Source organism: Macaca thibetana, chromosome X, assembly GCF_024542745.1.
Source record: "Macaca thibetana thibetana isolate TM-01 chromosome X, ASM2454274v1, whole genome shotgun sequence".
Lineage (NCBI taxonomy): Eukaryota > Metazoa > Chordata > Mammalia > Primates > Cercopithecidae > Macaca > Macaca thibetana.
Genome location: NC_065598.1, coordinates 150,567,836 through 150,623,419, shown reverse-complemented (window position 1 = coordinate 150,623,419; position 55,584 = coordinate 150,567,836). Strand labels below are relative to the sequence as shown.

Below are 55,584 nucleotides of genomic sequence, written 5' to 3'. Positions count from 1 at the left end.
GTGTCATTAAAATATTTCAATAGGAAGATTGAGTTTAGATCCAACCTGTGTTTTCTCCCCTGGAAAATAAAGGTTTTTTTGAAACAAAGAAGGTCTTTACCGTCTTCATCCGAAATGCTGAGGCATCTGCAATGTCTGCTGTAAGTGACACCAGGCTCTCCTCTGAAATCTAGCAATGGGAAAATAGACTGTAGATTCTGCTTTCAGAAAGGGGGGAATCAGAACTAAGTCAAAATGCCATGTCCTCATTCATAAACATCTTATTTTACAAATTCCACAGGTTTAGTTATTTTGGGATTAATATGGGCCTATTTTAAAGTACATTTATTAATTTAGCATGAATTGTTCAAATGCATTCTGGATCCTGAGCTGACATCCAGCAATGCTGAGTGTGTGCCTGTGTGAGTCACCAGCACTGATGAGCCTCAGGTTATTGTATTTATAAAATGAAGGGGCTTAGGCTTGCTCTGATTTTTTAAAAACCATTTTTAACAGTAAAAACTGTTTTTCTTGCTACATAAAAATGTACAAGAAAAACTCAAACATTACCAATGGTAAATTATAATTTTATTAATATAAATATTTTTGTGAGCTCAATTTATATGACTTAGTTATTATAAAAGAAATAAGCAAGGCCAGGCACGGTGGCTCCTGTAATCCCAGCACTTTGGGAGGCTGAGACGGGCGGATCATGAGGTCAGGAGATCGAGACCATCCTGGCTAACACGGTGAAACCCCGTCTCTACTAAAAAAAATACAAGAAAACTAGCCGAACGAGGTGGCAGGCGCCTGTAGTCCCAGCTACTTGGGAGGCTGAGGTAGGAGAATGGTGTGAACCCGGGAGGTGGAGCTTGCCGTGAGCAGAGATGGGGCCACTGCACTCCAGCCTGGGCGACAGAGCGAGGCTCTGTCTCAAAAAAAAAAAAAAAGAAAAAGAAATAAGCAATATGAGATGGCCATTACCATCCTTTCCCATTTTATTTTGTTGCTATTGATTTATTTTATATGCTATTGATAAATCTTGATGTATACAGAAAAGTAGTTTCAAAGAATAATAATTTTTTAAAAATCTTGACTTGTAATTTCAAGAAGCTTTCAAAAAATTCTTGCAATTACTTTTTAAAGATTCTAGAAGAGTTTTCTATGTCTTAAAGCTAAATAACTACAAAGAGCTACCTCTTCTCACATTCTGTATTATAAATATGTAAGTCAGAAAAGGAACAGACAAAATCATAAAAACACATGCATGAACAAATGGGCCTTGGCTCACATTTACTTGGATCTGGCAATGCACCTGGGTTACAGTACTATTTTTGTGTGTAATTTTACATGAGTGGACTGTCATCAAAATAAAAATTGTCTACAATCTCTATTCAGTGGTATATTTGCACAAATGGTAAACATATACATAGAGATAATGGGAGAAATTTATTTCATGGCTTACAAGAAGACAGGTTGAGACATTTAATTGTTTCATTAATGCTACCTTTTATGATGCACTTGTATGGGCAAGGTATTTAAATGCTCAATGTTACAGATGGAATTATTAGAGAAAGTACTAACTTATATCCTCTTTGTGTGTGCTTTGGAGGCACCAGGAAATAATAAAGCAGCCCTTTTCCCATCTATTTTCTGAAGGCCAAGCTGTGCTTTTGCAGATTAGGTCTTTCTGTAACACATACACATACACACACACACACACACACACACACACACACACACACACACACACACAAAATATAGCCTTTAGGGGTTTAAAGGAGGAAAAGAGAATTTGCCTGGATAACTCTCACCTAGGTATTTTCTAGGGAAATCTAGAATCATCTAAGGGTTAAGTTAAGCTGGACTAGCCAATGGGAAAACAAAATGAGGATGCCGGGGAGATGTTCCCAGAACAGTAGCATTCCTAATGGGCTAGGCCCTAGTTATGTGCAGTTCCCCAGATGTGGTTGGTGTGGCCAAGGTTCCGGCATGTGACGGCTGCCTTCCTGACATTTCTTGTGCTGTGAGGAACATCCCCTCCCCAGTGCCAGGGCAGTGGTCCTCTCACCCCCTTCAGAGTAAAGGGCCAGCAGTCAGCAGTCACAGGAAAAGTAGTGAGACAGGAAGGTGAGGAGCATGAAGTGCCACCATCCCAGCCTCCAGTGTCTGGCACAGAATATGACGAGAAACTTCCGTGAATTGGAATCTTCCACATCTCGACACATGGGAGTTTCTGCTAGATATAATTTGGCTTATAAAAAGAAAGAAATATTGCCTTCTTGCATGTAAATATTGTAGAAGAGTTAATGATTGTAACCTGGATGTTTTACATTCTGAGATGCTATTAAATCAATATCCATCACAAAACTATTGATAATTTTTTAGAAGAACAGAAGAGATCTCATCATATGAAATGCAGTGGATCAATTGTAAGATGCAGGCAACTCCAGAGTAAGTAAAGCATGGGAAAAAATCTGTCTTAGAATGGAAAAATACAGTGGTGAAACTATTTTTAACTAGAATTTAAATGCAATATTTGAGGATATGAAGCCCACAACTCATTTTGAAAACTACTGGCTCAGATGACCTCAGAGATAGGAAACCTCTGAAAGATCATTAATCTAATCATAATTTTCTGTGCCTTTGCTTGAGAGTCTATCTGAAAGTGTGCAGTTTTTACAGAAGAGGAATAACGTGTCCCAAACTGGGAACCCTTCACAGGTCACCATTCGGGTGGTGCTTCACTGTGGAGTTTTGGTTAGCAGAGGGCTCCAGGGACTGCTGGGGAAGGCCAGGACATGGAAAAGGGCCTAGAGCCAGGCTTACCTAGGAGAGAGCAGACCCATTTTGCCAAGCACCTGAGGACCATGCCATCCAGGACCCTCTCAAAATCACTCGTACACTATGTGGGAATAAAGGATAAGAAATTAATGTGTACTTAGCATGTGAGAGCCAAAATTCACAGTCAGCCTCAGCAAAGAAATCCATACAGAAGGACGAAGTGCACGTTGTGAGACAAAGAACACCCAATTATAAGATAGAAAACCTCAGTTCTGGAAAATTCCTGAACCTGTTTGCCCATCCATGAAAGAGGAATAGTGATACTGCCTTCTCCACCTTTTTTCTAACAGAACTGCACATTTCTTTCAGGCCCACAGCTAAGTGTTTAATAGGAATATTGTGGAAATATAAGGTCATTGCTCTTGCACAAAAGGTTCAAGAAAACTGAGAAAGATCTAAAAATGCCGAAAGGAATGATTTTTCAAAGTACAACATCTTCATTTACATAGAGAGAAATAATTTTATCTCAAAGATTTGGCCACATCGTAAATGCAACACTGAAGAGTAGTTAAGCTATTTCTTCAAAGAAAATATATCAAAATTAAATCTGTACTTTTTGAGTGTGAATTATAATACACAAACCTGGTGCAATATATTTAAAGCAGAGATTAATTAATTAATTAATGGTTCCCCCATCACCCTTTTCAGAAAACTCAGTTACTTAGTGCCTTAAGATATTCAAATTTTCCCCAAAAGTTGAGATACTAGATATTTTAAAAACGCTTTCTCAAGCTTTGTTATTCTAGCTTCAGTTGGAAGAAGAAGCTTCCAACTTAAAGATGGTAGGCCAAATACTGACCCAGTTGTTTCCTTTCCCTCCCAAGAAACCATGATGGTTATCCATCACGTAGAGAGAACAGCAGAGACAAAAAAGTGATTTGATGGCCTCGCAGCCTTGAAAAGGAGTATCATCTGTGGACTTTCCTGGGGGTGAGGGGCAGAGAAGTGAGGCAGGCGTCAGAAAACAGGAAGGTTGATTAAAATCTGTACATTAACAGTCAACCCTTGTTATCCTCCCTCACCGATGCCTGCACCCCACCCCTCAGGTAACCAGTGAGTAGAACACCAACAACCAACAGCAAGCACCTGCCTTCCAGAGAGGAGAGGAGAAGTTTTTCTCCAGAGAAAGGAAACCATCTAGACCAAAGACATCACTTACTAACATGTGGAAACCCTATCAACTCCCGGAAAAAAAAACCTCTAGACGAGCCTTTTACTAATGATAACAGACTCCTTTCTTCTTCTTCCTGTGTCACTATTAAATGTGTACAATGAAGAATCACCAGATATTTAAGGGAAACCAATCCCAATGGGAAAAAAGACCAAACCGGCAGGTGGAGTGATTGTTGAGAAACTAACGTCATAGCAAAATAAGAAATAAGAGTATTATATCATCATTCACTTAGTGGCACTGTCTGGGGTTTCACTATACAAATATATCACTTTGATATAGTTTTTTCTTTCTGTTTTTGTTTTTGTTTTTTGTCAGAGTCTCACTCTGTTGCCCAGACTGGAGTACAGCGATGCAATCTCAGCTCACTGCAACCTTCCTCTCCCGGGTTCAAGTGGTTCTCCTGCCAATTTTTGTATTTTAAGTAGACACAGGATTTCACCATGTTGGTCAGGCTGGTCTCAAATTCCTGACCTCAGGTGATCTGCCCACCTTGGCCTCCCAAAGTGCTGGCACTATAGGCATGAGCCACCATGCCTGGCCTGATAGTTTTAACTACTAGAAGAAACCATAGGAAGCTACCATTCAAATAGATCAAACATCAGCAACATATTAAAATATCAGCAATTTCACACGTTCAAGATTATTTTTTTAAAAAAGAGAGAACAGAATTGATTCAATTTCTAGGCCAGCAACCAAGGAAAAAGCAAAGAATGAAAGATTTTATCATCGCATAATAATAGCAAGATCTTACATTTCTATTGAGCTTTAAAGATTACAGTCCAGGCGCGGTGGCTCACATCTATAATTCCAGCACTTTGGGAGGCCGAGTTGGGTGAATCACAAGGTCAGGAGTTCAAGACCAGCCTGGTCAATATGGTGAAACCCCATCTCTACTAAAAATACAAAAATTAGCCAAGTGTGGTGGCAGGCACCTGTAGTCCCAGCTACTCGGGAGGTTGAGACGGGAAAATCGCTTGAACCCAGGAGGCGGAGGTTGCAGTGAGCCAAGGTCACTCACGCCACTGAACCCCAGCCTGGGTGACAGAGTGAGACTCAGTCTCAAACAAACAAACAACAACAAATATTACAAAACACATCAATATACATTGTCTTGTTTGATCTTTAAACGATCCTATAATTGTAATTAATGTATCAAAAAATTGTAACTCTTGAGAAATCCAGGATGACATAAATGAAGCCTAAACACAGCTTTAATTTGTCAAGTAATGGGTTGAAGGGGTGGCCTGCCCCTCCACACCTGTAGGTGTTTCTTGTTAGGTGGAACAAGAGACTTGAGAAAAGAAATAAGACACAGAGACAAAGTATAGAGAAAGAAAAGCGGGGCCCAGGGGACCGGCGCTCAGCTTACAGAGGACCCACGCCGGCACCGGTCTCTGAGTTCCCTTAGTATTTATAGATAATTATCTTTACCATCTTAAAGATAAGGGAGTGGCAGGACAATAGGATCGTTTTTAGGGAGGAAATCAGCAGTAAGACATAAGAACAAGGATCTCTGTGACATGAATAAGTTTAAAGGAAAATGCTGTGCCTTGAGATACATATGCAAACATCTCCATAAACCTTTTAGCAGCATTGTTTCATCCTATCACATGGGGATAAACCTTGGACAATATCTAGCTTTTCTAGGCAGAGGTCCCTGCAATCTTTGGCGGTGTAGGTGTCCCTGGGTAGTTGAAATTAAGAGAATGGTGATGACTTTTAACCAGCAAGCTGCCTTCAGGCGCTTGTTTAACAAAGACACATCCTGCATGCCCAAAATCCATTAAATCTTGAGTCACCACAGCACATGTCTCTTGCAAGGACAAGGTTGGGGGTAGGGTCACAGATTAACAGCATCTCAAATACAGAACAAAATGGAGCCTCTTATGTCTACTTCTTTCTATATAGACACAGTAACAGGCTGATCTCTTTCTTTTCCCCACAATGGGTGGAGAAGGGATCGGAAGTCAGGCTGACTGACCCCACGTCCTCTCCTTCCATTACTTAAAAGAAGTCAGCCAGGATGAAAGCTTGGAAAGGACCTGAGATAAAGACAGTGGGAAAAGAGCAGTGTCAAGGATGAACTATAAACAGAAGTAAAAGAAGGAACACCTTAAATACAAAAATATATGTCCACAGAGCTGGGAGTTGTATGAAGCCGTGTAATTAGAGAACATCATGTTGACAGCAGACTCTTGACCTAGGGGAAAACGTTCACGACACTGACTCCAAGAAGGATAAACTTGAAGGATTCCAGATGTGAGGCAGTCAAACCCTCACTTGGAAGCACTGTACAAATGTTCATGTTAAGAACTGAAATGAATTTATACCCACATAAAACTACATGTAGGGATAGGCTTACTCTGTAAGATGTTTCTGGACCCTACATTAGCAGCTGTACACACTTACACAACACAAACACAGGCCAGCCTGTCACCTGGGCAGCTGGAGTGTTAGCCTGGACAGGGCGATGACAGTCTCCCCCGAATCCTTCCTTCTCGTCCGTGACTGAATCCTATTCACATGCTACAAGGACCATACGCTTGTGGAATCCAACTCAGCTCCCTTTAGAACCAAAGGATGCCTCTGTGACACATGCAGAAATGACTTCCTTTTCATTTTCATTCAGTTTGTAGGAAGAGAACAGCTGCAAGAGAGAGAAAGAAAATGTACACAGTGGCTCGGTGGAGACGGCACCTGAAGAGCAACTTTCGTATTTAGCCCCAACAGTTTACAAACATTCATGCAGTAATTAAAGATATTCCCCAAAACCTGGAAACATAATTGAATCAGTTTCTGTTAGTGAGCATCACACTGCGACCCTGGGTCCAGATGTCCTTGGAAAAGATCAGAGACATGACACAATTGAGTCAGTTTCTGTTAGTGAGCATCACGCTGCAACCCTGGGGTCAGATCTCCCTGGAAAAGGTCGGAGAAAAAACACATCACGGCCTCTGTTTATGCACCTTACTGAAGTTTACACGGAATCCCCATGCCCTCCCTGCGTTTAAGCCTTCTATGAAATGACAGAGACTCTCACTGGAGAAGGGCTAGTAGATTCTCGTCCAGTTCCGTGAGTCAACACCTGCATTGTCTCACTCTCCATGTTGACGGCTGCAGAGGATTTTCCATTCTCGGCCCCCACTGCCTCCAGAAACACCGTTTTTACATTGCCACAGCTAATGTTAACACCTCCAGAATAAAGGGGGAGTCACCACTGAGGGTCAGTTCTGGTTCAGACTCTGGAGTGAGGGCACTATTCTTTTTGCATATAATGCAGTGACTCCACATTGCACCAGTGGCTTGGTCAAAAAAGACAAAATTTCTGGGGAATTACTGTTGATTATTTTTAGATATCATAACCTTGGCTTTATGGACATCTTATATTAAACAGATCTCACTTGCCAAATGCCACAGGATGCAGGCCAACAGACAGGCTCCAAGGGCTCTTGTGAGCTGGAACTGCCATATAAGCAAAACCACGAGAGAGAGAACACTGCCCACATTCAACACAGCATAGCCACCCTGAAAGCCTCACCCTTTCTTTTAGAAATGTGTTTAGATTTTATACACTTTTGCTAGATTTTGTTATGTAAGCTTTATGTACTGAAAGGTCTTAAAGATTTTTAAACGTTGAGTAAAATGTTCACGAGTATAGTTTATATATATATATATATATATATGAAACAAATCTGTCATATAATTTATTTTCTTTAAAAACAAGGCCCTGGCTGGGTGCGGTGGCTCACGCCCGTAATCCCAGCACTTTGAGAGGCTGGGGCGGGCAAATCACGAGGTCAGGAGTTCGAGACCAGCCTGGCCAACATGGTGAAACCCCATCTCTACTAAAAATACAAAAAATTAGCTGGGCATAGTGGCAGGCACCTGTAATTTCAGCTACATTGGAGGGTAAGGCAGGAGAATCACTTGAACTCGGAAGGTGGAGGTTGCAGTGAGCCAAGATCATGCCACAGCAGTTCAGCCTGGGTGACAGAGTGAGACTCCATCTCAAAACAAAAAACAAAAAACAAGACCCTTATACAAATTACCCTTGGAACTTTTATTTAGAATTTAAGGTTATTTGGGGCTTAGTGTCATGTAAACATAATTCTCCCAATTGCTAGGGTCCTCTTGGGGTGCTGCATTCCTGTAAGCCATTATCATGCCTCCACCTAGGAACTCAAATGCCAAGGGTGATGCCAGATCAACTTTCATTACTGAATCATACATTCCTAAATTGAGTGTATCATAGAAAAACAGACATACCCTTAACAGTTTAACCTGACAAAGTTCTGAAATACTTCCGTTGTAATAAAAGTTGTGAAAAGGTATCTTGCTAGAGATCTCTGACACAGAGAAGAAAGTGAAGGCTGGGCACAGTGGCTCATGCCTGTAATCCCAGCACTTTGGGAGGCAGAAGCAGGTGGATTACTTGATGTCAGAAGTTCCAGAGAAACCTGGGAAACATGGTGAAACACTGTCACTACTAAAAATAAAAAAATTAGCTGGGCATGGTGGTGTGTGCCTATAATGCCAGCTACTCGGGAGGCTGAGGCAGGAGAACGGCTTCAACCCTAACCTGAAACCAAACACGAACGCTAACCCGAACCCAAACCCTAACCCTAAACCTAACCCAAAACAGAACACGAACCCTAACTTGAATCTTAACCCTAACATGGAACCAAACCCTAACCCTAACCCAACCCTAACCCCTAACCCTACTCCTAGTCCTAGCCCTAACACTAACCCTAACCCAACCCTAACCCTAACCCTACCGCTAACCCAACCCTAACCCTACCGCTAACCCAACCCTAACCCTACCCCAACGCTAAACCCTAACCCCTAACCCTAACCTTGATGCCAACCCTGAAACCGACCCTGACCCCTAACCCTGACCCTACCCTCTAAGCCTGACCCTAACCCTCACCCTCACCCCTAACCCCAACCCCTAACCCGAACCTTAACCCCAACCCTAAGCCCTAAACCTAGCCCTAGCCCTAAACCTTAACCCTAACCCTGACCCTGACTCTGACCCCGACCCTAAACCCTAAACCTAACCCTAAACCCTGACCCTAACCCCCAACCCTAGCCCCTAACCCGACCCTGACTCCAAACCCTGACCCTAACCCCTAACCCTAACCCTCACAACCCTAACCCTCTAACCCTCTACCGCTCGCCCTCGCCCTAACCCTAAAACCCTAACCCTAAAATCCTAACCCTAACCCTTGGGTGGAGAGAACCTCTGTGCACAGGATTCAGAGGGGATTTCGGTTTCCCATTTTCCACACTGAACCATTCTAAGTAGTCTCTGACCTTCGTTATTCAGGGCTAGAAACAGGAAGTATTTTATTCACTGTGGATGCGGCCCCGAGTTGTCCCAAAGCGAGGCGGAGCCGCCAACGTCTGTGCTGAGCACAAGGCAGCTCCGCCCTCGTGGGGCTCCCCACGCCAGAGTCTGGGCAGAGTAGAACGCTGCTCCCACTTCACGGTACCCCCGAGGTCTGTGCAGAGGAGAACACAGCTCCGCCCTCGCGATGCTCTCAGTGTCTGGGCTGAGGAGAATGCAGCTCCGCCCTCACAAAGGTACAACACTGGCGCTGGTGCAGAGCCGCGTGCCAGGCACGGGGCAGGCCGGCTTGCAGGCGCAGAGTCGCAGGCCGGCGCCGCGCAAGCGCAGAGTCGCAGGCCCGCGCTGTGGGGGTGGAGGGTCGCCGCGCAGGCGCAGAGACGCACGCCGCGTGGGCCTGAAGGGGCGCGGTGCAGGCGCAGAGATGCACACCGCGAGGGGAGCGGCGCACAGACAGGCAGAAACATCAGTAATCTGAAAAGCCCGGCTCTGGTGCCCCCTGCTTGCAGCCGCGCACTACAGGACCCTCTTGCTCGCGGTGCTGTGCCAGTACGCCCCCTGCTGGCGACTAGAGCAACTGCAGGGCCCTCTTTCTTACAGTGGTGGCCAGCGCCTCGCAGGGCCCTCTTGCAGTATGGTGAGGGCACGCCGCCTGCTGGCAGTTGGGGATATTGCAAGGCTCTCTTGCTCACAGTGTAGTGGCAGCACTCCCGATGCTGGCAGCTGGGGACACTGCCCGGCCCTCTTGCTCCAAGTGAAGTGGCGGCTGGCTCCCCAGCTGGCAGATGGGGACACTGCCTGGCCCTCTTGCTTGCCTTGTAGTGGGGGCACGCCCCCTTCTGGCCGCTGGGGGTACTACAGGATCCTCTTGCTCACAGTGTGGTGGCAGCACGCCCCCTGCTGCCGATCAGGACACTGCAGGGTCCTCTTGCTCATGGTGTGGTGCCCGTGCGCCACCTGCTGGCAGCTAAGGACACTGCAGGGTCCTCTTGCTCACAGTATACTCATGGTAGGCCCCCTGCCCGGCCAACGAACAAGTTTCTATTCTGCTTGAGTGCTTGCAAGAAGCTAATATTATACTTACTAGATAATTAGAATCAAATCTATAAGCTTTAAGATTTTAAGTTGTCATTCTTATGAAAAACATTATTTCCTTTTTTTTAGAGTGAAAAGATATACATCTATTTAGAATCAGCTAGCTGGACTCAGTTTAGATGATCCCAAGTTTGTTGGCAACATCCAAAGCATCGTAATCAGGAGCCAGTCGAACATATGCCTTCTTCTTTCCATCAGGCCGAATCAGGACGTTGACTGTGGCCACATCCACGTCCCAGAGCTTCTTCACAGTCTGTTTGATCCGGTGCTTGTTGGCTTTAACATTGACAGTGAACACAAGCATGTTGTTGTCTTCTATCTTCTTCATGGCTGACTCAGTGGTCAGTGGAAACTTGATGATAGCATGATGGTCAAGCTTGTTTCTCCGGGGGGGGGGCGCTCTTCCCAGGATATCTGGGCTGCCTCCGCAGTCGCAGTGTCTTGGGATGTTGGAAGGTGGGTGAGGTGCAAATCTTCTTTTTTTGGGAGGCTGTGAACACATTTCAACACTGCCTTCTTGGCCTTTAAAGCCTTTGCTTTGGCTTGGGCTTTAGGAGGGGCAGGAGTTTCCGTCATTTTTGGTGCCATCTTGTGAAAAGTGAAAAACATTATTACAATAATAAGTTTTTTACAGTAAATCTGCCTAATAGTAGTTTCCAAAATACTTTTGGTAATTTTTAACCTTAAAGTTAAGCTAAGTAAAATATTTCCATTAAATATCTACATCATTTATAAATAAGATACAATACTAAAACATTAATTACTGAACATAAGTAATTCAAGTTTATATAGTTTTGGCTTCTTATTTTTACAGAGAAACTAGATATTTTGGCCTGTTAATAAACATGTTTTTGCCTACCACACTGAGAAATTGAGACGGAGCAACACTCAGTCTCAAAAAAGAAAGAAAAAAAAAGAAATCTCTTTCTCTTAAGTTAACTCTTGTTTTTGTTTTTTGTTTTTTTTTTGAGACGGAGTCTCGCTCTGTCACCCAGGCTGGAGTGCAGTGGTGCGATCTCGGCTCACTGCAAGCTCCGCCTCCTGGATTCACGCCATTCTCCTGCCTCAGCCTCCCGAGTAGCTGGAACTACAGGTGCCCACCACCATGCCAGCTAATTTCTTGTATTTTTTAGTAGAGATGGGGTTTCACCATGTTAGCCAGGATGGTCTTGATCTCCTGACCTCATGATCTGCCCATCTCGGACTCCCAAAGTGCTGGGATTACACACCACACCTGGCCACTCTCAAGCTAACTCTAACTCACAACAATTTTAGTAGATTATGCTTTTGTAAACAGAAATGGAGCATTTATCTTTTTTTCCCCACCTGATTTCTCTAGAATTTTGAAATTCTTAATACTCTTACTTTCATGACAATATAGTTGTTAGCAAAAGTCCAGTAAGAATCTGTTCACCTTGTAACAGGACATAATTGGAAACTTTGGCTATATTATCAAGGTTTTTACTGAAATATCATATTTAGGAAGTGTACCTCAGACCAGTTATGACCAGCAATTGTAAGGAACTAAGGTTGACTTTTATGGAGTCAATGCTTACAAAGCCCTCTGAGAAAAGCCAGTCTGATACCTAGATTATGGGGTTCACAGCCTTACAGATTAGTAAGGAAGGTCATTTCCTTGTAGGCCCAGTAATTTGGGGCTATTTTGAGGGCCTCAAGCAGAGAGGAATTCACACAAAGCTATAAGGTCTGCAGCTGAAATTTGATAGTATGTTCTTGGCTTGGCTTTTAGCCTCAATAAGGCCTTTAAAAGTCCAATCTGAGATTCTGTATGAAAACTTGCAGCAAGGAAGCTTGAAAGCATCTATGTGGTCAGCTCTTGTTCTTACTAAACTTACATAAATGATCAGGCAAAATCTAACAAGGCTAGACTTATTTTTGAAACAAGAATAATCTTACTTTGATTATCTATGATCAAAAATAATGGTTACTACAGAGATAAATTTTATGTTTCAATGGAAAACTATAAGTCAGAAGGGCGTGGGGGCACATGCCTATAATTCCAGCACTTTGGGAGGCCAGGAGTTCAAGAGCAGCCTGGGCAACATGGTGAAATCTCATGTCTACTAAAAATAGAAAAATTAGATGGGCATGATGGCAGGTGCCTGTAGTCCCAGCTAATCACGAGGCTGAGGAGGGAGGATGGCTTGCACCCAGGAGGTAGAGGTTGCAGTGAGCTGAGATTGCACCTTTGCACTCCAGCCTGGGAGACAGAGCCAGACCCTGTCTCAAAAAAAACTTTTTTGAGGAAAACTATACGTAACGTGAATGACGAGTAGATGGGTGCAGCAAACCAACATGGCACATGTATACCTACATAACAAAACTGCACGTTGCGCACATGTACCCTAGAACTTAAAGTATAATAAAAAATTTAAATAAATAAAAGGAAATCTATAGCCCTTGCGGGTTATCAGATTCTAGTCTAGTTTCTTGTCTTTGGGCTAGTTTTACCTGTTTGTAAACTGGATCCTGCCATCTGATGAATTTTGTCCTACAATACTTGTGGAATAAGAAGCCAAATATTGCCTCTCCTATTAATGTATCTATTGTCAGTTAATTTGAAGGTCTCCAACCCTGGAACAAAGTTAGAAGAGGAAGGTTTTCTCCCCAAAATGCATAACCAAACTGTGGTACATTCATACAATGGAATACTATTTAGCCATAGAAAGGAACAAGCTATCAACTCACACAAAGACATGAGTGAATCTTGCATGCACATTGCTAACTGGAAGAAGACAGTCTGAGGAGAATACACACAGTGTGACTTCATTTAATGAGATTCTGGAGAAGGCAAACTACACAGATGGGAAGCCATTGGCTCCATGGCGTGGGGATTTGAAGCATTCCATATGATACTTTAATAGCGGATACCTGCCACTACGCATTTGTCAAAACACGCAGAATTTTACAGCCAAATGAGTAAGCCAAACTCTATTCAAATTAAATAAAATTATTCGGGATATGGAGTATCCCAACACAGAATGCATCATGTGAAAAGGAAATTAACTATGCTACAAATTACTATGGTTTGGATGTGGTTTGTCCCTGCAAAACCTCATGTTGAAATTTGACCCCCAGTGTGGCAGTGTGGGGCGGTGGGGCCCAGTGGAAGGTGTTTGGGTCATGAGGACGGATGCCTCATGAATAGGTTAATGTCCTCCAGGGGGATGAGTGAGTTCTGCTCTCACAGGAATGGATTAATTCCTGCAGGAGTAGGAGTTAACAAGAGTCTGGGTTCCTTGGCTTCCCTCCTGCTGTCGTTCTTGCTATGTGATCTCTGGTGCACCCCTTGCTCCCCTTCCACTTTCCACCATGAGGTGAAAAAGACTGAGGCCCCACCAGATGCAACTGCCTAATCTCGGACATTCCAGCCACCAGTATTGTGAGCCAAATGGACCTTTTTTACTTATAAATTACCCAGCTTCAGGTATTCTGTTACAGAAGCACAAAACGGACTAAGATACAAATGTAGGAAAAAACTCGATGAAGGTGGAGGGAAAATGGTGTTGACCTAAGTCATTTCAAAAATCAATAGATTCTGTAGGCTAAAGGCAAATGAACTACACTTCATCACTGGATTCCATTTTATAAAGTTCTTTCCAACAGGAGTAATTGTGAACAATTGTAAAACCACAGTATCCTTATCTGGAATAAAACAATGACTTACATAACTTGCAGATGGTAGGAACCAGGTCTCTCACTGTTGAAGTGGGAGGTTACAAATTAGCAAGGGGAGAAGGCTAGAATGATTCATGTAATAGTAGATCAGAGGTGGAGACATCAACATAAACTTACATTTGGTTTAATACAGATACGTACAGTTCCACATAGAAACCTTTATAATTAGGTGTGTATAGGTCTGTTAGATACACACATATACTTCCTAGCATTGCTAAGGAGGGACAAGATATAATATGCTCATTCAGCAGTCAGATGTAAGTTTTCCTACCATTCTCAAAGGAATCAGGCTCTTTGATACTAGAGCCTGGTACTAGAACTGGGACAGTAAATATATGAGCCAGGATAATCTTGAAGTATCAGAAAGTAAGTATGTACGAAAAAAAATTAAAAATGTCATAAAAATAAATAAAAGTTAATTCTTTTATTAAAAGAAAAACAGGAGCCAATAAAAAGAGCTACCCATGACCAACACAGGAATGAATTGTGCAACATAATGCTGTAGTGCTGAATAGTAACTAAAGCTTTAAGTAATTATCTAGGTGTCTGTGTTTGTATACATAGGTGAATAAGCATATGGAGTTGAATAGAAATCTCCTTTGCAAAAGAATTCCAAATAATTGAGGTAGACAGTCAGCCATCAAGAAGGTGGAGCTCCTCACTCTGTAAGTGTGGGCTCCGCATAGTGACTTGTTCCGAAAGAACACGTGCAGTATGGACAAGGAGGAAAAATAACATCACAGTGGAGAAACCTGACAAACTAGCTCCACCGAACAATCCAAGTGAACATCAAAGGCGACAGTTCACCTTGAGAAAATGAAGTGACAAGGGTAGCACTTCACCTCTGTGATCTACTTTTTCCAGACCCAGAATCCCAGTCTAATTATACGAAAAATTCCATGTTTAATCACAATGGGGGACATTCTACAAAATTCCTGACCAATCCTCCTCAATACTGTCAAGATCATCATGAGATGGAAAGCTGGACACGCTGTCACATCCAGGAGCCGCCTACGTGATGATTACATGCCATGCGGGATCCTGGATGGGTCAGGGTAAGATGAAACTAAGGGAATCCAAATGAAATATGAATTTTAGTTAATAATACTCTATCAGTATTTGTTCATTAACTGTGACACATTATGTAAGATATTAATAAGCCATGTGAGACACACTGACAGAAGATGTTAATAAGAGAGGAAAGTAGGTTGAAGCTACAAGGAAAATCTCTGCAATTTTTCTTTTTTGCAATTTCTGTGTAAGTCAAAACTGCTATAAAATATAACTATATTTAAAACATTGTTATATTTTTTGAACACTTCCTTGTTTATTTATACCATGAATTGCTAGTAATTGACACTGTTAACTAGTCCTGTTTTTTAAATAAGAGCATTTATGACACAAAAAAATTAATGCAGACTGATATATAAATCAAAATAAATGTTCTTTACATGTTTTCTGTTGGTAACACATATGTGTAAACTTATTTATCATATTTTTTTCTTGTGCTGCGGTTGTGTCCTGGGTTCATTCTCTAAAACGCTGTTCACCTTAGACCAGGAAAAAAAATAATCTACCAGACTCTGTTTCAATTCATGACTAAATATTTTCAAAAGAGTGACTTTGTAAAAATATGTTCCAATGGCAAATTGATTCATTGTGACTGGATCACTTCTTCCAAAGACTTCTTGTCTTTATTTTGTTCCATGCCTACCTTTTAGCCATAATACAACAGAATCAAATATTGGCCACTGGGAAAAAAATATTCAAAGAAAGAAAGAATGTGAACAAAACTTGTGACCATGAAGATTCAATGTTTTACCACAATGCTTTCTAAAACAGAAGAGTGTAAAAGGATATTCAAAGTCAATTTCCTCAACGAGGCTTTGCAGAAAATGGGGAAACTAGAGAAAAAAAATGGCAGGACATTCTACGGGTGATTTTAGATGTTACTATGCTTTACGGAAAAAATATACTTTACCTTTTAAAGAATCACAAAGAAGTATTACAAACCAAAACTCTGGAATGTTTCCAAATTTAGTTGAACCTCTATGTAGTTATGTCTATATAGCTAGTCATGAAGTTGATGATTTTTTAAAAATCCGTGCCTTGTGAAATAAAATACACAATGAATACTTAATGCTCATAGGAAAACATGTTAGACCTTGTGAAAGGAAAATCAACCTTGGGGACCCAAAATCACTAAGCTAAAGGGAAAAGTCAAGCTGGGGCTGCTGAGGGCAAACCCGCCTCCCATTCTGTCCAAAGTCACCCGTCTGCTCACCGAGAGAAATGCGTATCTGAGTGCCTCATCGGGAGAGGGTAACCGGCAACTCAAAAGAATGGAACCATTTGTCTCTTACCTACCTATGACCTGGAAGCTCCCTGTCTGGCCTTCTCTTCAAGTTGTCTCACCTTTCTGGACTGAACCAAGGTACATCTTTCACATATTGATTGATGTCTCATGTCTCCCTAAAGTGTGTAAAACCAAGCTGGGCCCCAACCACCTTGGGCCCGTGTTGTTGGGACCTCCTGCGGAGGCATCACAGGCGCATCCTCAAACTTGGAAAAATAAACTTTCTAAAAAATATGAGACCGGTCTCAGATTTTCAGGGTTCACACATATAATGTAGGATGTCAATGTTTATAAAACAGACATTATTCTATCTACTATTAAAATGTGCTGCCAATTAACCTTAGACTTTCTCAACAAAATAAAAAATGTTCATTAGGTACAAATAATATATTTAGGCTTAAATAATGTTGCAAGTTTTAATATGCCTACTTTTCAATTTCTCCATACCATTTTTACTACTTTAACATTGTAAGAAAAATGAGTAACGAAAACATGAATAAAAGTGTTTACAGGGGGTGCACATGTTTCCTCCAGCCTCTGCCCATCCCCAGCTTTCATCCCAACTGTCCTGAGGTGGCTCTAAGCATTTCTCCTTTCTCTATACCAAGATCTCCTGCTGAAGCAAACCAAAATCTTATCACGTGTTATGACACGCTGTGATGATGAGCAACATAAGCCTCAAGGAAGGGATGCTTTTGTAAAACAAGACTTGCAGGATATAACGTGTGAAGTAAAGCCCATGGCAGAGCTCCCTCTTTAGCACACGGGGGCAGACAGGAAGCTTTTGCCTCACCTTCCTCACTGGCCCGCAGCCACGTCTCCCCAGGTCAGTCTTGAGGACAACGAAACTCTGGTCTTCTCTGTGGACACACTACCAGGTGCTCCAAAGCCAGGTCCTCTCCTCAGGTGGGTCCCGAGGAGAACAAAGCTCTGATTCTAATCCTAACCCCAATCCTGTCTCTAGACTTTGACCCTGACCCTAAACCCTGATCCCTACCCTGGTCCCTAATACTGACCCTGACTTTGACCCTGACTCTGATCTTGACCCTGACCATGACCCCACCTCTAACCATACTTCCGGCCCTGGCTCTGACCCAGACCCTAATCCTAACCCTAACCCTACTATTATCTTTACAATCTATCTCTAATCTTACCCCCTACTGCTAAATAGCTGTACCAAAAAGCACTTTTTAAATTATTTGACTTCTTTTCCTTGAATTATTTAAGTACATCCTAAAGGAGATGTCATTATGTATTTTGCAGTCCCTCTGAGTGGTATGGCTTCAGATAGGAAGTTCTAATACTTTGCAAGACATAAAAAGTTTGGAGAGTAACAGCATGGGGTTGTCAGGGATGCATGTTGGCATTCATGATAGTCATTGGTGCTGTTCTCCAAATATTTTCAGTTCAGTTTTTATTAATTCATTCTGACTATTCCAACCCACCTACTTAAAGTTTTGCATGACCACATAGCTTTTTTTTTTTTTTTTTTTTTTTTGCCAATGGAGGTGAGAAGAAATAACATGTGACTTTTTCAGGAGAAATCTCTAAGAACAGAGTTCTATTCAGCATGTTTTTTTCTCTTTTCTATAGCAATAATTTTAGCAATATTAATAGCTTCAAAAACTAACTTAGCTATTAGGATTTTTAAAATGTCTTTTGTCTTCCAGTTTGTAAGCCACACTTACCTAGCCCTAACCCTAGCCCTAGCCCTAGCCCTAGCCCTAACCCTAGCCCTAACCCCAACCCTAACCCTAATCTTCACGCTCACCCTCACGCTCACCCTAACCCTAACCCCTAACCCTAACCCCTACCCCTAACCCTCACACTCACCCTCACCCTCACCCTCAGCCTCAGCCTCACCCTCACCCTCAGCCTCATCCTCACCCTCAGCCTCAGCGTCAGCCTCACCCTCACCCTCAGCCTCACCCTCACCCTCACCCTCAGCCTCAGCCTCAGCCTCAGCCTCACCCTCACCCTCAGCCTCAGCCTCACCCTCAGCCTCAGCCTCACCCTCAGCCTCACCCTCACCCTCACCCTCACCCTAAACCTAACCCTAACCCTACCTGGGCATGGTGGCACATGCCTGTAATCCAGCTACTCAGGCGGCTGAGGCAGGAGGATTGCTTGAACCCAGGAGGCGCAGGTTGCAGTGATCCAATATCGTGTCCCTGCACTCCAGCCTGGGTGACAGAGCCAAACTCCATCTCATAAAAAAAGATGGCTGGTAGACAAAACTCAATTGATTTTCTCTCTTTTGTTTTTAAGAGGCAGGGTCTGGCTCTCTCGCCCATGCTGAAGTACAGTGGCGTAATCACAGCTCCTGAGTTCAGCCTCCAAGTCCCGGGTTCAAGAGATTCTCCAGCCTCAGCCTTCCAACACACTGGGATTGCAGGTGTGAACAACTGCACCCGGCACCACCTGATTTCCCTTTATTTATTTATTTTTTTAAATTAAAAAAAAATTTTTTTTATGGGCGGGGAGGTCTAACTATGTTGCCCAGGCTGGTCTAGAACTCCCAAGCTCAAATGATCCTCCTGACTAGGCCTCTCAAAGTGCTAGGATTACAGGCAAGAGCCACCACACACTACCTGATTTTCTTTCTATCAGCAATAATGTATAGGAATAATTTGAACTGGAAATTTAAAAAAAAAATCATGTACAGTAGCACCCTCAAAATTGAATTTATTAGGTATAAATCTAACAAAATACATACAAATATGCATTCAGAAAACCTTAGATCACAGTTGAGAAGAATAAAAATATATAAATAAATGCAGATACTACTTGTTTAGGAGCAGTACACTCATTATTGTTAGCTTTACCACAAAGCTAAAGGAATGAGGAGAGTGATATTGGTGAAGGAATGGACAAACAGATCAACAGAACACAATAGAGAACTCAAAAAACCCAAGTAAATACAGTCAACTGATTTTGTCAAAGGGGCTAAAGAAATTCACTGGGGAAAGAAAAAGTCTATTCCACAAATGGCAATAGACAATCAGAAACCATAGGGAAAACACGGAATGTAGACAAAAACTTCATAGCTCACCCCCAAAAAAATCACTCAAGATAGTCTGTAGCCTTAAATGATCAAATGTAAAATTGTAAAAGTTATAGAAGAAAATCCACATGACTTTGGGTTGGTAATGAGTTCTTAGATACAATACCAAAAGCCAGTCCGTAAAAGAAAAAAACGATAATGCAGACTTCATTAAAATTTAAAATGACTACTCTGAAATATCCTGTTAAGAGAATCAAAAAAAGCCACAGATTGAGAGAAAATATTTACAAAACAAGCATGAAAAAAGACTTGTGTGCAAAATATACAAGGAAATTCTAATACTCAACAAGAAGAAAAAAAACCCAATTAAAAGATAAAGAGACCTCATCAAAAAAATATATATAGATGATATGCCCAAAATGTGGTGGCTCATGCCTCTAATCCCAGCACTTTAGGAAATGGAGGCAGGTGATCACTTGAGACCAGGAGTTCAAGACCAGCCTGGCCAGCATGGCAAAACCCCATCTCTACTAAAAATACAAAAATTAGCACGTGCCTATAAACTCAGCTACTCAGGAGGCAGAGGCAGGAGAATCACTTGAACCTGGGAGGGAGAGGTTGTAGTGAGCTGAGATCATGCCACTGCACTCCAGCCTGGGCAACAGAGGAAGACTTCGGAAAAAAAAAAAAAAAACACAGACGGCAAACAAGCATCCAAAATAATGCTCAATAGCACTTGCTATGAGGGAAAGGCAACTTAATGTAACAATGAAAACCACTAAACATCTGCTAAAATGGCTAAAATCTTTTTTTAATGCAAGAAAAATTGCAACAGAAACTCTCATTTAATGATAGTGGAATGTATAACGGTACAGCAACTTCAGAAAACAATATGGCAGTTTTTCTCAAAGCTAAACATGCTCTCACCATAGAAGCCAGCAATTGCACTCCTAGATATTTAGATAACTGCTTTGAAAAATTAGGTCCAAATGAAGAAAAACATGCAATTATGTACAAGTGATCTCTTCATCATGGCCAAATACTTTAAGGAGTCAGGATGACCTTCAATAAGTGAATGAATAACCAAGCTGGGTACATCCATTAAATGGAATGCTAGTCAGTAAGAGAAAGGGGTGACCTATGAAGCCATGCAAAAACAGGGATGAATCTGTCATGCATATCACTAAGTGAAAGAAGCCAGTCTGAAGAGATCACATACTGTGTGATCCCAAAGGAAAGACTACAGACATGGTAAACAGATCTGTGATTGACAATGGTTTGTAGGGCATGGGGTGAGTTAAATAGGGGAATAGGATGATGGAAGGAGCCCCAATGGGCCAGGTGGGAGTGGACTCTGGTTGGTGAAATTGTGCTTGGTGAGTGTGGAAGAGCCTGGGACGTACAGCAGCAGTGTGAACAAAAAGGCTACTTCTCACTGTAGGAGATAAGGGTCTCCTTTCATCGCACATGGAATTATTTCAGGATCAGTTCTGAAGAAGATTGTGCTGTGTGTGGTATAATTTACCATTTTAAGCATTCGTTGTTGTGGGGAAAGACACATAACATAATATTTACCATTTTAAACATTTTTTAAGTGTATAGCTCAGTGGCACTATGTATGCTCACAATGTTGTGCAGCCATTACCTCTATCATCTCACATTCTCACCAGCAATGCACAAGGGTTCTAATTTCTCCATATACTCACTAACACTAGTAAGTTTCCATTTTTATAAAAGATAGTCACTCCAATGGGTATGAAATGGTATCTCATTGTGGTTTTAATTTTCACTTGTCTAATGGCAAGTGATGTTGAGCATGTTTTCATGTGTTTATTGGCATTGGATTTAGCAATGATTTCTTGGGTGTGACACCAAAAGCACAGGAAACAAGAGAAAAAATAGATATGCTGGAATTCATCAGAATTTAAAACTTATGTACTTCAAAGGACATTACCAAGAGAGCTAAAAGAAAACCGACTGTATGGGAGAAAAACATTGCAAGTCATATCTGATAAAGGTATACTATCCAGAACATATAAAGAACCCAACTACAAAAGGACAAAAACCACAATTTTATAATGGGAAGAAGAGTTGAAAAGACTTTTCTCCAAAGAAGATACACAAATAGTACATGAAAAGGTGCTCAACATCACTAGCCATCAGGGAAAGGCAAATGGAAATTATAATAAAATACCACTTGACACCCATTAGAATAACCATTACCAAAAACAACCACAACAACAAGGCCAGGCACAGTGGCTCACACTTGTCATCCCAGCACTTTGGGAGGGTGAGACGGGCAGATCACTTGAGGCCAGGAGTTTGAGACCAGCCTAGCCAACATGGTAAAACCCCATCTCTACTAAAAATACAAAACTTAGCCAGGCTTGGTAGCAAGCGCCTGTAATCGCAGCTACTTGAGAGGCTGATGCAGGAGAATTGCTTGAGCCTGGGAGGAGGAGGTTGCAACAAGCTGTGACTGTGCCACTGCACTCCAGCCTGGGTGACACAGTGAGACTCTGTCTCAAAAAACAAAACAAACAAACAAACAAACAAACAGAAAATAACAAGTGTTGGCAAAGAAGTGAAGAAATGTGAACATCACTGATGGGAATGTAAAATGACACAGCCACTATGGAAAAGTTTGGAGGTTCTGCAAAAGGCTACACATAAAATTACCATAGGACCCAGCAATTCTATTTCTAGATACATCACAAAATAATTGCAAACAGGTATTCAAACAAAGCCATGTACATAAGTCTTCATAGCAGCAGTATTCACGATAACAAAACAAATTGAAACCCAAATGTCCATCAAGAGATGAATCAACAAACAAAACGTGGTATATCTATACAAGAATATGAATAATAATAGCCATAAAAAGGATTGTGGTGCTGGCACTTGCTACAACCTGGTAGAAGCTGTACACAAAAGGTCACATATTATACGATTCCATTCATAGGTATCCATACAGATAGAAAGCAGGTTAGTGGTGGTCAGAGGGAGGGCAGATTAGGCCATAGTTGCTTAATAGGTGGGACTTCCTTTTGAGATGATGAAAATATTTTGGAACTAAGAGGTGATGGTTGCACAATATTGTGCATGCACTAAATGTCACTGAATTGTACATCTGTTATTTTTATATTATGTGATTTTTTGCCTCAATAAAAAGAGGAGGCCAGGTGGGGTGGCTCATGCCTGTAATCCCAGCACTTTGGGAAGCCGAGGTGGGCGGATCACAAGGTCAGGAGTTCGAGACCAGCCTGGCCAAAATGGTGAAACCCCGTCTCTACTAAAAAAACACAAAAATTAGCCGGGCACAGTGGCATGCGCCTGTAATTCCAACTACGCGGGAGGCTGAGGCAGGAGAATTGCTTGAACCCGGGAGGCAGAGGTTGCAGTGAGCCGAGATCGAGTCACTGCACTCCAGCCTGGGTGACAGAGCAAGACTCCATCTCAAAAAAATAAATAAATAAAAATAAAATAAAAAGAGGAAAACCCAGTCCCCAGTGTTCCCTCAGCAGGGATTGGCCTGGCATTCGAGTTTCTCCACAGTCCAGTGCTGCCTGGGCCTGGCCATCCACATTCTGCACCTGTGCTCCAACCACACTGTCCACCAGCTCCTAAGCCCACAGTGTTATCATTTCAGGTCCAGGTCACCTTCTCTCTGAGGACTTCACAGATGCCCAGTGATCAGCGACGCCTCCTCAGAGCTCACATGGTCTTTTGAACCTTGCCCTGCTGTAATCCACACCTCATCACATGGTCTTCAAGGGTTGTCGCATCTCTCTTTTTTAAATTTCCTTTTTTTTTTTTTTTTTTTTTTTTGAGACAGGGTCTCACTCTGTCACCCAGGCTGGAGTGCAGTGATACAATCTTGGCTTACTGCAACTTCTGCCTCCCAGGCTTAATCAGTCTTCCTGCGTCAGCCTCCCAAATACCTAGGACTACAGGCAAGTACCACCATGCCCAGCTAATTACTTTTGTATTTTTCGTAGATAACTCAGGTTCCAGCCCAAAATCAGCTCTCCAGGAGCCACTCAGGGAAAGTTTGTGAGTTGAATGAAAACGTGTCCATGCCACACAGGAGAGGCATCCCAACTGTGGGTTCGTTTGTGTGATCATGAGGTAGCCCAGGTCACACATGGAGCCTCATGAGCCACACAACCCCTGTTATAAATGCACTAGCCCGGGGATCCCCAGAGCCCAGCTACAGGAAGTGGATTCACACTAGTATTTTTATACTTGGTTACAGCTGAGGATGCCTGTACCTCACTTCCGTCCACACCCCTCCCACTCTCTGGATACTAAAGATATATTCTGGGGCCTGCCTCGCCCCCACAGACCAGGATGCAGCTCTGCTGAGGCTCCCCACAAAACCCTAGAAGTTCTGCAGGCATGCAGGGTGGGAGGGCTGCCTATCTGAGCCAGAAAGGGCTTTTGCCTTTGGGGGTGTCAGGTAGCAGGTACTTCTTTCTGCTCAGGTTGCAGGGAGCATGAAAGCCCCCAGGACAGTTGCTCCCTGTGGCTCAGGGCCCAGTGAGAGAACAGCTTCCATTTCATCCTGCCTTCAAAACTTCAGCGCTCCCAGCCCCAAAACCCCCTTGATGCAGGGAAGATGAGCCCAGAAATTGGGGTTTAGCACAGGAGGGCTCTTGGCTTCACCCAGGAAATAATTCAAGGGCGAGTCGGTGGTATTAGACAGCAACTTTTATTGAAGCGGCCGTGCACAGCAGCAGCAGAGGTACTGCTCCTTATGCAGCAGGGGATACCCCATAGGCAGTGAGCCCAGAGTAGCAGCTCAGAGGCAGTTCTGCACACATATTTATACTCACTTGTAATTATATGCAAATTAAGGAGCAGGTTATTTAGAAATTTCTAGAAAAGGGGTGGTAACTTTCAGGTCATTGTCATGGAAAGGGGCAGTAATTTCCAGGTGTTGCCATGAGAACCACAAACTCACTTGGCACCAGTGGGTGTGTCTTATGGAGGGGTACTTTTGCCTGTTTCAACTAGTCTGAAATCTGGTCTAGAGTTCAAGCCCTGCCTCAGGAGTCAGGTCCCCCTCCTATCTCAGTCTGGTCACAGCCCTAACTAGGCAGATGATCCCAATGCCAGCCCAAAGCCCGGCAGTCAGGCCCTCCTGTGATCTGCCTGGGGCACCCAGGAAGGGGATGGGGCATGCTGGGGAGGGGCCATGGTGTTTGGGGCCAGCAGTCAGGCCCTCTAGGTTGAAGTCCTAACCCCAGTACCTGTGAATGTGACCTCATATGGAAATAGCGTCTTTGCAGATGATCAAGTTAAGATTAAATCATCAGGGCCAGCCTCAATCCACTATTATTGTGATTTTTAAAAGGGGAAATTTGGACACAGAAATGCACACAGGGAAAAAGCCCTGTAAAGACTGGAGCTTTGGCCAGGCTTGGTGGCTCATGCCTGTAATCCCAACACTTTGGGAGGCAGAGGCAGGCGGGTCACTTGATATCAGGAGTTTGAGAACTGCCTGGGCAACATAGAGAAATGCTGTCTCTACTAAAAATACAAAAACTAGCCAGGCATGGTAGCAGGTGCCTGTAATCCCAGCCACTCAAGAGGCTGAGGCAGGAGAATCGCTTGAACCTGGGAGGTGGAGGTTGCAGTGAGCCGAGATTGTGCCATTGCACTCCAGCCTGGGTGACAAGAGCAAAATTCTGTCTCAAAAACAAAACAAAAAAAAGATTACAGCTTTGGTGTCACAAGCCAAGAAACTAACAGAAGCTGAAGAAAGGCCTGAAACTAATCCTTCCCTAGTGCTTTCAGAGGGAGCATGGCCCTGCTGAGACAGAGTAGAAATGGGACTTGGCCCACCCCCACTAACGTGTTGTTCCATACATGCCTGCTGACCACTAGACCTTGCAGCACCATACTCGCTAACCAGACCTTGCCAACTGTCTGAAAAAAAATAAGATAAGTAGCATCATGCCATAAGTCTTACTCAGGGGAGTTGACTGTACCACCTGCTTGTGCACAAGGCCAGGAGAATTACCCTGGCCTTATGATAATACTAAAGTCCTCACCCAGGGAGGGGCTTATCTGCCATTTTCTGATCACGCAACGTATGTGTTAGCATGCATCTGAGCACCCTTCACTCCACCCCATACATGTAATGACACTCACTTAGCTCATAAATTATGCATGTCACCCTCCTTAAGACACCACAATGCATTCCCCTTGGGGAGCCAGCCAAGAACCCTTCCTCCTGCACTGTCTCTCTTCTGCCCAACCTTTCGGGCCATAAGACTCAATGAAGCCTTGTCTGGGAAACTTGCTTGGCCTCGTGTCAACTTCTGTTTCATGGGAGCCTAAGAACATGTGGTCGGGAATACTGCCAACATCTTTGTTTCCAACTTCTGGACTTTGGAACTGTGAGATAACAAATCCCTGTGGTTCTAAGATACCCATTTTGTGGCACTTTGTTACGGCAGCCCTAGGAAACAAATGCAGGCATGTTCTGCTGCAACTGCCACTCTCTCCAGACCACAGCTCCTCACCAAACCCACCCCCTGAGAGGCTGAGGACAGAAGCAGGACCCTTCACAGACCACCATCACTGCTGGATGGTCACTTCCAGCCCTGACTGTCTGGGAGCTCCAGCCTCAGCTCTCACTTTCCTGGAGCAAGTGGGAGGATGAGGACAAGGAGGAACGAGGGTGCTGGCCTCCCAGGAACTGTCCCTGAGCCTCCACCCTGCAGTCCCGAAACTGCCCCTGAACCTCCGCCCTGCTGTCCCCAGAACTGTCACTGAGCCTCCACTGTGCTGTCTCTAGAGCCCAGAAAGCCCAGGGCTGGACAAACCCCACCCCTCACCTCTCCTCTGGCCCCTCCTCCCAGCCATCAACACTTTGGAATAGCCATCAAGCTCATTTTAATCTCTAGAAAGGTGCCTCAGGAAGGCACAGAGAGGTCACACCAGGTGGTCATGGTGCCTTACCTGTGTCCACTGGGCCCAGGCTGGCCCTTTAAGGGTATGAGGGCAGAACAGCTGAGAGACCACACCCCTCTTCTCAGAGAGGCCAGGGATAAAGAAAAGGAACAGTGGAAGGAGGAACCTGTGGCCAGGATGCTGAGGATAGAGGCTCCTCCCCACAGGCACTGAGCAGAGGGGTTGAAGGGGAGCCTACAGCCTCCATCCAGACAGGACCTCTGACCACTGCTAGGGGCCCCTTCTCAGGAGGTTCAGTCACAGACAAGGGCTCCAGAGACCTCAGTCCATTTTCCCAAAATGGACATGATGCATTTGGCAAGTCAGGGACCTAGAATGTCCAGGACCGAGGCTTGCTGAGGACGGAAGGGAAAACCATGCCCTGGAGGTCCTCATGCAGCCCAGGCCTCTGGCAGTGGCCAGCCAGCACCCAGGCAACTCCTTGCTGGGTCTCAAGGCCCTGATGGTCACAGGAAAGACCACAAGCCAGGGCTGGGATGGGCCCAGGGCTCTGCGTGTTCCCTGGGAGGGCTGAGAGGTGCCATCCCCCATAGCAACCCAAAGTACAGTAGTCACTGCTGCTGCTGCTGCTGCCCTCTGAGTCTGGGGGAGCTGACCCAGTGGGGGACGTGGGGTCCCAGTCCTCCTGTGGCAGATAGGCAAGCATCTGTGCCCTCCACTCCGTACACCCTGCTGGCAGCACATTCTCTGAGCTCAGGTTCCCTGCAAGCCTGGTCCCAGTGCCCTCCTCTTCCTCCTCCAGGGCCACAGATTTCCAAGGATGCACTGGGCCACAGGTTAGCAGTGCAATGGCCTCCTGGATGCAGGGCTCCGAGGCTCCTCGTGGGGCGCCAGCACAGTCCTGGCTCAGCAGCACACCGGCCCTGTGGGCCCCCATCCAAGTCTGGAACAGAGTGAGGGAGGAGGGAAGGGCTCAGGCAGCATGTTCAGAGCTCATCCGGGGAGCAGCTGCCTCCTTTCTGGAAAACCTAGTCTCCCTCCTCCTCCAGAAAGCCCTCCTGAGGTTTCCCTGGGAGGGCTGAGAGGTGCCATTCCCCATAGCAGCCCAAAGTACACCCAGAGGCCAAGCATCACCTGTGTCTTGGACATTCTGTCTTTCCTCCATGTGCCAGCCCAACCTCAACATGGGACCCTGAGTCCCTTCAGGCCCCTCATCGCTCCCCCAGCACAGGGCCTGGTGTTCACAGCAGCTTGAAACAAGGTACAGATGGTGACATCTGCCCAGGACAGAGCCAACTCCTGACAGCATGTGCCTCAGGGCCTTTCAGCAGCTACAGAAACTGGGCACTCCCACCTGACATGCACACACACACACACACACACACACACACACAAAAGTCGCTGTCAAGACCGGTGACTTTCAAAGCACTAGGCTACAGCCAGCAGACCTGGATCCTTCTGTGGGGCCACAGGAGGCCCCCGCCTCCAAAAAGAAGCTATTCCCTTGGTATGACCAGGAGCCTCCATTCCATTCACCACACACACCACACCCTCCATCACTGCACTGCTCCCTGAAGACCAACCTATGGCACCAGATCCCCACCAGAGGGTCTAAATAACCCCTAGCAGGTGTCCTTGTTCTCTAGGGAAGGGTTGGTGCCTGCAACAGGATGACAGTCCCGGGGACAATCACAATCTGTGCCCTTCTCAGCCTTGTCCTCGGCTGCCCAGGCTCTTGACAGTCACACCTACCACCTTGGGGAACGGGGGAGACTCTGCTAAGAGCCAGGTGCCCGGTTTATGGTTCAAATTGAATATTTGGACAAAAATCTTGAAAACTAGCTCCTCACTGAGAGACAAAAGGATTTTTCTGCATAGTAAGCTGGAGCAGTAGTGTGGAGGGGGCATCCTTGCCACACAGGGCCCAGGGATGCCCTAGGGCACAGGGAGGGAAGATCCTGGAGAAGAGGGGTCAGCTTGGCCCAGAACCCAGGGAGGGGCCCTCACTGCTTCTTGTCCTTTGTCCAAAGTGAGGAGTCTCAGGGGAAAAACCAGAGACCACTCACTGGAGTCCTCCCTCTCCTGCTCCTCCCACCCCCCTCCTCCCACCCCCCTGCTCCCTCTCCCGCTTCTCCCACCCAGGGGGCACGAACCGCCAGCCCAGCAGGGAGGGGAGGGCCTGATGCAACCCCCAAGTTGCTCACTGATTCTTGGGCTGTGGGGGCCCAACAGGGCCACAGAGGGGGAAGTGCAGAGCCCACTCCTCAGCTGTGGTGCCAGCATGAAATCTGCGAGAACCAGGGGACCAGGCAGAGCAGGAGCCCAGAGGCAGTGAGAGCCCCGAGGGCAGTGCACACACCACAGACCCTTCCCCACGGCCACAGGACAGACACATTCACAGAAGGAGGAGGCGAGGCACATGGTGGGTGCAGACAGCTGCAAACCAGAGGGGACAGAGATAAGTCATGAGACATTTGCATTTTTTCCATCGACAATGGAACTGGAGACATGAGAACAAAAAGAAATCAGCAATGGAAAATAAAGCTAGTTTTTCGCCATTTGAGACACGCGTATAAACTGAAATTCACTGAATATACAGAAAAGGCTCCAAGCACTGACAAGCCTCCCTTACTGGCCACCAACCCTCATGAAAGCCAACATCCCGGGCAGGCCAGAGCTCTGGGCAACCCCTGCCCCCCACGCCCTGCCATGGTCTCTGCACACACCTGGAAGTTCCCATTGTGCACACTGTAGAGGGGCCGGAAGAACGCCGCTGGAGAGGGCACGTTCTGGTAGAAGATTCTCTTCACCCTGAGGCCAGCAGAGGCCAGTCAGAGGCCTGTGGGGACCCACGTGGCCTGAGGTGGCCTGAGGTCACTGCAGAGGCTGAGCTTCCTTCCATCAGCAGGAGGCCCGCCCACCTTGTCCCTGCCACTGCCTCTCTCCCGTCTCATCACATTCCAACCCACTCTCAGGGTAGGACCCAACTGGGCCTCCTTGCTTAACGGCCTCACAGAACTGATTTATACTGAGGCAGGCATCCTTTACAGCGTGAGCTGCTATGGTGGGTTCAGAATGGGGAGTTACCAGCCGGGTCCTCAGCCCACAGAGGGAGCCAGCACCTGCAGGAACCCCGTCTTTGCCATCAGCAGAAGGTCTGTGGCTCCCACTCCACCCAGTGTCTCCTTGAGCACCAGACTTGCTGCCAAGGATCCACTGACCCTCCCACAAGGATGTCACCTGGGGCTCCAACCCAACAGGTGCAAATAGACCTCCCCAACCTCCCCGCAAGGGTGTCCCCCATTTCCCCACCTCAGGGGTCACCACTCGTATCTCATCCACCCACATGTCCCCTCTGTTTCTCCTCCTAAAACCCCGCAATTCCTTCAGATTTGCTCTGTCTCCGCTTCTTTCACTGGCTCATGCTGAATCATCTGCCTGTGGGCACCCCACTGGCCCCCATTGGCCTCCAGCAGGTCCCCTGTGTCCCCTTGTCCCAGCAATCTATTCCTCAAAACATAAACTAGGTCGTATCACACAGTTTCACACTTTCCTTTGCTCCAAGGAGAAGCCAAGCACCCTCCCGCTTAGCCCTACCCAACACCCACTCCCCACACCCTCTTCCTCACATCTGCTGCCTGACATGGCCCCTGCACTCCTTCTTGTAACCTGACATGCGGTGCATGAGGCATGACGGTTTATTTAAAGAGAGTCCTTGTCTATCTTGTTCTCTAAGGCATCTGCCAGGGTGAGAACAGGGTCCTGAGCACACCAGATGACCCAACTGTCCTTTCGTAGACTGTGTGAACAGATGAACAAACCAAGCCCCTCCAGAGGCAGAAGACTAGGATCTGGGCTCTTGATCTCGGTGACTCTGGGTCTGGTCGGGACCACACTGCCCTTGTCTTCGGCCTCTGCCACAGATCCCCCTTCCCTTCTCTCCCCTGGCAACTTGTGAACCCTCTTCTGGCCCAGGGTGGAGACTTGAAAAGCCCACCCCATCCGGGACCAGACAGTGGAGAGGGGAGGGGAGGAACCAGACAAGGGTGGCCCTTGACTCCCCACGAACCACACACTCACACATGCACACAGTGACACATCTGCACACACACACTAACACATGTACACTATTACCCACTCACACATGTACACACAAACACACACACACACACACACACACACATCAGCTACCTACCTGGGTGAAAGCTTGAACAGGAGGTAAGTCAGGCCAATCAGCAGGAGGAAGACGGACACAGCGACAAGGGTGTTGTCTGGCTGCCCCCAGGGTGGGATCAGAGGGCCTGTGGGCAGGAAAGGCCCAGGGCTGTGAGCAGCCTCAGTGCCAGGAGGCTCCCCACAAACCTATATGGCAAGGGTGCGCCCTTTAGTGCCCTGGGCTAAAGTGGAAGGTTTGTGATGGGCCTTGGAGGTTTGTGTCACCTGCTGAAGGACCTTGGCAGGTGTTTGTTTCCGCCGTATAGACCTCAGACCTTCAGAAGAAGGGGATCAACTGGGGCATGGCTGCCTTAGGGAGGGGCTTCCAGGAGTGTGAAAGGGTGCGGGGAGTGAAGTGAACAGGGGAGAAGACGCCCAGCCCAGACTCTGGAAGTGCAGCAGCCACAGCAGCGCCCACCTTGTCTCTGGGGAGCCTGGAAGCACACAGGCTGGCTCCACTCACTCCACTGGCCTGTGTAACGCTCCTCCTCTGCCACGTCATCCTCCAATGTGGCCATCCGGACACGCAGCCTGGCCTCAAGGATAAAGCCAGGGTCCAGCTCAAAGGCTTCAAGTACGAGCCAGGTCACCCCGACAATGTGATCCCTGTGCTGGGCCCGCTGTGGGGGTGGGGGCAGTTAGCAGGTGCTGAAGGTGGGGCTGGGTGCCTCAGCCCTTGAGAATACACACATGCATTATATGCTCATATAACACACACACGAACACACCTGTGTTAACACACAGGCACACTCACCACATTCATGTGCACACACACACAGAGAAGGCACACTCACACTCACACACAGATACAGCTGCGTTTGCCCACCAATACACATATGCACACACAGGCAAACATGTCTACAGGCACACTTTCACACTCCTCACACTTGCATGCACACTCATATACACAAGCGTGCACAGAAGCAACTCACCACACTCACATACACACTCATACACATAGGCATACCCATGTGCACACTCACAGATACAAACACAAGGCACAGGCACACTCATATGTACACTTACATACAAACACATAAACACGGGTGCACAAATGTGAGTGTGCACACTTACATGTGTGCACACATAAACACATACATGCACACTCACACTTATGTGCACATACTCACAGAGACACAGGCACACTCACCCTACTCCCATACACACACACAAAGCATGCACATGTGCATGCCAGCATGTGTGTGTGCACACACACACTGCTCTAGTTCCTCCCCTCCTCATCACTATAAGTTGACATCTCCCTATGTAGAGTGGGGGGTCTGCCTTGGACTGCTGTTCCCAGGAGAGAGGCCCCCAGGGAAAGCCAGCCAAAGTGTTACCTCCCAGGCCTCTTCCTGCTTCTTGAAGGCCAATTCATAGTTGAGAAGTGTGGTCATTGGCTCCAAGGCAGGACTGATGCTCCAGGTCAGGATGCAGTGGCCAGAGCTGATGTTGCTCTGCAAGTCAGAGGGCGGGTCCAGCTTAACTGGAACAGAGTGAATCCACGTGAGGCCGAAGCCCCATGGGTCTGGGTGTGTCAGTCGGAATACACAAGACTGGGGCCTGAAAGATTCCCAAGGGGCATGGTCAAGGCCCTTTCAGACCAGGCACCTCACTGGGAGACTGGTCAAGAAAAGCCCCAGGCGGGACAGGACAGCAATGACTTCCTCTGGCCTCTGCAGCTAGACTAGGTGGTTTCCAAATCTTGCCCACTCACTGGGCCACAGGGGTCACAGGCTGCAGGGCCCTGCTCCCAACGCCCAAGCAGCCAGGATGTTCTTGCCAAGGGGCCCCGCCCCAGACCTATAGCCGCTGCTCACCATGTCTCCGGGGCAGGTACTCCGGGTCCACCAGGCTGACCTGCTCCCTTCCAGACACGCAGTGGTGGAAAGTGATGGTGAAATTGTCGGATGGCACGAGCACTGCCTCGGGTGGCAGCACTACGGTGCACTCACTGCCCTGCAAGATGCACTTATGTGTGCCGCCGGGAGCCTGGTTGCTGGAAAGGGCATGTGTCAGCACCACGGGGCTGCTACACTGTCCTGGCGTAGCTGCTTCAATCCTGGGGACCTCACCCTCATCCCTGTCCAGAGCACGGGAGGAGGGAAGGGCTCAGGCAGCATGTTTAGAACTCATCCTGGGAGCAGCTGCCTCCTTTCTGGCAAGCCTAGTCTCCCTCCTTTCCCGTGGAAAGCCATGTCTTTCCTCCATGTGCCAGCCCAACTTCAACGTGGGACCCTAAGTCCCTTCAGGCCCCTCACTGCTCCCCCAGCATGGCCCTCCACCCTCACCTGGTGAAGAGAAGCCAGGGGCTGGAGCCCTGGCCAAGCTCTGGGGCAGACCAGCGGCAATCGATCCTGAGAATGTTGTTGGTGAGGCAGGTGAAGTTTCCAGCCCTTGGCCCTGGAGACAGTGATCATTGGGAGCCCACAGTAAGTGCTTCAGGGCACAGTTGAGCTAGGGGGCTGGGGGGGATCTGACAGCTGACACCCTAGCAGGGCAGTCACCAGTGAATGATCCCAGAATCTGTCCAGGGAAGCACTGGGAGGCCTGGGAAATGATGGGTGCTGACTCCTGGTACACGGGCAAGTCAGACCCGGAGAGGCATCAAGAAGGTGAAGGAAGGGAGACTAGGGTCGGTCCAGGGACTGAAGGTAGGGAGGTAAAGGTAGGGAGACTAGAGACTGAGGCCCAGGCTGACTCTTAGAGGACATGCCCCAGCACAGTTTGAGCCAAATCTTTCCCTAGGGACTTGACATTGGACAACCCAGTCCCCCAAACATGCCCCAGTTCTCCCCCCACCTCATACAAACACTAGTACCCAGCCCTCACCTCGTCCTTCCTCTGTGACACAGACTCCCAAGCAGACACAGGTGCAGACGCAGGTGCAGGCCAGGAGCCAGGTGCCCATGTCTCGCCTCAGGGCTTCACTCTCCAAGGTCCAGCCTGCAAGGGACTGGGCTGAGGGCCTGTGCAAATCATCCCTCCCTAGAGGGGTGCACCCCATGAATTGCTCCCCAGCAGAGTGGTCAGTGGGTCCCCACCTGCACTCACACTGTGTCCAGTGTCCTGGCACCACTGCCCAGGCTTTACTGATAAGGAACTGTAGCTCAGAAAGGACATTTGACCTAGCCAAAGACTCATGGCTGCAGGGTATAAGGAGCACCCTCAAACTTAGATCCTGGACTCTGACTCAGCTTGGTCTCCACATTTGCCAAGAAGACTCCTCTCTGGGATGGGCATCCTTTGCCAGCCCATCCCCCATCCCTGGGCCCAGGCCCCATCCTGCCGGGGAGTCAGGGTTGGGGGAACTGATCACTACCAACAACCACCACAAGTGCATTTTCTACTTTAATTCTCACAACAGCTCCACGAGGGAGAAGCACTGTCCCGGTTCACAGGCAAGGAACTGAGTCCCAAGGAGGGGAAATGACTTGCCCAGGGTCACACAGACAAACTCCATGCAATTTTTTTTTTTTTTTTTGAGACAGAGTCTTCCTCTATTGCCCAGGCAGGAGTGCAGTGGTGCAATCTTGGCTCACTGCAACCTCCGCCTCCTGGGCTCAAGGGATTCTCCTGCCTCAGCCTCCCAAGTAGCTGGGATTACAGGCATCCGCCGCCATGTCCAGCTAATTTTTTTTTTTTTTTTGTATTTTTAGTAGAGACGGGGTTTCACTATGTTGGCCAGGCTAGTCTTGAACTCCTGACTTCAAGGGATCCACCTGCCTAGGCCTCCCAAAGTGTCGGGATTACAGGCATGAGCCATCACATCCGGCCTCTGCATTCTCTCTCCCTTTTGTCTTCTTAAAGACCCATCCAAGTGGTCTGCCCCAGAAAGGTGGATGAGGGTGGCAGCAGAGTATCCATGCAACTTCCTGAACTCTGTCGCACCCCTGTTCCAAGGTACCTGCAAAGGAGAGCACCACCAGAAGGGCAAAGTCCCCCAATGCTGGAGTGTGAGGCCTGAGTCCCAGGATCCCTGGGGGAGCCAGAGGTTGGCCAGAGATGAGGGGCTGGGTGTCAGGAAGTGCTTGGGTGTGGGAAGGCCACTGATGCCCTATCACCCCATTTGCAGCTCCAGATGGTACACAGATAGCCCCTAGGCAGGAAGCAGGGCCAGCCTGGTTATACAAGACTGATTACTGATAAGGAGGAGGAAAAAACCAGACATGCACGCAGACTACAGCATGCATGCCCTTAAGGAACCCGCACACCTCAACGGGCAGCAGGCACTACTCTAACCCCACCCCGCCCCACTACAGGTACTCATAGGACAGTCCCCTGTTGAGACTGATGATCAGGAAGCCTCACCCTTCCCTAGAATGGAGCGTGCAGCCTGGCCCCACCGGCCGCAGCATGAGACACCGTGGCAAGTTCTCTGCAGCAGTGTCTGTGCCTTCTCGCAGCAGTTACTGGAAAGGTGGGAATGGGGAGGACAGTCAGCCTGCTCTTGGGATATGTGAAGGCAGGGTTGGAGTGACCACCAGGGCCTGGGGAAGCCCAGGCACAACAGCCACAGCTGAGAGCTGACCCAGGCCCCAGGATGGACAACCGCTGCCCCAGCAGTGGAGAAACACCCACATCTGTGTAGAACCAGTCCAGGCCAGCCACAAGCTAACCCAAGAGCAGATGGCTTGAGAGCAGGGAGTGGGGTGGCTCCAAGTTCAGCAGGCCTCGTTTCTAGACAGGGAAGGGGGATGGTAGGGCAGGATCCACATGTGACACCTGAGAGCTTCAAAGTAGGACTGGAGAGTTGGGTACAGTGACAAGGGAGTATGGCCATCTGAGGGGAAGGTCTCTGCTTTTCCTCTGCACTGAAAATGCACAGCTGTACCTGGTAAGCTGAGCAGGGCAAGGTCACCACCCTCCTACAGATGAGAAAACTGAGGCTCGGAGACCTGGGACCTGCCAAATACCTGACTCCTGACACCTCTGTTCTTGGCCCATTCCCACCGGCTTCCACATAAGCCTGTGAACTTCCCGAGGGCAGTGCCTCCGAGGTGCCCCTCAGCACATGCCCCAACAGAAGGCACCACAATGTTTTATAACCCCCATCCTCGACCACAGGGCCAGGCAGTCAGGGCAGGTGCACATACCCCTACTTGCATGCTCCCTGCTCCTGGATGTCACCAGGGAGGTCTCACCACAGCTCAGACAACACCAGGTCACAGGAAGATTGTGAGAGCAGGAAGGGAAACCAATGTGCCACCTGGGACAGAGCTGCCTCTGACACCCCCACTCCTGCTGGGGAGCCTGGCTGACATCAATGCCCAGCACAGCCTATCCCGCATTGAGTCTGTGGACATAGCCTTCAGCCCATGATCACTTTGGTCCCTTCTCAGAGCCCCACCTGTTCCATGGCCTCAGTGTCAAAGTCTGGCCCAGATGCCTACTGGGCCTTATAGCCTGGCTGCCCCCCTTCCCTGTGGGCTGTCCTGCAGCTGGAGCCCTGCCTCAGATCTCAGGGTCTGCCACACCCACAGGAAGGTCTTTAGACAGACTCAGCCCTGCACCTTTCCTGGCCCTCATGCCCTGAACACTCACCTAACACCAGGAAGAATCTTAACCCACAGCAGGCCACCATCATGGAGGCTGTCCAGGCAGCCCTGAGCATCTCTGTGCCTCGAAGCACACTCTTCAAGTTGCCCTCACACCGGCTACTGCGTACTTACTGTTACACAGAGACTATTACGCATATATATGCATATATTATGCGCATATATATATATATATATATATATATATATATATATATATATCTCGCTCTGTTGCCCAGGCTGGAGCACAGTGGCGTGATCTCAGCTCACTGCAACCTCTGCCTCCCGAGTTCAAGTGATCCTACTGCTTCAGCCTCCCAAGTAGCTGGGATTACAAGCATGAGTCACCACGCCTGGCTAATTTTTGTATTTTTAGTAGAGGCAGGGTTTCACCATGTTGGTCAGGCTAGTCTCGTACTCCTGGCCTCAAGTGACCCACCCGCTTCGGCCTCCCAAAGTGCTGGGATGACAGGCATAAGCCAATATGTCTGGTCATATTTTGTCTTTTTTAATGGGGACAGGGAAGGGTATCCCGGTTCTTCTGGACCATTCAGGAGGCTGGCAGCCATAGAGGTGGATAGGATGGAAGTTACTATTGAAGTGAACACTTGTCCAGCAAGGTCTTCTGTCTGCTGGGGGAAGAGGAAGAAATGCAGACCTTGGTATCCCAGAAGCAGCTGGAGCCTGGGGACATGGAGGCTCTGCTAGAAAATGGGTCTGGAAATGGGAGCAGGGGCCAGCTCCTCTCTGGACCACATGAGGACTTCCTTCAGCACAGTGGGAATCCCCAATGCTGTTGGGCACAGAGTGTGTGGAGGTGCCGACAGGGGTGGGGATGGGGATGGGCAGGAGGCAGGAGGGATGGGGTCAGAAAGGCCAGCTGGAGGCAAGTACAGAGACAACAGACACCTCATCCAGAAGGTGCAGGGAAGGCAGGGTGGGAGAGAGATGGCACCAAGAGGCATTTTCCACACACTTTCAGAAAAGAGGATGGGGGGCGGTGCTGCATCCATGAGGTAGATGTCTGTGGGAACGCTGGGCCACAGCTCAGGAAGAAGTCAGGGCTGGACTCGGCACTGCAGAGGTGTTGTTGGGTGGACAAGGGCACAGACCCAGGGCAGAGGGGAGCAGGCGAGGGTGGGTGTGAGAAGCAGAGAGGCATGGAGGAGACCCCTGCTGCTCTGCTTCCCACTGTACCCTCTGCCAGCTTCCCTCCCCATCACAGGTATGGTCTTTCATGAGGCCTTCCCCCAGTCCCCTAGTAGGCATCCCCAGCCGGATGGAATCCCTGAGCCTGAGCAACTCTCGTTCTGCACAGTCCTGAACTGACAGGGCCCAGGGGTTGGGCAGTGGCCGTGGGCCAAGGCTGGAGTAAGGGTATTGATACAATTCTCTGGGAGTCTGGAGGCGAGATGGGAAAATGATGTCCGTGCTCTTCCTGCCCAACACGCCCCTCCCACAGCCTTGCTGCCCCACTGCAGTTGAAGGTCATCACTGTGTGGTGTCCCTACATGAGGCTCCTTAAGGCAAGACCCTGTTTGATCATGTTGCATCCCCTGCACCCATCTCAACTGTTTGATAAATGTTTTCCACTCCCCCTACAGAGGCTGCCCTTGCTTCTGGATGGTATTCATGTTGTGGGTACCCAGGAGCGGGGCTCTGGGATGCTACTTGAAGACACGCTGAGAGGATACCCACTCTTGATACTAATCTACCTCGTGTAGCTAAGCTCTGGAAAGAAGGTGAGCCCAGAACAGCATAAATCAAAGGAAGATAAAATGGGGGCCTAGACCTCAGCTCCACCCCGTGGCCCTCACAACTGAGGTCCAAGTATGCCCATTTTCACCCAACAAAGGCACCCCCACAAAGGTCAGTTCAATCATTGAGGAAGCAGAGTTCCTTCCACACTGGCCACAGCAGAACCCATGACCCTTACAGGACTGGAAATTAGTTTGTAATCCTTGAGTTCAGCACTGCAAATTTTGCCATCTCTAAGAGATACCCAAGGCCAGGACACTAGAGGAGGTAAAGCTAGGGTGGTGTTCTCAAACACCACGCTTCCACAGTGGCTCCCTGGGCCCAGGTATGGAGGGCCACTTGTCCCTCTCTGCCTTCTGAATTTCAAGCTGACTTGAGAGGTCGGGAAGCCCAAAGCACAGACTCACCTTTCCAGATGCATCTGCCCAGTCCCATCACAAGTCTGAGGCATCCCCAACCTGGAGGTGATTTGTCACCCAACTGTCTCTGGGTGCACAGCAAAGACCCTCAGCCTGATTCAGGAGATAACTGCAGCAGTTGGTGACGTGAGCCTTGCACGACAGGTTCACACAGGCCGCCCACATCTGAAACCACAAACGCATTACAGAGCTGCTCTCCCGAACAGAGCTGAGAATGTCTGTCAGCACTAATCTTGTAAGTCAGGGAACTGTGAGACATGACAACCTTACAGTCCCCATGACAATGAGAACTGCCAGACATGGACTTCAGTGATTTGTCTACTGACTGGCAAGTGAGTGTCCACTGTGTTCTTCCCAAGAAACACCACTGAGATGCATTAAACTGACCCCAGGAGGCAAGGACCTGTGCAGGTGCAGAGCAGTGCTCTTGTCCCCTTCTATACTTTGCCAAAACCAGAGGTGTAGGTTCTCCTTCCACCAGCTAAAGCAACCTGTGAGCATCAGGGGTGGGGAGAGTATTAAACATAAAAGTAATGCAGACTCAGTTGAAGAAAAGCAATACAAAAGAAAAATTATTTAACAGGGTCCCCTTTCACCTCCCCCCAGAAGTAGTCACTGTGAGTAGTTAGGCACAAGTCCATGCAGACACTTCTGTTTCTTGGGGGTTTTGTTTATTTGTTTTCTTTTCTTTTTTGAGATGAAGTCTTGCTCTGTCACCAGGCTGGAGTGCAGTGGCGCGATCTCGGCTCACTGCAACCTCCACCTCCTGGGTTCAAGCAATTCCCCTGCCTCAGCCTCCTGAGTAGCTGGACTACAGGAATGCGCCACCATAACCAGCTAATTTTTTGTATTTTAGTAGAGATGGGGTTTCACCATGTTGGCCAGGATGGTCTTGATCTCCTGAACTCGTGATCCTCCTGCCTCGGCCTCCCAAAGTGCTGGGATTACAGGCATGAGCCACCTTGCACCCAGTCTTTTTTTTTTTTTTTTTTGACCAACTCTCACTCTGTCGCCCAGGTGGGAGTGCAGTGGTGCGATCTCGGCTCACTGCAACCTTGGCCTCCCGGGTTCAAATGATTCTCCTGCCTCAGCTCCCAAGTAGCTGGGATTACAGCCACCTGACACCAAGTCCAGCTAATTTTTTTGTATTTTTAGTAGAGATGGGGTTTCACCATGTTGACTAGACTGGTCTCGAACTCCTAACCTCAAGTGATCCACCCACCTCAGCCTCCCTAGGTGCTGGGATTACAGGTGTGAGCCACCACGCCCAGCCAGACACTTCTTAAGCTGAAACAAATGCTTATTTCTTAAAGACTCCTGCTGTGCTGCCACTTTGCAGCCTTCTTGTTCCCCTATGCTTTTGCACCATCTTTCTAGGTCAGCACATAAAACCTACCTCATACCTTTGATGGTAGTAGACACCACCGTTTAATAATCCCTGCAATGTCTAGGCCCAGTGCCTCACACCTGTAATCCCAGAACTTTAGGCAGCAGAGGCCAGAGGATCACTTGAGGATCCCAGGAGGTCAAGATTAGTCTGGGAAACAGAGTGACACCCTGTCTTTAAAAGAGAAACAGTAATAATCATAATTTCTGCAATGAACATTTGGATTGTTGCCTGTATATGCTATTTTATTTATTTTTATTTTCATTTCTTTAGACACAGAGTCTTGCTCTGTCACCCAGGCTGGGCTGGAGTGCAGTGACATGATCATAGCTCACTGCAGCCTCAGACTTCTGGGCTCAAGTATATATGCTATTTTAAATGAATTTAGTGAACAATTCTGGGCGTGGATCTTCAACCAACAGAGTGAGTCTTACTGTAGGATAAATTGCTAGGGGTGGAATTGTGGGGTCTCAGGGTTAGCATTTTAAAATATTGATAGATGCTGAGAAGTGGCCCTACATAAAAAGTGTTGCACAGACTTTTACTCTCACCAACAATGAAAGAATGCCAACAGTAAACGTTATCAGTCTTTTTCATCTTTGCCAATCTGATAGGCTAAGATATTTCAATGTGGTTCTAATTTGTACTTCCTTGAGTATTAGTCAAGATAAGCATCTTTTCATGTATTTATTACTTGTGTGTTCTTTGAGGTTGAATTTTAATCAGCTTGACTTATCTGCTACAAGCTTGTCTTATCTGCTACAAGCATATACTGTTCTACTCACTGGAGCCATCCCTGCACTGGTGTCCTTACCAAGAGAGCTTCTTCCTGTCAGGGTGCCTTCCATCTTGCTGAAGCCAGAATTTACCAATTCAAGACCAGCAGACCACACTACCCATATCATAACCTCAGAAGCAGAGACCACAAGGGCTGGATAGGGAGAAATTAAAAAAATTTTAAACACCCTCCAGAGAAATATAACAGAACACACAGTCTCAACAATGTATATCATTCACAATTTCTAAGATAAAAACAAAATTATCAGACGCATGAAGAAACAGAACTATTTTCTTAACCCATACTTAAGAGAAAAGATAATCAATGAAGATTGACTTCCAGGAATAAGTTGTTGGAATAGCAAAGGTTTTAAAGCAGATACTCTACGCTCAGATATATAAAGGAAAATATGCTCCCAATGAATAGATAGGCAATCTCAGAGGAGAAATAGAAACTATGCAAAAGAAACAATGCCAGGTGCGGTTCTATACAAAAGAATCAAGGCTGAGGCCGATGGATCCCTTGAGGTCAGGAGTTCGAGACCAGCCCAGCCAACATGGTGAAACCCTATCTCTACTAAAAATACACAAATTCGCTGGGCATAGTGGTGCACATTTGTAATCCCAGCTACCTGGGAGACTGAGGCAGGAGAATTGCTTGAACCCAGGAGGCAGAGGTTGCAGTGAGCCAAGATCATGCCACTGCACTCCGACGACCTGGCTGATGCAGAAAGACTCTGTCAAAAAAAAAAAAAAAAAAAAAGAAAAGAAAATATATAAGCAAAAAATACCTCTTAAGTAAAAATATATCTTAAATAAAAGGAATAGGCCAGGCATGATAGCTCATGCCTGTAATACCAGCACTTTGGGAGGCTGAGGTGGGTGGATTGTTTGAGCCTAGGAGTTCAAGACCACCCTGGGAATCATGGTGAAACTCCATTTCTACAAAAAAAAAAAAAAAAATACAAAAATTAGCTGGGCATTGTGGTGTGCACCTGTAGTCCCAGTAGGAGGCTGAGGTAGGAGGATCACCTGAGCCCGGGGAGGTTGAGGCTGCAGTAAGCCATGATCAGGCTACTGCACTCCAACTTGGGCAACAGAGTGAGACCCTGTCTCAAATAAATAAATAAATGGAATAAATTATAACAATGCATACAAGAAGAAACATTAACCTCTCTGAGCCTCAGTTTCCTTATCTGTAAGATGGATACAGAGAGGACTTGTTATATGTTAAACTACATAAATTGTCACAGCCCTATGAGGTAGAACAGAGGTCAGCAAACTACACGGGCCAAATCCAGCCTAGTTTTTAAAACTTGTGAGCTAAGAATGGTTTATACATTTGTATGGACCCAGCATGCTTCCAATGGTTTATACTCTTTTTTTTTTTGAGACAAGCTGGAGTGCAGTGATGCAATCATAGCTCACTGCAGCCTCAAACACCTGGGCTCAAGTGATCCTCCTGCCTCAGCCTCCTGAATAGCTAGGACTACAAGTGTGCACCACCACACTTGGCTAATTTTTTGCTTTTATTTTACAGAATGGGTCTCACTGTGTTGCCCAGGCTGGTCTTGAACTCCTAGCCTCAAGTGATCCCCCTGCCATGGTCTCCCAAAGTGCTGGAATTACAGGCATGAGTCACCACATTTGCCCATCTTAACCATTTTTAAGTGTACAGTTCAGTGATATTAACATATTAAGCACTATTATATTGTTGTGCAACCATCACCACCACCCATCTCCACAATCCTTTTCATCTTGTAAAACTGAAACTTTGTACCCTTAGCCAACAACTCTACATTCCCTCCTCCCCTCAACTTGACAACCACCTGTCAATCACCTTTCTGCTTTCTGTCTCTATGAATTTGACTATGCTAGGTACCTCATGTAAGTGGACTTATACAGTATTAATCTTTTTTTTTCCAAAGTGTTTTTTTTTTTTTTTTTTTTTTTTTTTTTTTTTTTTTTTTTTGAGACAAAGTCTCTCTCTGTCGTCCAGGCTGGAGTGCAGTGGCACGATCACGGCTCATTGCAAGCTCCACCTCCCAGGTCCAGGTGATTCTTGTGCCTCAGCCTCCCAAGTAGCTGGGATTACAGGCATTCGCCACCACACCCGGCTAATTTTTGTGTTTTTAGTAGAAACAGGGTTTCATCATGTTGGCCAGGCTGGTCTTGAACTCCTGGCCTCAAGAGATCTGCCCGCCTCAGTCCCCCAAAGTGCTGGTATTCAAGGTGTGAACCACCGCACTCGGCCTATAAAGTATTAATCTGTCTGTGATTGGATTATTTATATATAATCACCTCTGCTCTCTTCTGGTTACTATCTGTATGACATGTCTTTCCCTATCCTTTCACCTTCATCCTATTTGTGTCTTTAGATCTAAAGTGAGTCTCTTGTAGACAGTGTATACTTGGATGATTTAAATATGTTATTTATGTCTTTATTTTTTGAGACAATTCTTGCTCTGTTGCCCAGGCTGGAATGCAGTGGTGCAATCACAGCTCACTGACATCCTGGGCTCAAGTGATCCTCCCACCTCAGCCTTCTAAGTAGCTGGGACCACAGATAGGCACCATCATGCCTGGCTATTTTCTTCTTTTTGTATTTTTTGTAGAGACAGGGTTTTGCCACATTGCCCAGGTTTGGATCATTCTTTAAGTGGTACATTGACAAATTATAATTGTATATGTTTACGGAGTACAAAGTTATATTAGAATTTAGGAATATAAGGTGAAATGATTAAATCAAAGTAGTTAACATATCCATCACTTCATATACTTATTCTTTGTTGTGAGAACATTTACTCTTGGCAATTTTGAAATGTGCAATAAATTACATTTATGGCTGGGCAGGGAGGCTCACACCTGTAATCCCAACACTTTGGGAGGCCAAGGCAGGAGGATTACTTGAGGTGAGAAGTTCAAGGCCAGCCTGGTCAACACAGCAAGATCCCATCTCTTACAAGGTTAAAAATTAAAAAACAGTCAGGAGTGGTGGTACATGCCTATAGTCCTAGTTAGTAAAGAGGCTGAGGTGGGAGGATCTCTTGAGCTCATGAGTTCAACGTTACAGTAAGCTGTAATTGTGTCATTGTACTCCAAGTTCATGTTTGGGATAATTAATAAAGAAAAATAAAACTTCAGCGCTGAAGGAAAGGCAAATGGAACAATTGATTATTGCAATTTTATAAGAATTTACTGGACAGACTATTACCTTGCTGTATTCTCTAGCCCCATGCTAGCAGTTGCAAGGGATTTCAGGTTTAAACACTTATGTTTATGTAATCAATAGGTACCGTTAACTGACAAAAGTCCTAGTGTATATCTTGACAACCTACAGAAATATTTGCAAATATCTTTGTCTATACAATGGACATATTAGTAAAGTAAGCTTAGACATTTAAGCAGATGAATTATTAATATTTAAGTATTGAAAAGCAATGAGCAAGTGCGTATTCATATACCCATGAACCCAATGGCTCCCTCTGTCGCCTCCTGCTGGATGGCAAATTCTTAACCCATGGAGTCTGAGGGACAAACTGTCAACTTCATTTGAAACTGTAGTCCAGCAAGAAAGCCCTCGTATCAGAATTCATTTTTTTGGCAGTTATTTCCTTTTTTCATCCAAGGAAACCTGCTCCTCAGCAGTAATGTCAAGCTGGCCACACCTCAGGTGGAGTTAGTCAGGAATAAGTGACTAGCTGAAACCCTTAGCAAATTAAATTTATGTGCTAAAAATGCTCACACATATATTTACATGGGAATATATATAAATGTCAACTGAAATGCCAGCCCCACCTTGAAACTTGAAATCAAGAGGACCTAATCGTGTTCTATAAATGCGATGGGAACTCAACAGTATCTTAGTTCAGATCCGAGCTACTCCTGTAATCACTCTGTGCTCTTCGGTCATGGACTTGGATCACGGCCTCACCTAGCATTATATTATTTGTCTCTAACACAGGGTAAACTCTCCAAGGGCTTTATGATTAAGTAAGATGAATTCAGCAAACCTGAAAATATAGAGGCTATAGCATGCATGTGTTTTTTGAGGGAAGAGCATTAGGGACCAAAACCCATTGCACATTTGGTGATTATTTCTGAGGTGAATTTCAAGGTTCCATTTGGTGCTTTGCTGTCCAAATGTGAAAGCCCCTGGTTTATAAGAAAGAGCTATTTCTCCCATGACCTTGGGCTTTGGCCCCAAATATAAGTGGATTAATCAGGGCTCATGAAAGCTGCAACTCGGCTCCATGTTCTTTGAGGAACAAGTCCAAGACACTGAGAATTAAAAATCATACGAGATGAGTTTATTTCTGAGGTAAATTTATTTGATAAAAGTTACCATTATAACCACTTGTAAGTATATAATTCACTGGAATTTAGTGGGGCATTGTGCAACCATCTAGCTAGCTCCAGGGCATTTTCATTAGCTCAAAAGAAAACTCAGTGCCCATCAAGAAGGCTTTTAGTGGAGATGGGTTTTCACCATGTTGGCCAGGCTGGTCTCGAACTCCTGACCTCAGGTGATCCGTCTGCCTTGGCCTCCCAAAGTGCTGGGATTACAGGCATGTGCCAGCACACCTGACTGTCAATCCATGATATATCACATTTTGTTTATCCATTCTTCTCTTGATGGAAACTTGGGTGTTAACAGTTTTTGGCTATAGTGATTAATGGTGCTGTGACTATTTATGTACAAAATTTTGTTTAAACACCCATTTTTAACTCTTTGGGAATACAGTAAGTCTCCACTTAATGTTGCTGATAGGTCCTTGGAAACTGCTACTTAAAGTGAAATTACATAGAATAAAACCAATTTTACCGTAGGATAATTGATATAAACAAGAGCTAAATTCCTCGGGGCATATTTCTGGGCAAAGAAACATCACCAAACTGCTAAATAAAAATTGAAACATTTCTTTTCTTTTCTTTTCTTTTTTTTTTTTTTTTTTTTTTTGAGATGGAGTCTTGCTCTTTTGTCCAGGCTGGAGAAGAGGGCCACTGTTCTCCAGACCTCCGAATGGTAGATCTACTGATGGCTTGCACCATGCACCTGGGAAAGCTGCAGGCACTCAACACCAGCCCATGAAAGCATCTGTGGGGGCTGCATTCTGCGGAACCTCAGGGGAAGAGCTGCCCAAGGCCTTGGGAGCCCATCCATTGCATCAGTGTGACCTGGATGTGAGACATGGAGTCAAAAGAGATCATTGTGAAGCTTTAAGATTTAATGACTGCCCTGCTGGGTTTCAGACTTGCATGGGGCCTGTAGCCCCTTTGTTTTGGCCAATTTCTCCCATTTGGAATGGAACATATACCCAATGCCTGCACCCCCATTGTATCTTGAAGTAACTAACTTGTTTTTTATTTTAGAGGCTCATAGGTAAAAGGTACTTACTCTGTTTCAAATGAGACTGTACTGTGGATTTTGAGTTAATGCTGAAATGAGTTAAGACTTTAGGGGACTATTGGGAAGGCATGATTAGATTTGAAATGTGAGAAGAACATGAAATTTGAAAGAGACCAGGGAGGAATGATATGATTTGGCTCTGTCCCCACCCAAATCTCATGTCAAATTGTAATCCCCATGTGTCAGGGAAGGATCTGGTGGGAGGTGATTGGATCACGGGGGCAGATTTCCTCCATGTTGTTCTTGTGATAGTGAGTTCTCACAAGATCTAATAGTTTGAAAGTGTGGCCCTTCCCGATTTGCTCTTTCTCCTGCCACTGTGTAAGATGTACCTGGTTTCTCCTTCACCTTCCACCATGATTGTAAGTTTCCTGAGGCCTCCCCAGCTGTGTGGAGCTGTGCATCAATTAAATCTCTTTTTTTATAAATTACCCAGCCTCAGGTAGTTCTTTACAGCAGTGTGAAAATGAACTAATGCAATACCCATGAGGAAAATGAAGGACTAGCACATTGGGCCTTAATAAACATTTAAAGCTGAATAACTGGCCCCCATATCTATAAGGAACATTATCTCTGGTTCAGTCGCAATCAGATTTGCCTGAGGCTCATCCATACAGATGGAAAAGATAGGAGTCTGGAGGGCCTCAATGCCCCATCAGTCATCTAGAGGATGACTTTCAGAGGCTTGATCATAATCCAGGAATAGAGTTAGAGGTTCTTGTCCTTGCCTTTGCCCTTGTCCTTATCCTGCAGGACCCCCCTGTGAGATAGGTTGATGAGGTCGTGGCTGTAACAGCCTAGAAGGAAGAGGTGGTCCCCTCATGACAGAGAGAGGGACACTTACTCTTCTAATGATCCTCTTGTTTGCAATGAGGACAAGGTCCTGGGGGGTGGCTTGTAATTCGGAGGTTTGGGATATTCTCTACTCTATGGTCCTGGATTCCTGCAGTGATTATAGGCCCCCATTCTGTTACTATTATAGGGATGAGTCTTGGGTTTATTAGCTAACAAAAAATAATATGCCAATGCCATTGCTATGTAATTCGCTTGGCGATGGCATTTTTCCTCCTCCAATTGAGCCTTTTTTATTTTTGAGGTTTCCTCCCAGTCGTTGAAAACCTTAAAGGCTATATTTAATAAACTAGGAAAGGGACTATGTGGGCCTTGCTCTAATTTTTGGAGTTTTTGTCTGATGTCTGGGGAAGCCTGACCTATAAGCTGTACAGCCAGAATGGATTGGCCCTCAGGGCTTCCAGGGTCTGAATATGTATATTTATGCATTGCCTCCACCAGTCCAGCTTGGAAAAGGGTGGAGTTCTCAGATGGTTCCTGAGTGATTTCTCATAACTTAGAAAAATTAACAGGTTTTATCACAGCCTTTTTCATTCCTTCCAACAAGCACGTTATTATATAATCTTATCTGCCTCACGTTTGTTTGTGACTGGTATTGCCAATTGGGTTCTCTGTCGATGACAGCTTCTGCCCAAACTCTTTTATCATTAGGATTATGAGCATGAGCTTTATTTGTTTATGCTTGAGCTAAAGACCATATGTGTGATTTTTCTTTGTGGGAATGGCGTGAATATGTCTTGTCAGGTTAAATCAAAGGAGTTCTTGAGTGAACTTAGAGGGATCCTGGCTAAATCAACCCAATGTGGGTTAAATTTGTGAAAGATCAGACATTGGAAGAGGGACATGAACTCGAACTGTTCACAAATCTCTATTTGCCATCTTGTGGAGAGGCAAAACATATTTGGGATTTTTGGAGGAATCTAAGAGTTGCATATGTGACTCCCGAGTGAGCATGTGAGGGGGATAAAGTATCTGGTTACGGGAAGGGTTGATTGGGGGATGGAGCAGATGGAGAGGTTGTAGGTGAAGCAGGAGCAGGCCAAGGAGAGTGTGGTATGCAAAAAGAAGAATCGTCTAAGACATCAGAATCAGGGAGAGAGGAAGTTCCTTGGAAGTATAGGGAAAAGAAAGAGAGACCAGACGGTTACTGTGTCTATGTAGAAAGTGAAGACATAAGAAATTCCATTTTGATCTGTACCTTAAACAATTGCTTTGCTGAGATGTTGTTAATTTGTAACTTTGCCCCAGCCACTTCGCCCCAACCTTGTGCTCACAGAAACATGTGTTGTATGGAATCAAGGTTTAAGGGATCCAGGGCTGTGCAGGACGTGCCTTGTTAACAAAATGTTTACAGGCAGTATGCTTGGGAAAAGTCATCGCCATTCTCCAGTCTCAATAAATCAGGGACACAATGCACTGCGAAAAGCTGCAGGGACCTCGGCCTTGGAAAGCTGGGTATTGTCCAAGGTTTCTCCCCATGTGATAGTCTGAAATATGGCCTCGTGGGATGAGAAAGACCTGACCATCCCCCAGCCCAACACCCGTAAAGGGTCTGTGCTGAGGTGGATTAGTAAAAGAGGAAAGCCTCTTGCAGTTGAGATAGAGGAAGGCCACTGTCTCTTGCCTGCCCCTGGGAACTGAATGTCTTGGTATAAAACCCAATTGTACATTTGTTCAATTCTGAGACAGGAGAAAACTACCCTATGGCAGGAGGTGAGACATGTTGGCAGCAATACTGCTTTTTTATTTTTTACTCCACTGAGATGTTTGGGCGGAGAGAAACATAAATCTGGCCTACGTGCACATCCAGGCATAGCACCTCCCCTTGAACTTAATTGTGACACAGATTCCTTTGCTCACATGTTTTCTTGCTGACCTTCTCCCTATTATCACCCTGCTCTCCTACCGCATTCCTCTTGCTGAGATAATGAAAATAATAATCAATAAAAACTGAGAGAATTCAAAGACCGGTGCCTGTGCAGGTCCTTGGTATGCTGACTGCTGGTCTCCTGGGCCCACTGTTGTTTCTCTGTATGTTGTCTCTATGTCTTATTTACTTTCTCAGTCTCTCGTCCCACCTGATGAAATATACCCACAGGTGTAGAGGGGCAGGCCACCCCTTCAGGAAGCATACATGATAATTTTTATTTGGGGGTTTGGGGATAAAGCCAAAAAGACCTGAACATATGGGACCTCTGAATGCAAAAAAAAAAAAAAAAAAAAAAAAAAAAAAAAAAAAAAAAAAAAAATGTACAATTCTTTTTGAGAGTTTGTGGATTAAAATGGGGTCAGTTTTTAAGACTGCAACCCAAGGGCGAGTAGGAATGAATTGAAGAATGAATTGGACCCATGTTGGGTTTAGTTAAGGGATTACAAGATCCCTGAGGTGTCCCTGAGGGATTTGGACCTCCCTTTTCCCTGTGGCCCACTCTATTCAGGGGTGTCCCACCATGGAAAGAAGGCTTGCCCTTACCTGGATGACCAGGCCAGGTATGCCCGCGTTTGAGTGGTCAACTCAAACCTAATGTGAGGGAGAATTCACCTGTAACTTGGGATGTGGTGCTTCTGATGTTGAATCCAAAATTGTGTCCGCAACCAGTGGAGTGCACAAAGTTGAGATTATTGTTTCCAAGGCATGGTTTACAGAGTGTTCAGTGAAAGTGAACTTGCCACCACTAATGGCTAATTATTTTATTTAATTTTTTTGTAGAGATGGAGTTTTTGGTTTTGTTTGTTTGTTTTGATACTGAGTCTAGCTCTGTCACCCAGGCTGGAGTGCAGTGGTGCGATCTGGGCTCACTGAAACCTCCACCTCCTGGGTTTAAGCAATTCTCCTGCCCCAGCCTCCTGAGTAGCTATTACAGGTGCACACCACCATGCCAGGCTAATTTGTGTGTGTGTGTGTATTTTCAGTAGAGACGGGTTTTACCTTGTTGGCCGTGCTGGTCTCAAACTCCTGACCTCACATGATCCCTTGGCCTCCCAAAGTTCTGGGATTACAGGTATGAACCACTGCACCTGGCTATCAGCAGATTTCTAATCATAAATTTTGGGGAACAGAAGGCAGTGGGCTGATACATTTAAAGCAGTGGAAAAAAATAGCTGTCAACCAAGAATCCTGTACTTAAAAGGTGAGGGAGAAATTAAGACATTCCCACAGAAACAAAAGCTGAGTGAGTTCATTACCTCTAGCCCTGCCCTGCAAAAAAATGCCAAAAGGAGTCCTTCAGGTTGAAATGAAGGGACACTAGGCACTAATTTGAAGCCATAAGAGGAAATAATTTTTTTTGTGTGTGTGCGAGATGGAGTCTTGCTCTGTTGCCTAGGCTGGAGTGCAATGGTGCAATCTCGGCTTTCCACAACTTCCGCCTCCTGGGTTCAATCAATTCTTCCGTCTCAGCCTCCCGAGTAGCACCACTGCACCCAACTAATTTTTGTATTTTTAGTGGAGACAGGGTTTCGCCATGTTGACCAGGCTGATCTTGAACTCCTGACATCAGGTGATCCTCTCACCTTGGCCTCACAAAGTGCTGGGATTACAGGCGTGAGCTACCTCACCTGGCCAGAAATAAAGACCTTAGTAAAGGTAAATACATGGGCAGTTATAAAAGCCACTATAAACTTTGGGTTGCAATTCTATTTTTTGTTATTTCACTTGATTTAAGAGACTAATACATGAAAAAATGAGTATTAGTGTAAAAGCTAGTATTAATGTAACTGATTTGTAACTTCACATTTTGTCTTCTACATAATGTATGAGATTAATGCATTTAAATTATTAGTTTATATTTCTGGACATACAATGTATAAATATGTAATTTTGTAACATTGGTAACTGAAAAGGAGTGGGGATGGAACTGTATAGGGGCATCTTTTTTTTGTTTGTTTGTTTTTCGGAGATAGGGTCTCACTCTGTCACCCAGGCTGGAGTACAGTGATGCAATAACAGCTCGTCGCAACCCGAACCCCTTGGGTACAGCTGATACTCCCACCTCAGCCTCCCAAGTAGCTGGGACTACAGGCGTGCGTCATCATGCCTGGCTAATTGGTTTTTCTTTCTTTCTTTTTTTTTTTTTTTTGAGATGGAATCTCACTCTGTCACCCAGACTGGAGTGCAGTGGAGTGATCTTGGCTCACTGCAAACTCTACCTCCCTGGTTTAAAAGATTCTCATGCCTCAGCCTCCTGAGTAGCTGGGATTACAGGTGAATACCACCACACCTGGAAAATATTTGTATTTTTTAGTAGAGACAGGGTTTCACCATATTGCCCAGTCTGGTCTCAAACTCCTGGGCTCAAGTGATCATCTGGCCTCGGGCTCCCAAAGTTCTCACAGGCATGAGCCACTGTTCCTGGTCTGGTTTTTGTATGTTACTGAAGTTAAGTGATATAAATTCAAATTGGAGTGTCATAATATTAGGATGTTAAATGTAATCCCATGGTAGCCACAAAGAAAATAGCTTAGCCATAGAATATCCACAAAATGAAATGAGAAGAGAATTAAGATGTTTCACTGTAAAAAAAAAAAAAAAAAATCAACTAAACACAAAAGAAGACAGTAACGCAGGATATAAAGGACCACAAAAAAAGCCATAGGGCATATAGAAAACACATAGCAAAATGATATAAGTGAGTCTCCTTATCAGTACTTATTTTGAATGTAAGTGGATAAACTCTCCAATCGAGAGATGGAGATTGGCGGAATGGATTAAAAAAAACATGATCCAGGTGGGTGGTGGAATGGGGGAGATATTGGTCAAAGAGTACAGTTTCAGATGGGAGGAATAAAGTGCTTTTAGAAAAAAACATGATCAACTTTTCTACTGTTAGATATCACAACTGCTGTGACTTTACAGTAAGGGAGGAGACCACCCCTCATATTGTCTTATGCCCAATTTCTGCCTCAAAAGAAAGAAGAAGTAAAAACTAAAAGGCAGAAATGAAATCCACAAGCAGACAGCCCAGCGCCACACCCTGTACCTGGTAGTTAAAGATCGACCCCTGACCTGACCGGTTCTGTTATCTATTACAGACATTGTATAGAAAAGCACTGTGAAAATCCCTGTCCTGTTCTGTTCCGTGCTGATTACCGGTGCATGCAGCCCCCAGTCACGTACCCCCTGTTTGCTCAATCAATCACGACCCTCTCACGTGCACCCCCTTAGAGTTGTGTGCCCTTCAAAGGGACAGGAATCGCTCACTTGGGGAGCTTGGCTCTTGAGATGAGTCTTGCTGATTCTTCCAGCCGAATAAACCACTTCCTTCTTTAACTCAGTGTCTGAGGGGTTTTGTCTGTGGCTTGTCCTGCTACTTCTTGGTTCCCTGACTGGGAAGCGAGGTGACTAATGGACGGTTGAGGCAGTCCCTTAGGTGGCTTAGGCCTGCCCTGTGGAGCATCCCTGTGGGGGACTCTGGCCAGCTTGAGTGACATAGATCCTGAGAGCACTCCCAGGTAGGCAATTGCCCTGGTGGAATGCCTCACCAAAGCTGTGTGTGGCAGGCCCCCACGAGGATCAACACAGTGGCTGAACACCGGGAAGGAACTAGCACTTGGAGTCTGGACATCTGAAACTTGGTAAGACTAGTCTTTGGAACTTGCCCACTCCATTTGAGTGGTCTGATCACCCATGGTGTGCCTGTACCGGCACTTTAGTTTTTGTTTTTGACTTGACTTGAACTGCTTGATACTTTGGTTTTCATTTTGACCTGGCTTGGATTTCTTGATTTTCTTGATACTCTGATTTTGGTTTTGATTCTGGTTTGGTGTAAATTGTAAAAACTGTAAACTGTGTGTGTGCCCTTTTTACCCATTCTTTGTTTTGTGGTATGTGTGTGGTGTGAGCGTGGTGTTTTGTCTTGAGGAAACATGGGTCAGGCACAAAGTAAGCCCATCCCACTGTGTTGAAAATTTTCAAAACGGGATTTAAAGGAGACTATGGAGTCATCATGACCCCAGGAAAATTTAGAACTTTGTGTGAGATAGACTAGCCAGCATTAGAGGTGGTTGGCCATCAGAAGGAAGCCTGGAGAGGTCCCTTGTCTCAAAGGTATGTCACCTGTAAGTCAGGGCACCCAGATCAGTTCCCATATATAGATTCTTGGTTACAGCCAGTTTTTGACCCCACCACAGTGGTTAAGAGGACAGGCAGCAGCTGTACTAGTAGCAAAGGGATAGTTAGTTAAGGAAGGTTCTCACTCTACCTGCCGAGGGAAGTTGGCACCAGAAGTCCTGTCCGACCCAACACCAGAAGAATCATGGCAGGAACTGGTACGAGCAATACCCCTTCCTTATCGGGAGGAAGGGCTCCCCACCCCTGAGCCAGCAGCATCTCCACCTCCACCAGATTACCACACCCCTAGACCACCCAGAGTAGACAAGAGAGGAAGTGAAGCCGCAGGAGAAACTACTCCCTTGGCAGCTCGCCTACAGCCCAAGACTGGAATCCAAATGCCCCTGAGAGAGCAGCAATATACTGGGGTAGATGGGGACAGACACATGGTGGAAAGGCGTGCCTTTGTGTATCAACCTTTCACCTCTGCTGACCTCCTCAATTGGAAAAATAGTACTCCATCTTACACTGAAAAGCCTCAAGCTTTAATTCACTTGCTCCAAACTATTATACAGACCCATAATCCTACTTGGGCTGATTGCCACCAGCTGCTCAGGTACCTCTTTAATACAGATGAAAGGCGAAGGGTGCTTAGGTGGCAACTAAGTGGCTAGAGGAGCAAGTCCCAGCTGATTACCAAAACCCCCAAGAATATTTAAGAATTCAACTGCCAGGAACAGACCCCCAGTGGGACCCGAACGAGGGACCAGACATGGAGAGGCTAAGGCGGTACCGTGAGGCATTAATAGAAGGTGTAAAGAAAGGGGCTCAAAAGGCCACAAATGTAAATAAGGTCTCTAAGGTCATCCAAGGAAAAGAGGAGAGTCCAGCACAATTCTATGAAAGTCTGTGTGAGGCTTACCGTGTGTACACTCCTTTTGATCCAGACAGCCCTGAAAATCAGCACATGATTAACATGGCCTTAGTTAGCCAAAGCGCGGAAGATATCAGGAGAAAACTGCAGAAACAGGCTGGGTTTGCGGGTATGAATACCTCACAGTTACTGGAAATAGCCAATCAAGTGTTCGTGAATAGAGATGCAACAAGCCGCAGAGAAAGCCATAAGGAAGGTGAATGCCAGGCTAGGCAAAATGCCAACTTACTGGCCATGGCCATTAGGGGAATTACCCCAAAAGGAGAGGAAAAGGGGGGTTTCGGGAAGAATACCCAGTCTAATCGCCCACACTTGCAAGGTAACCAATGTGCATATTGTAAGGAAATAGGACATTGGAAAGATAAGTGTCCCCAACTGAATGAAAAGCAAGGTGATTGGGAACAAAAGACCTCAGATAAAGTTGAGGGAGCTTTGTTCAATCTGGCTGAAGGGCTACTGGACTGAAGGGAACTGGGCTCAAGCACCCCCAAGGAGCCCATGGTTAGGATTACAACTGGGGGAAAGGACATTAAGTTTTTGGTCGATACTGATGCTGAACATTCAGTAGTGACCACCCCAGTCACCCCCTTATCCAAGAAAACCATCGATATAATCAGAGCAACATGAGTTTCCACTAAGCAGGCTTTCTGTCTACCACGGACCTGCTCGGTGGGGGGGACATGAGATAGTTCACCAGTTCTTATACATGCCTGACTGTCCCTTGCCCTTGCTGGGAAGAGACTTGCTTAGCAAGCTGAAAGCCACCATCTCTTTTACAAAACAGGGCTCTTTACAGCTAGAGTTACTGGGAACAGGAGTTATCATGGCCCTTACAGTCCCCCAGGAAGAAGAATGGAGACTTTTTCTAACCGAGCCAGGCCAAGAGATAAAAACAGCTCTAGCTAAGTGATGGTCCCGAGTATGGGCAGAGGATAATCCTCCAGGACTGGCCGTCAACCAAGCCCCCGTACTCATAGAAGTTAAGCCTGGGGCCCAACCAATTAGACAAAAGCAATATCCGGTTCCCAGAGAAGCTCTCAAAGGAATCCAGGTTCATCTTAGGTGCTTGAAAGCCTGTGAAATTATAGTTCCTTGCCAGTCTCCATGGAACGCGCCCCTCCTGCCTGTCCCTAAGCCAGGGACCAAGGACTACCAGCCAGTACAGGACTTGCGCTTGGTCGACCAAGCTACAGTGACTCTGCACCCAACAGTTCCTAACCCTTACACGTTGTTAGGGCTGCTGCTGGCTGAGGACAGCTGGTTTACCTTTCTGGACTTAAAAGATGCCTTCTTTAGCATCAGAATAGCTCCTGAGAGCCAGAAGATGTTTGCCTTTCAGTGGGAAGATCCAGAGTCAGGTGTCATTAGTCAGTACACTTGAACCTGGCTTCCCCAAGGGTTCAAGAACTCCCCTACTATCTTCAGGGAGGCCCTGGCTCGAGACCTGCAAAAGTTTCCTGCTGAAGACCTAGGCTGTGTCTTGCTCCTGTAAGTGGACGACCTTCTGCTGGGACACTCCACAGCAGTCGGGTGTGCAAAAGGGACAGATGCCCTGCTTCAGCACCTGGAGGACTGTGGGTATAAGGTGTCCAAGAAGAAAGCTCAAGTCTGCAGACAGCAGATATGCTACCTGCGATTCACTATTCGGAAAGGGGCACGCAGCCTGGGGTCAGAAAGAAAGCAGGTCATCTGCAGCCTACCAGAACCTAGAACCAGAAGGCAAGTAAGGGATTTCCTAGGAGCTGTGGGGTTTTGTGATTCTGGATTCCAAACTTTGCAGTACTAGCCAAACCTTTGTATGAGGTTACAAAGTGGGGCAACCAGGAG

At 46.2% G+C, this 55,584-nt stretch overlaps 1 protein-coding gene and 2 pseudogenes across 1 annotated transcript; 1 reads left to right on the top strand and 2 right to left on the bottom strand.

Annotated features, from left to right (window-relative positions):
- Positions 1-10,530: 10,530 nt before the first annotated feature.
- Positions 10,531-11,027, bottom strand: LOC126946171 (60S ribosomal protein L23a-like; annotated as a pseudogene).
- Positions 11,028-26,382: 15,355 nt separating this feature from the next.
- Positions 26,383-38,543, bottom strand: IL9R (interleukin 9 receptor). Its single transcript, XM_050775239.1, has 9 exons — positions 38,337-38,543; positions 33,467-33,580; positions 32,926-33,037; positions 32,455-32,633; positions 31,975-32,120; positions 31,053-31,254; positions 30,615-30,720; positions 29,146-29,230; positions 26,383-27,362 (listed from the first exon to the last, which is right to left on the bottom strand). The coding sequence occupies exons 1-9, from the start codon at positions 38,362-38,364 to the stop codon at positions 26,790-26,792; spliced, it is 1,545 nt and encodes a 514-aa protein (XP_050631196.1). The 5' UTR covers positions 38,365-38,543; the 3' UTR covers positions 26,383-26,789.
- Positions 38,544-48,118: 9,575 nt separating this feature from the next.
- LOC126945943 (uncharacterized) lies at positions 48,119-48,728 on the top strand (annotated as a pseudogene).
- The last annotated feature ends 6,856 nt before the right edge of the window (positions 48,729-55,584 follow it).

Excerpts from the sequence above, each read along its gene's own strand:
- IL9R (XM_050775239.1), bottom strand. The coding sequence starts at position 38,364 with ATGGGACTGGGCAGATGCATCTGGAAAG. Across the intron at positions 33,038-33,466 it reads TGTCACAGAGGAAGGACGAG|GGCCAAGGGCTGGAAACTTC; the intron begins GTGAGGGCTGGG and ends CACTGTCTCCAG. Across the intron at positions 32,121-32,454 it reads GTACCTGCCCCGGAGACATG|TTAAGCTGGACCCGCCCTCT; the intron begins GTGAGCAGCGGC and ends ACTCTGTTCCAG.